This window comes from Sturnira hondurensis, unplaced genomic scaffold (genome assembly GCF_014824575.4).
Source record: "Sturnira hondurensis isolate 20B ecotype Veracruz unplaced genomic scaffold, ASM1482457v3 Scaffold0023930, whole genome shotgun sequence".
Taxonomy (NCBI): Eukaryota; Metazoa; Chordata; class Mammalia; order Chiroptera; family Phyllostomidae; genus Sturnira; species Sturnira hondurensis.
The window spans coordinates 88,519-154,925 of record NW_028096561.1 but is presented as its reverse complement, the minus strand read 5'-3'; the positions used below and the strand labels follow the sequence as shown (position 1 = coordinate 154,925).

General features: G+C 47.6%; 6 gene segments (V, D, J or C); all 6 read left to right on the top strand.

Moving 5' to 3' along the window:
• The first annotated feature begins 7,149 nt into the window (after window positions 1-7,149).
• Window positions 7,150-7,857, top strand: LOC118981316 (immunoglobulin lambda variable 6-57-like). The segment is given in 3 exon segments: window positions 7,150-7,195; window positions 7,318-7,652; window positions 7,834-7,857. Coding segments are annotated over 3 exon segments (405 nt in total).
• A 1,468-nt stretch (window positions 7,858-9,325) lies between these two features.
• Window positions 9,326-19,242, top strand: LOC118981309 (immunoglobulin lambda variable 6-57-like). The segment is given in 3 exon segments: window positions 9,326-9,395; window positions 9,518-9,831; window positions 19,232-19,242. Coding segments are annotated over 3 exon segments (363 nt in total).
• A 9,859-nt stretch (window positions 19,243-29,101) lies between these two features.
• Window positions 29,102-33,275, top strand: LOC118981306 (probable non-functional immunoglobulin lambda variable 5-48). The segment is given in 3 exon segments: window positions 29,102-29,147; window positions 29,265-29,698; window positions 33,235-33,275. Coding segments are annotated over 2 exon segments (399 nt in total).
• Window positions 33,276-36,558: 3,283 nt separating this feature from the next.
• On the top strand, window positions 36,559-44,574 carry LOC118981315 (Ig kappa chain V-III region MOPC 63-like). The segment is given in 4 exon segments: window positions 36,559-36,655; window positions 36,774-37,069; window positions 44,105-44,198; window positions 44,307-44,574. Coding segments are annotated over 4 exon segments (704 nt in total).
• LOC118981305 (probable non-functional immunoglobulin lambda variable 5-48) lies at window positions 40,519-44,785 on the top strand. The segment is given in 3 exon segments: window positions 40,519-40,564; window positions 40,682-41,115; window positions 44,654-44,785. Coding segments are annotated over 2 exon segments (399 nt in total).
• Window positions 44,786-47,993: 3,208 nt separating this feature from the next.
• On the top strand, window positions 47,994-48,565 carry LOC118981314 (immunoglobulin lambda variable 6-57-like). The segment is given in 2 exon segments: window positions 47,994-48,105; window positions 48,228-48,565. Coding segments are annotated over 2 exon segments (384 nt in total).
• Window positions 48,566-66,407: the final 17,842 nt, after the last annotated feature.

Here is a 66,407-nt window from a genome sequence, read left to right as displayed (position 1 = left end):
ACAGTGAATTCCTGAGGGTGAGATAGTTCAGAGCAGGGTGTGTGAGCCTGTGCGTTTGTGGAATGGGGTTGGGTCAGTGCTTGTGGAGGGTCTGCTCTGTGCATGTGGGATACTCAGATGCATCCTTTGTACTCCACACCAAGATGACAGTGACATCCTCTTGTTAAGTTATGACCCACGACACCACCTCCAGATTTCCAAATATGCCCTGAAGGGTCCCAAAGACCCCAGGCTGAGACTCACTGGGTGAAATGAGTGTGTTCTCAGATGTTAGGCAGCCTGTGCCTTTGAGTCCTGCTCATGCCAGTCAGCTGGATGGAGACTAATGTGCTGTCTCTGTGCTTCTGAGTTTCCGTCTGTGAGACAAAAGAGTTACTTACACAGACTCGGGTGAGGTCAGAGCCTGGGAGCCAGTCATGTGGAAACTCCCCTCAGTCAGTGTGAAGGACCCCAGGAGGACAGGCGGTGTGTGGGGGGTTAGGGGGTGGTGGGATTGAGCAAAAGGAAAAGGACTCATGGGCATGGAAAAGAGTGTGGTGAAAGATGGGGAAAGGAGAGTATGAAGAGACAAAGTAGTAATAAAAAAAATACAATGAAGATTGAATAAAACGAACACAGAAAGAAACCAAATTGGAAAACATAAATTTGGCCCATTGTGTGTGCAGTTAATATATTAAAATTTGTACATTGCATGAAAATATTTAATGTCTTTTCATTTTCTTCTTTTAGGGAGTGCATTTCAAGCCTGAGACACAGAGATGAATGGACACAGGACAGGGTCTCATGCCCTTGGGGTCAGGTCCGTTTGGGTTCTGGAGCACAGACAGGAGCAGTGGGTGGGGGAGGGGCAGACACTGAGGACAGAAGAGAAGATGACCCCTGTGAGCATGTGACCTGTACAGGGCAAGGTGGTTGTTGAATGTCTCTTCACATTTCACATAAATAACAGTCTGTCAGGTCATCAGTTGTCAACTGGGACTAACACACAGCTCATAGTCTACCATATGACCAACGAAATGTAATATTCAACTTTTGACCCAAAATTTCACAAAGGACTGTAGTGGAGAAATCATGGAGGAAGCACCAAGGGTTTGAAATGTCTGTGTGAACGAGACAGGATTCTGCCCTGTGATGTGGGTGAAGGAAGCTGATAAATGATGGTCCGAGGCTGTGTGTGCTGGTCTGGACTTCCTTCTGCTCACACTTGTCATCCCTGAACCTCATGGCTCCAAACACAGGAGGCCTGTTCCCCCTTCCTCCTCTCACTGAGCACAGCACTCAGTTAGATGATCATTCTGGAGATCTCTACACACATGCATTTATGTGACAGTAGTTGGAACCTGTTGCTGTCCTATGCAAGCGTTTTGGCACATAAATACATATTTATGCAACAACACGTGCTGATAGGGACATGATGTGTGTGTGTGTTCTCATAGTCAGCGAGGGAGCAGAGTGAGAGGGACAGAGGGTAGAGGATTGAACAAGAAGAGTCGTGTGTATGGGAGTTGAGGTGGTGTAAACGACGCAAGCAGTTCTTTGAACTCTTCTCCATCGTTTGTGTGACTTCAACATTGTCCTGTTGGTTCTCTAATTCTGTCTGTGATGACATCTGTGTGCCCTACTACTGACAGCCACTCAGAATGGCTGATGTGTGCTGTCACCGTGATTGAAGTTTAATCCTATTTCCTTCCGAAGGACGGGGCAGGAGACACCTTGAGCACCATGAAAGGACAGGAGTCAGGGATCTGAAGTCACAGGGAAGTGGGAAAAACTGAGGCCTGAGAGCATGTGGAAGGGGTGCATGGTGGGTGTGGAGGGGATGGGGCCAACCTTGAAGCCTCCTGAGGGGAGCCCAGGATTTGGGGTTCTGTGCAAACAGTAGTGGGGAGTCCCTGAGGGTTTTGAGCAGGGGGTGATCTGTCTGAGCTGCATGAGAAAGACCTGTCGAGTGTCTTAAAGACACAGAGCCCCAGGTGAGCAGGTGATCCTGGTGAGAGTCACTGACTAGGAGTCCCCGTGAGTCTAGACGTGTGGGGACCATGGGACCATGGGCACAGGTACAGCAGAGGTGGATCCGGGCACAGAGTGACGTGCTGGTCTCTGCCTCCAACTGCCCAGACACTCAGCATGTCTGGAAACGCATCTGATCTGGCTGTTTGTTATCTTGCAGCTAAAGTGGGACAATGAGTAAGAAAGTGAAGGAAGGAAGTTTTGTTTAAAATATAAACAAATGTTAGGTCAGATAAGAGAAAACTCTAACAAGAAATATACTACAGAAGTATGAGAACACTAAGAATAAAGAGTAAGAGTAAATTAAAAATAAAACCGAATTCCTAAAATGAATTAGCATACTACACTTTCCACTGTGAAATGTGAACCCTTTAAAAGCCATTCTCTTTACCAATCACTTAATCAAATCAGGTCTATGAAAAGCATACATGCATCACATGACTTAAAATGATTGCTGAGTTGGCCTCCTCTGCCCGTGACTCTGAGTGTGTTCCTGGAAATTTCTCTGAGAAGTCCAAGTGAGCCCCTTCAGACCAGATGAATGGTCCCCTGGTCTGTCATATTGGACATGCAGGTCACTTAGCTTTTACTTTTGAGCATCTTCGCTAGAGGTGAAACAAATTAATTTGTCATATACGTGCATGTTTGTGCCTCTCCAGAGGGGGACCCCTGGGAGTGAGATGGTACAGTAACTAGTACAGTGTCTCAGAGTCACAGTGTGTGGGAACCAGACTCTGAATGTGTGAATAGACTCAGTGACCTGCTGAGGTGCAGAAACCAGCTGGGCTTCTGGACCTGGGGCTATAGAGAAGTGTGGACTGCCACCAGCAGGGGGTGCTGTGGGACAGCCCTTTGGTGACTACTAAGCTGCTCATTAGTGATCATTCAGTAATAGGAGCCTGGGCATGGTGGTTGGAAATTGTGCACACTGATGGGGACTGAGCAGCTGTGTCCTCTGGGGCCTGATAGTATCTCCTAAGAAGGATCCTCCGTGATGTCTCAAGTGGTGTTTCCCCTCAGGGGTATCCCAAGGGGTGAGGTCAGCCTCCATCCCCTCAGTCTGGGGTGTGAGCTGAGCTCCAGCACCAGGGTTCAGGGAGGGGCTGGGCAGCCCCTGGATGGACACACATTTGCATGAACAGCCCCTCCCCTGGCAGAGGGTGGGGAGAAAAGGAGGCCTGGGCAGCCCATCCACACTCTGGGCTCAGGGGCTGTGTGCACCATGGCCTGGACTCCTCTCCTCCTGGTGCTCCTCTCTCACTGCACAGGTAGGGGTGTCCCATGGGGACCAGGGCTCAATTCCCAAGTTTTTTCCCTTCCTGCTCCATCTCCTGGGAAGCTTCCCCTGGTTTTTCTCCATCACTGCTAAGTATCTGTGTCTGCAGGTTCCCTGTCCCAGCCTGTGCTGACACAGCCGCCCTCCCTCTCTGCATCTCCTGGAGCCACAGCCAGACTCACCTGCACCCTCAGCAGTGGCTTCAATGTTGGTGGCTACTACATAGGCTGGTTCCAGCAGAAGCCAGGGAGCCCTCCCCGGTATCTGCTGTGGTATAAATCAGACTCAGACAAGCACCAATGTTCCGGGGTCCCCAGCCGCTTCTCTGGATCCAAAGACGCCTCGGCCAACACAGGGCTCCTGACCATCTCAGGGCTGCAGCCTGAGGATGAGGCCGACTATTACTGTGCTACAGTTCATGGCAGTGGGAGCAGCTACAGTTGCTCACAGTGGCTCAGATGACGAGGAAGTGAGACAGAAACCCCTGGGCCCAGTGGTTATGACTCTGAGCCTCACTGAAGCTTTGTGGAGGCCTCTGTAAGGTGGGCTCTTCTGCATCAGAATGTCTGTGGAAGGGGAAGGAGCAGCATAGTCATGAGTGAGAGCACAGGGCGTCCCCAGGTCACTCAAGCTGAAGGGGTGACAAAGCCCAACTGACTGTCCCCTTAGTGTCTGGCATAAATTTTATCAAAATAAGTATTTTAAAAAATACTTATTAAAATACTTAAGTATTTTAATACTTATTTTAAAAATACTTATTTTTACTTAAGTAAAAATCTGAGGTTTATCTTACTGCTGTGGCTTGTTTCAAACTCACACAGAATCCTAGTGAAACATCGGGTGGCCAACTGTGGGCAACTTTTCTTCACAACAAGCGATTCCCTGTGACACCAGCTGTATGTCCCACCACACAACTCAGCTCTCAGATGACTGCATGGTGACAGGGTCAGGTCTTCAGTGAAGGCCCAGTTCCCACCGAACTGCCCGAGCTTCAGGTGACGGTTACCAGCAGGATGTCTTCGGTGTCACACGAATTCTTCTCTTTAATTTGATGGCTCCCACGTTGCCTAACTAGGTTTCAATTATTTTTTTTTACTCCACCTGAGCGGTTCTCCCTCCTCAAGGAAATGGGGGCACGTCTGTAAATTCTAGCTTTGAATCATGCCTCTGTCTATGAGTATCCTGTCCTCACCCAGGAGCCCAACCAGAGTCACCTCTTTAGAACAAAAGGAACACTGGTCATCCAGGAAATATTAAGGTCAGGAGGCTGAGACCAATATATATTTTCTCTATTATCTCACAATACTGTGTCTGCAAGTACAAAGGATCACCCAGAGAGTCAAGTGAACCCATAAAATTAAGGTCATAAGTGAGAACCTTATGTTAGCTCTTCAACATGCCCACGGCCTCAGGCCCTTCAGCCTGACCCTGGACACTGGACCCTTGGGCACCCTCCATGACTGGTGACCTCATGAGTGTCAGTGGGTTCTCCTGAGCCCACAGGCACCGACTGTCCCCCTGTCCTGTCACACTTCCCTGGGCTCTCCAGCCATCCAGGCTGTGAGCTGGGCTACAGGACATCAGGAGCAGGAAGTCCCCAGTGTGTGCCTGTGTTTCCTCCCCCATGAAGCTGCTGATGAGCCCAGACCCAAGGTCACATTCTCTTCCACAGGAAGCAGCAGACACATTGGGGGTGACCATGGCAATGTTCCCGAGGACTCCCACGTAGAGCCCCCACATTCGTGACCTAGAGGAACAGTGACAGACTGACCAGTGTTTTGAGACTCATTTACTGAATTCTGCTAAATCACCAAAACCACTGTGAACACCTCTGGCTACAGCCATAGAAAATGCTGGTGATCGTTTTTATAGAGCCGAACACGACCCAATAGCACAAAGATGGCCTGTTCCATGGGGGGACATGTGACAAATCTGCCTTCCCTGCCCCTGCTTGGTTCATCAGTCCCCTGTCCCTGCCTCTGACCAACACCAGCCCTGGATCATGATTCCAGTGTCACTTGTGCTCTTAAAACAGAAGGATTTCATTTTCTCAGTTATTTCTTTTTGGTGTCAATGAAAATATCTGCTTTTGAAGGTACGGTTCCCCCAGTGCACACAGAACTGCTTTGTTTCCAGACCAAAAGAGCCCCCAGTGCTGAGTGGGGTCAGGAAAGTCCTGGGTGCAGCACATGAGACCCCAGAATCCCAGGTGGGCATTTGTGCTCCTGTGTTGCTCCACGGGATCAGAGAAAAGCATTTCTCAGACACATGAGAGGGAGACTGTGGGGTGGCGAGATTTATCTGAGTGCACATTCAAGGCTGCCTCTGTGTCACATGTCTGTCTTTCTAGGTATGGAATACATCCAATAGTGTCTTCAGCAAGGCCAGAACAAAGACCAGTATCCAGAGTTGCTGTCTCTTATTAGAGCTGAGCATGTAAGGGCCACACCATGTGGTGTGGGCCCTCTTGGATGCTAGACCCACATTGTTGCTATGGAGATATTGAACAAATGGGGTAATTTCGTGCTTTGGGGCCAGGGAGAGAGAGAGAGAGAGAGAGAGAGAGAGGTCTCTTTGCTCCTTGGGAGTTAGGATGCTCCTCCTACAAGGGGATTGAGGGTGCTAATTCCCTAGGAGGGAAAGTGCTGCCATCTCCTGGGGAGAGGGAAGCTGTAGCTTCCTGGCTAAGCAAACAAAGAACCACTTCCCAGTTGATTTGGCTTAATCCTGTCTGATTCCCTTTGCTTCCTCCCTTCCATTATTCACACCCAGCTAACAGGTGCACAGCAACCTGCATGATCCCTGGTACCAGCCTGGGCTTCACTCGTACTTCTCTGAGGTTTGAAACCATAGAGAATTGTTTTTCATCTGATTTAAAACCTTTGTGCAGTCTTCAAATCCTTAAGTAGTGGGAATGTCACCCTCCCCTCCACTGAGCAGTTCTGAAGAGTCTTATGATTAAGGAACAGTTACAACTGGGAGATCAACGTGAAAAGATGGCGAACCTAAGATGTTACTGGGAAATCACATGTGTAACAAGGAGGGACCACCAGGTTCCCATGAGCACGGCCCACACTTACACACTGACCACAGCAGAGGCTCCTAGGCTGTGGGGAGGCAGGGACTCTCGTTCGTGCAATGGGGACGCACCAGCTGTGGGCAGCTTTGAAGGCACTTTGGCAGTTTCTCACAAAGTTAAACACACTCTACTGTGATACAACACAGAAATCACTCTCCGAGGTCTTTATCTAAATCAGTAACTTGTGCTCAAATGAGCATATGCACATAAAATTACATCTTATTTATTCATGTTGTTAAAACTTAGAAAGCAACTGCTATGTCCTTCAATAGATGAATAAACCAATGAACTATTTGTACAATTGAAGATTATGATTTGCAATATCAATAAATGAGTGTTCAGTCCACAGAAGGACATGATGGAAGCTAACAGACGTATTTCTAAGTGGATAGAGCCAATCTGAAAAGGTTGGGAATTGGATGGGCACAGGGTCAAGGCCACCAGCAGGGCAGGAGCCCTGAGCAGCAGCACCAGCCCAAGGGCCCCATGTCTCCTGTATCCACCAGAGGGCGACCATGCCCCACATTCCTCAGCTGAGAGTGCTGCCCCTGACTCTTGGGTGTTTCCAGTGTCATCATCTTTGGGTTGTAGTCCCCCCACCTGTGTGATCTCTTTTGCTCATCAGGAAGCCTGGCTTATGTTAAAAGAGGGACTTATACAGCCAATAAAAGGGAAGATTTGCATAATGACGACCCACTCTATAAGCCTCTGGGTGATATAAAAGTCTGAACACTCAGGTCTCGCTGTGGAGCTGAGGAAGCAGAGTTGGGAGGGTGTCTCCACCATGGATTGGGCTCCACATCTCATCACTGTCCTGACTCACTGCACAGGTGGGGCCTGAGGGGAGTTCAGGGTGGGCACCATTTTGACACCTGGGTTGATGACATCTCCTCCCTCCCTGGGAACGGGGTCTGTCCTTCCTCACTGATCTCTGTGTGGCTCCTTCTTGCAGGGTCTTGGGCCCAGTTTGTGCTGACTCAGCCAGGCTCTGTGTCAGGGTCTCCAGGACAGACAGCCACCATCTCCTGCAGCCGCAGCAGTGGCAACATTGGGGACTACTATGTGCAGTGGTACCAACAGCGCCCAGGCAGGGGCCCCACCACTGTGATCTACGGAGATGACCAAAGACCCTCTGGGGTCCCGGATCGGTTCTCTGGCTCCATAGACAGCTCCTCCAATGCTGCCTCCCTGACCATCTCGGGGCTGCAGCCTGAGGACGAGGCCGACTACTACTGTCAGTCTAGTGATAGCAGTGGTAATCACATAGTGCTGCAGACTCAGGGGGAAGTGAGACCAAAACCCCCAGAGCTTCCCCTTCTGGGTCTGCACTCAGCCTGTCCCCACCAAGCAGGGTGCCCTCTTCTGTCTCCTGCTGGAAAGTGTGTGTAGAGATTGCAGGTTTCTGAGTCCCTCTATTTTCTTTCCAACTTTCTCCCTGTCAGGGTGGTTGGTTGCCTGTTTCCTGTAGAGTGAATTCCTGAGGGTGAGATAGTTCAGAGCAGGGTGTTTGAGCCTGTGTGTTTGTGGAATGGGGTGGGTCAGTGCTTGTGGAGGGTCTGCATGTGGGACACCCAGATGCATCCTTTGTACTCCACACCAAGATGACAGTGACACCCTCTTGGTAAGTTATGACCCACGACAGCACCTCCAGATTTCCAAATATGCCCTGAAGGGTCCCAAAGTCCCCAGGCTGAGAGTCACTGGGTGATATGAGTGTGTCCTCAGCTGTTAGGCAGCCTGTGTCTTTGAGTCCTGCTGATGCCAGTCAGCTGGATGGAGACTAATGGCTGTCTCTGCTTCTGAATTTCTGTCTGTGAGACAAAACAGTTACTTACACAGACTCGGGTGAGGTCAGAGCCTGGGAGCCAGTCATGTGGAAACTCCTCTCAGTCAGTGTGAAGGACCCCAGGAGGACAGGTGGTGTGTGGGCAGGAGGTTATGGGGGTAGAGGGATTGAGCAAAAGGAAAGGATTCATGGGCATGGAGAAGAATGTGGTGATTGGTGAGATGAGGAGAGAGTAAGGGGAGTGAATGTTAATGGAAACTAACATAATAAAGATTAAATGAAACACACAAAAAACCAAGCAGAAATACATGAGTGAAGTACAATTTTTGGCCAAAATATGTGTACAGTTAATAGATTGAAATTTTACCCATTGTACATAAAATATTTCACATCTATTTCATTTCCTCTCTTATGCAGCTTATTCCAAGCCTGAGACACAGAGATGAATGGACAGAGGACAGTGTCTTGGGCCCTTGGGATCAGGTCCATGTGGTTCCTGGAGCACAGACAGAAGCAGTGGGTGGGGGAGAGACAGACACTGAGGACAGAAGAGAAGAGGACCCCTGTGAACCTGTGACCTGCCCAGGGCCCGGTGGTTGTTTAATGTNATGAGCATATGCACATAAAATTACATCTTATTTATTCATGTTGTTAAAACTTAGAAAGCAACTGCTATGTCCTTCAATAGATGAATAAACCAATGAACTATTTGTACAATTGAAGATTATGATTTGCAATATCAATAAATGAGTGTTCAGTCCACAGAAGAACATGAAGGAAGCTAACAGACGTATTTCTAAGTAGATAGAGCCAATCTGAAATGGTTGGGACTGGGATGGGCACAGGGTCAAGGCCATCAGCAGGGCAGGAGCCCTGAGCAGCAGCACCAGCCCAAGGGCCCCATGTCTCCTGTATCCACCAGAGGGCGACTATGCCCCACATTCCTCAGCTGAGAGTGCTGCCCCTGACTCTTGGGTGTTTCCAGTGTCATCATCTTTGGGTTGTAGCCCTCCCACCTGTGTGATCTCTTTTGCTCATCAGGAAGCCTGGCTTATGTAAAAAGAGGGACTTATACAGCCAATAAAAGGGTAGATTTGCATAATGACTTCCCACTGTAAGCCTCAGGCTGACATAAAAGTCTGAAGACTCAGGTCTGGCTGTGGGGCTGAGGAAACAGAGTTGGGAGGGTGTCTCCACCATGGATTGGGCTCCACTTCTCCTCACTGTCCTGGCTCACTGCACAGGTGGGGCCTGAGGGGAGTTCAGGGTGGGCACCATTTGGACACCTGGGTGGATGACATCTTCTCCCTCCCTGGGAACGGGGTCTGTCCTTCCTCACTGATCTCTGTGTGGCTTCTTCTTGCAGGGTCTTGGGCCCAGTCTGTGCTGACTCAGCCAGGCTCTGTGTCAGGGTCTCCAGGACAGACAGCCACCATCTCCTGCGCCCGCAGCAGTGGCAACATTGGGGACAACTATGTGCAGTGGTACCAACAGCGCCCAGGCAGGGGCCCCACCACTGTGATCTACGGAGATGACCAAAGACCCTCTGGGGTCCCGGATCAGTTCTCTGGCTCTATAGACAGCTCCTCCAATGCTGCCTCCCTGACCATCTCGGGGCTGCAGCCTGAGGACGAGGCCGACTACTACTGTCAGTCTAGTGATAGCAGTGGTAATCATATAGTGCTGCAGACTCAGGGGGAAGTGAGACCAAAACCCCCAGAGCTTCCCCTTCTGGGTCTGCACTCAGCCTGTCCCCACCAATCAGGGTGCCCTCTTCTGTCTCCTGCTGGAAAGTGTGTGTAGAGATTGCAGGTTTCTGAGTCCCTCTATTTTCTTTCCAACTTTCTCTCTGTCAGGTGGTTGGTTGCCTGTTTCCTGTACAGTGAATTCCTGAGGGTGAGATAGTTCAGAGCAGGGTGTATGAGCCTGTGTGTTTGTGGAATAGGGTGGGTCAGTGCTTCTGGAGGGTCTGCATGTGGGACACCCAGATGCATCCTTTGTACTCCACACCAAGATGACAGTGACACCCTCTTGGTAAGTTATGACCCACGACACCACCTCCAGATTTCCAAATATGCCCTGAAGGGTCCCAAAGTCCCCAGGATGAGAATGACTGGGTGAAATGAGTGTGTCCTCAGCTGTTAGGCAGCCTGTGTCTTTGAGTCCTGCTGATGCCAGTCAGCTGGATGGAGACTAATGGCTGTCTCTGCTTCTGAATTTCTGTCTGTGAGACAAATGAGTTACTTACACAGACTCGGGTGAGGTCAGAGCCTGGGAGCCAGTCATGTGGAAACTCCTCTCAGTCAGTGTGAAGGACCCCAGGAGGACAGGTGGTGTGTGGGCAGGAGGTTATGGGGGTAGAGGGATTGAGCAAAAGGAAAGGATTCATGGGCATGGAGAAGAATGTGGTGATTGGTGAGATGAGGAGAGAGTAAGGGGAGTGAATGTTAATGGAAACTAACATAATAAAGATTAAATGAAGCACACAAAAAACCAAGCAGAAATACATGAGTGAAGTACAATTTTTGGCCAAAATATGTGTACAGTTAATAGATTGAAATTTTACCCATTGTACATAAAATATTTCACATCTATTTCATTTCCTCTCTTATGCAGCTTATTCCAAGCCTGAGACACAGAGATGAATGGACAGAGGACAGGGTCTTGGGCCCTTGGGATCAGGTCCATGTGGGTCCTGGAGCACAGACAGAAGCAGTGGGTGGGGGAGAGACAGACACTGAGGACAGAAGAGAAGAGGACCCCTGTGAACCTGTGACCTGCCCAGGGCCCGGTGGTTGTTTAATGTCCTATCACATTTCACTTCAATAACTGACTGTGAGGTCATCAGTTGTCACCTGGGACTAATACACAGCTCAAAATGCACCATCTGGTCAATGAAATGTAATATTGAACCACTCAACCCAAAATCCCACAAAGGACTGTAGTGGGAGACCTCATGAAGGAAGCACCACGAGTTTGAAATGTCTGTGTGAATGAGACAGCATCTGCCTTGCGATGTGGGTGAAGGAAGTGGTTAAATGATGGTCTGAGGCTGTGTGTGCTGGTCTGGACTTCCTTCTGCTCACACGTGTCATCCCTGAACCTCATGACTCCCAACAAAGGAGGCCTGTTCCTCCTTCCCTCTCTCACTGAGTACAGTAGTCAGTTAGCTGACCATTCTGGAGATGACAACACAGGACATTTATAAGATGGTGGTTGGAACCCATTGCAGGAGTTGGGGCCACAAATGCTATTTATGCTACAATACTGCTGATAAGGAACATGGTGTGTGGGTGTGTTTGTATCATTATTGAGGGGGCAGAATGAATGATGCAGAAGATAGAAGATTAAATATGAGCAGATGTATATTGGTGGTTAGGTTGCTACAATGGGTTCAGGTGGTTCTTTACAGTCTTCTGTGTAGTTCGTATGCCTTCCACATTGTCATGTTCATTGCCTAATTCTGTCTGTTATTGCATTTGTGCCCTACTACCGAGAGCCCCTGAGAATGGCTGAAATGTGTGCTGTCACCATGATTCAAGTTAAATCCTATCTCCTCCCATAGGACAGAGGAGGAGACACTTTGAGCACCATGAAGGGACAGGAGTCAAGAATGTGAAGTCACAGGGAAGTGGGGGAATCAGAGGTCTGAGAGCATGTGGAGGGGCTGTGTGGTGGGTGTGGGGGAATGGGGCCAACTGTTAATCAATCCCTCTGAGGAGGAGTTGGGGTTCTGTGCAAACCACAGTGGTTAGATCCTGAGGGTTTTGAGCAGGGGGTGGCCTGTCTGAGGTGAAAGAGGGACTCTTTGAGTGCCTTGAGGACACAGTGCCCCAGGTGTGCAAGGGATTCTGGTCAAAGTCATTGACTAAGAGGCCCTGTGAGTCTAGACCTGTGGGGACCATTGGGCCATGGGCACAGGTACAGCAGAGGTGGATCTGGGTATAGAGGGACGTGCTGGTTTCTGCCTCCAACTGCCCAGACACTCAGCATGTCTGCAAGTGCATCACACCTGACTGTTAACTTATACTAAAGTGGGACAATGAGTAAGAAAATTAAGGTAGAATGTTTTGCTTAAAATATATACAAATATAGGTCACCTAAGACAAAATCCTAACAAGAAACACACTATACAAGTATGCAGAACAGTAGGAACAAAAAATAAAAGTAAACTAACAATAAAAGGTAATTCTTAAAGTGAATGAGCATAATACACTTTCCAGTGTTAAATGTTAGTCCTTTGAAAGTCATTGTTTCTACCTGCCATTCAGTCAAGTCAGATCTATGAAAATCCTTCCTTCATCGCTTGACTTTGCAGAGTTGGCCTCCTCTGCACATGCCTCCGAGTGTGTTCAGGGAAATTTCTCTGAAATCCCATAGGACCCCTTCAGACCAGATGGATGGTCCCCTGGTCTGTGACATTGGACATGCAGGTCACTTTGCTTTTACTTCTGCAGCATTTTCACTGGACGTAAATCAACTTAATTTGTCATTTAAATACATGTCTGTACCTACACAGAAGCAACTCCTGGTAGTGAGATGCTAGTGTAACCAGTACAGTGCATCAGAGCCACAGTGTCTGGGAACCAGACCCTGGATGTGTGAATAGAGTCAGTGACCTGCTGAGCAGTAGAAACAAGCTAGGCTTTCAGGGTTTTGGTCCATGAAGAGGTGTGTCTCTGCCACCTTTAGGGGACACTGTGGGTGCCTACCAAGCTGCTCAGAAGGGAACATTTGTTAATAGGAGCCTGGGCCTGGGGCCTGGGGCCTGGGGCCTGGGGCCTGGGCCCTGAGCTCACTAATGGGGACTCAGCAGCTGTGTCCTCTCAGGTCTGGCAGAGTCCCAAAATCCTTTTCATTGGGCTCACTGGTACTTCCTCCAGGGTTATTTCAAGGAGTGAGCCAATCCTCATTCCCCCCTGTCTGGTGTGTGAGTTGCGCTGAAGAACCAGGGCTCAGGGAGGGGCTGGGCAGTCCCTGGATGCACACACATTTGCATGGACAGCCCCTCCCCTGGCAGAGGGTGGGGAGAAAAGGAGGCCTGGGCAGCCCAGCCCCACTGTGGGCTCAGGGGCTGTGTGCACTGTGGCCTGGACTCCACTCCTCCTCGTGCTCCTCTCTCACTGCACAGGTAGGGACTGGTTGTGGAGATCAGTGTGAGGTTTCAAAGCAGAGTCATCCCCTGTGACTTGGATCCCTGTGACCTTCCCTCTGCTTTCTCCCTCACCACCCACATTGGTCTGTGTTTGCCACTTCACCCTCCCATTTGGTGCTGGCAGCACCAGGAATGACCTTGCCCATAGCGTTCTGGGACATGTAACACTAAGGAGTAAAATTCAGTTGTGACAATGGACTTAGGGGTCAGAAGGAAAGGAAACTGTGGCTGCAGGTGTTGGAAATGACAGATTTTGACCCCCATTAGTTTCCATAGTGAAGGAGAGGTCAGGTGGACGAAGAGGATCTTTGGAAGGAAGTGTTGCAGGTCCAGGGAAGCCTGTAGGTACCGAGGCTGGCACTGCTCCATCCCTGATCAAACATGCCACCTGCTTCCAGCACTTCCTGCCAGTTATTGAATGGAACCTATGGTTCAAATATAGCCCGTGAAAGGGAGAAATACAGTGTACTTTCGTTGTAGATTCAATCACACGTTCAAATCAGTCACCATGGAAAAGGACCGCAAGTGTGTTCAATGAAGTGAGGAGTGGTGTTGAAACCACAGGGCATTGTTCCCACGAAGTTTTTCTTCCCCTGGATTTTTAATGCATGGAAAGGGTGAAGGTAAGATCGTGCATCAATGATCATTTTAAATGGCCTAGATTTCATGTGCACTTCACTTGTGGTGGAAATTGTAGTAGTTGAACTTCCAGTCTTTGTTTTCACAATTTTTCAACTTGGAAGAATTAAACGTTTAAAAGTCGTGTCATCCTTGCCGTTGGGAGTGAACAGGACATGTGTCAAATTAACATTCATTTGCCAAAATGGCACTCCATTGTGGATGTGGCTGCTGCTCGTCCACTCTCCAGAGCGACCTTTGTGTAACAGCTGGTGATGCCTCCTTCGTGGCTCCCTTCACCCAGCTCTCCAGGCACCAATATCTCTCACACGTGCACAGTCCATCTCCTCAACCACAGGAGGCAGCTACAGGACTATGACACTTGCCAGGGGCTCAGGGACAAAGGCAGTACATGGGTGAAAGCCCTGTGGAGAATCTTTCGTGTGTCCTGTGTGCCATGGTGCTTTTGGACACAAGTTGAGAGTGGAATGCTTATGTGCCCTGATTTGTAACAACCTAGGAGTGATGATGATAAAAGGGATACAAAAGAGATCTGGATACACAGACTGAACAGGACCCCAATCATTGTGGCCCCCAGGCCACTCTTCTGTGGTGGCCAGGTGGGATTTCCATTGCTTCTGGGGCCTCAGGGATTGCTGTGCTCTGGTCTCTTCAACCCCAGATTTGTCTGGTGTGGGCTGACCAGATGTGGTAGCTGATCTTTAAGATGCTCTTCAATGTCACCGCCTCTTGTAAGTCCTGCCCCTGTACACAGTGAATACAGATGACTTGTGTAGCCAACAGGATATTGAGGAAATAACTGCGTGTAACTTCCCGTGCCAGGCCATAAGCTTTCATTGTGTCTCAGGTCGCTCATTCAGGGGGAGGGGCGGGGAGCAGTTGCCATGTTGTGAATACTGCCAAGGAGCCCTATGAAGAGGTTCCTGTGTCAAGGAACTGAGGCTTCCTGCCACCTGTCTCGTGACTCAGCCATATTGGAAGTTGATCCACCAGCCCCAGCCAAGCCTGCATGTGATGGTTGGCCCAATGAATATCTTGACTGTACTCATGGGTCAAGAAACAAACGAGTCCAATCTGAGCCCAAAACACACTTCTAGGCAGTTTCCAATTTCCCGAGTTGCAAACACTGTGGAATCATACATGTCCTTTTAAGCTTCTGAGTGTTGGAGGAATGTGATGTGGAGAGATAGAAGAGGAACAAGAAGAGAGGAACGGGACCTGGGGAGAGGGCTGAGGCAGTCTGGGATGAGATCGTGATGTCTGCCCTGAGCAAAATGTGTTGAGACCACAGGCTACTTCTTCTCTCCACATGATTTCAGTGGGCAGCCCGAGGCCAGGAGTTTTTCTTATAGTCTATGGGTTTTTAATGAATTTCCCACAGGAATTATGCATATTCATTATGCCTGGTCAGGCTCCCTTGAGTAAATATTTGATGATAAATTAATCAGAGAACCTGGGCTTCTTCCAAACCTTAAGGATGTTCAAATGGAAATCCTTAAAATGAGGAACCTGACCCTCCCTCTTATCTCTATTGTTCACCCCACCCATCTTGGTCAGAAGTAAAGACTCCTGTGGACAGCCACTGCCTATGTCCCTCTGAATCATAAACAGTAGCAGTGTACACTTCTGCCCCTTAACTAACAAGAGAGAGATGTTGCTTTAACAAGAGGGTCACCTACTAAAAATGAAATGGGGAAAAAACCTACAAAATCTACATATCAGTTCCTAATAAAATAATGCTAGGGAACGAAGTGAATTTTCCATACTACATTTTAAAAGAGAAGATCTCCACTCATTTAGGGGGTGACTTAATGCAGAGAAAAATCAAGCCTTGGGCTTTGATAGAAAATGCCTATAGTAGGAGGAAAATGTAACATTTTAGAGCTCTTCAAACTGGTACTGCAAAGAAAGAGAGAGCCTGAGGTGTGGAAAGTGCTCCCATCAAGACAGTGGTTGGTTGGCACCTTGTGAAGATCCAGGGAATGAGAAATTTGCTAACCAAGAACATTTGTACCCTCAGCTGATAAAGCCTAATATTGCCCCTCAGGATATTTCCACCACTCTGTTCTCTGCCCCCTGCCTCAGCCTCAGTGGCCTTTAATGTTTTCAGCTTCCCTGTCCCTGGGGTCTCTGGCTTGTCCGATTCTCTTCATACACATCTCTGAAATGATGGAAGCATTTCTCTAAGCACGATCGGAAGTAGCCATTATGCTGACCTTTGAGGGTCCTATGCCCAGGATGTGCTGACTCATGGTGGGTGTAAGGATGTCAGGGAGAACACCTTCTGTGGCAGGAGAGGCAGCAACAAAAACAGACGATGGAGCCAGACTACAAATGCCTCCAAGAAAGGTGAGACCCACAAATATGAAAAGTATTGGAAAAATAAGGGATATTGGGAAATGTAACCTCACAGGGTGATTTGATCACAGATTCCTAACCCAGCAGGTCATGGTGGGAGCCACACCCCAGGCGTATAAATTCTTTAGTAAAAGGAGTACCTTTACCTTAAGCAAGTCCCCTCCATTGTCCATTGTGTCTGTGCCTCTAGTTTAACATACTTTTAATTAGCCCTTTCTCAGACCCCTCCTTCTACTACCCCCAAGACAGCACAGAATCTTAACTCACCACTAATCTGATCCCCACATTGCTTTTTACCTTCTTCCTGTAGTCTTCCTTCTGTTCCCTTGAGGGAGGGTTCCATTCACAGCCCCCCATCCCCCCCCCCGCCCCATGCCCAGCTGCCAGGGATGAGAATAAGTCTACTAAGACATGATCTGCTTGGGGAGGAAACATGGCTAATTTCTCAAAGAAGAAGGGCCAAGAACCTTTTCCTCAATGGGCTTTTATTGGGTTCATTTTACACAGGAATACAGGTAAAGCTCATTAATTATTGTCAGGCAGTAAGCATCAAACAATAGATAACATACAAAGAACTATGAGGACCTATTCTGAGTCAGGGTCTGTTAGCTAAGGGGCTACCCAACTCAGAAACAAACTCATTTCCTGCTTAGGTGCTTATCATTTAATTGAGAGTATTCTTAGCAAAGCAGGTGCCACAGGATTTTATGTATTCTTTCTTAGGCCTGGTCACTGCAGGGAACCTGCCCTTTTCCAGCACAGGGCTGCACTGCCCTCTGTCATTGTTTCAGGTTTAAGTCAGGAAGGGGAAACAAGGCAGCCAAGAGATTAGGAGACTTCTTGCAGGCAGAATGAGGACTCAGGCTACGTCAAAGCCGAGGGTCGAGGGTCCATCACCCCCTTTTGCTATAGCCTCCGAGTCCTTCCCTGGGGCCTCTGTAATTATGCCTGTCTTAGGTCGTCCCTCCCTGGAGGAATCTTACCCATTATTGGCTAACCGATCACGCATTGGGGGCCAGGCAGGGTGAAATAAAAAGAGGCAGAGGTGCCACCCCTGATGGGGAGATAAGCTTTGTCTCCTTAGTGGCTTATGGTCCTAAGGTCACTCACTCTGCCTTAACCAAGCTGTAACCAGGTTACAGCTTCTGAAACCAGGCAGGCTCGTTCCCAACATTCCCTCTTTAATCTCAAATGCACAAAGGAAATCGCAAACTGTTCTTCTTGCAAGGATTTGAGATCTTGTCTCCAAGCAATTGTCATCATTTGGCTCAAATAAACTCTGTGACAATTATCTACAGGTTTGGATTTTTCTTACCTTGACAGAAATGTTGCCATTTCCCAACACTTTATACTTGACTTGGCTACATCTGTTCATTCCCTTTCTTTGTGCACCAGCAGGACCACCAGTCTCTATACAAATCCAGGTGCCCAGTCACCTCTTGCCTGTTGAATGAGGTGCTCAAATCTTTGTCCCTACAGTCCTCTGCATACCCAGCTTATCTCAGGCTTGGTCACACTGTAAAGTGGTCATATTTTCCAGACCACTTCCACCTGAAAACCTAGAAATTCCTCAGTGGAAAAGAATGTTTATTAATATTATTACCATGGGACAGTAAAGAGCATGGCCAACAGATGTTTCTGGAATGACATGACCAGATGCTCAGGCCAGCATCATTATTTCCCCTGAGAAACTGAAAAATTTCTAGTGGGCAGCAGGGGGCGCTGTGGGGTTCTGCCAGGGGAGGCACAGTGGGTGCCCCTGTGTGAAATTTGCCAAATGCCCCAGGGCTGGGGTGTTGGTGCCTGCTTGCTGGTGGGGACTCAGCAGCTGTGTCCTCTCCGGGCTGAGCAGAGGCTCCTGCTCACTGGTCTGTGTAAGATCCCAGCAGGCCCTTTCTTCCAAGACCCTCCCAGGGGGCAAATTCTAGACACAACCATCAGCCCCCTCTGTCTAAAGAAGCTAGTTGCAGAGCTCAGCTGGTCCTCTAGGGGGTGCAAAGATCTCCAGTGTGGGCAGCAAATTTGCAGGAACAGCCCCTCCTCCCTGAGGTCACTGAGAAAGATAAAGGTTGCCTGGGGCAGCCCAGTTCCAGCTCAGGGGTCCCAGAAGGGCTGTGTGCACCATGGCATGGACTCCTCTCCTCCTTGTGCTCCTCTCTCACTGCACAGGTGGGGACAGGCCTCAGAGACACAGATCCGCCACACAGTCTGTGGCAGACTCTTTGGTTCAGAATCCCAAATGACTCAACTTTGGTCCCTACCCCAGTACTCACCTATGTCTGTGTTTGCAGGTTCCCTCTCTCAGCCTGTGCTCACTCAGCCACCTTCCCTCTCTGCATCTCTGGAAACATCCGTGAGACTCACCTGCACCCTGAGCAGTGGCTTCAATGTTGGTGACTTCTGGATAAGTTGGATTCAGCAGAATCCAGGGAGCCCTCCCCGGTATCTTCTTACATTCCACTCAGACTCAGACAAGCACCAGGGCTCTGGGGTCCCCAGCCGATTCTCTGGGTCCAACGATGCATCAACCAACACAGGGCTTCTGGACATCTCTGGGCTGCAGCCTGAGGATGAGGCCGACTATTATTGTGCTACATTTCATGGCAACTCAAACACTTACACAGTGCTTCCGACCTATGGGGAAGTGAGACAAAAACCTCCTTACTTCTCTGCTGTGCTCATAAAAAAGCCTGGGAGTTTCCTCCACCTTCCCTTGCACTAGGTGGGCTCTCCCAGCTGTCCATACAGAGCCTCATAAACACTCCTCAGTTCTGGGACAGGGAGCTTGGGCACAGCCACATCCAGGTCAGCAGAGATGCTGGCCCCACAGACCCCATCCACTTCCTGCAAGGATCCACTTCCTGCAGTTCACTTTCCAGCTCCGAGAAGAACTTAATCTTTGAGCTCTACTCTCCTGGGAAAGGAGAGTAGAATGTTGTCTACTTCATAGGATTGTGGAAAGATCATATGAAATTCTAATTAAATTCATATTCAATTGTGATGCTAATTCTTGCTGGTGGGATCCTTGTTACCATGCATTCAGCTTATTCTAGGACAAAATACTTCAGTATCTCTTTTCTAACTTCTGCTCCTCCTCTTCTGTCCATTTCCAAGAATCACCCAAGGGAAGGAGGAAATGGAAAGAGAACTTGTTCTTCATTTGAAAAAGTCTGGATTGAAACCGCAGATGTTTCAAGCCCTGTATATGCTTCAAAGACATGCTTCAGAATTTCTCTGCATGTCAGTAGCCTCATCTGCAGCATGAACAGATAGTTTTTACCACATCAGCCTGGTGGGTAGAGTTCCTGGAATGAAGGAAACAGGTCATTGAGTGCATGCCTAGGCACATCGGAGTGAGAAGAATGGGCAGTGCTGCCCCCTGTTCACCACCCCAAATGGCCACTGGATGCTCCTGTTTAGCCTGGGCCAGCCCTGGCTGCATTATGCAGAGAGCCTGGGGGAGGTAATGTCAACCATACAGACAATTTTGACTCAGAGGGGAGATCTCTTTGAATGCAGAGAGGAGCAGAGTGGACATTTGTGCAGACATTGATGAGGTTTGCATATGACCTTTGGGCTCCTGGGGGAATTCTAACCAGAGCAAGTACAGGTGAGGACCCACAGACCCTTCCCCCTGTGAGAAGAAGGAAAGTCATTGTATCCTCCACAGCCGAGGTCTTCAGGGTCCACCCTATTCTAATCCCTGATCTCTGTGTGTGGGGAGCGGAGGTAGTGACGGAGCAGGATCTGGTAGCTTCATAAGGAGAGTGGTTCTTCCTCTGAGGGACATAGAATACTCTGCCACTACAGAAATGGGGCTTCTGAAGAATTTGCTCATGTTTACCTGTGTGGTATAAAGACTTAATTAGCTTATTATACAGTATACAATATATATTGTTTATTTGTGCGTGTGTAACTTCTTTCTTAATGGTCTTCTGAAAAGGTTACTTAAAAGACTTTCAGTTTCTGATCCAACAGGGAAGGAACTTGTACCTAGTCACTGTATCCTAACAGGTGAGAATCTGACAAGCAGGAAAATCAATAACTCTTCTGATATCCTTCAGAGAGGTGAGGTCACTGACCCCAAAACTGTGGAGACAGGCCGGTGAATACAAAGAATCACAACTTGTGGAAGCAGAAACCTCCATGGCGAGCAGTACTCAGTAGGAAAACCTAAACTGTGTTGATGAACTGCTGGAGGTGAACAAGTCTTGGGACTAAGAAATTCTGGGAGTGGGGGGACAACTCCCAAGGGAAACTACACTTTTGTGAGTTTTACCTGCCAGAGCTCTTTCTGCCATAATGGTCTCACTGTGAATATCAGAGAAAAACCCCTTCTTCCTACATCAGAGGAGGGAAGAAATAACTATTGTGAAGGATGCTAGTGTACTGTATTCTTTGCAACAAGGATGACCCTGAAGAGATATGATCCTCTAACAACAGAGTGTTAAAATATTTGAGGCAAAAAGTGTTAGAATGACAATGAGAAACAGGTGACTCCACGATTGTCCTTGAGACTTTGTACAATATTTGTCTCAGATCAAAATAAGCAGCTGGAAAATCTCCCAAACATTTGGAGATTCAATAATACACTTCTAAGTGACACGTGTATCAAAGAGAATATATCGAGAGAATTTTAAAGATTTAAACTAAATGAAAACAAAACATCAAAATTTGTGAGCTGTGGCAGAATGGGTGCTTAGAGGAAAACATTGCTTGAATGCATATAGTAGATAAAAGAAAGATCTAAAACTGAAGGCCTTCCACCAAGGTGGAGGCATAGGGGAGAACACTGTGCCTTCTCGCACAACCAAGTTTAAAGACAACAAAGTTTTAGTAATGAAAAAGCAGGCAAAACAGAAAATTGAACTATACGGAAGTCCAACAACAACAAATCATTCAGCCAGACTGGTAAGATGGGCGGAGCCAGCACCAGAGCGGGTTGGGCAGGAAAGATCCCCCAACCCAGGCATGCAGGCAGCCATGGGTGGATCCCAGGCGTTGTGTAGCAACAGGCAGTCCCAGTGAGGGCGCAAGGCAGCAGGTTGACTGCGGTCACACATTCACGCGCAGATAAACCAGCAAAGGAGCGAGCAGTCAGACAGACTGAGCAGGCCCCAGCAGGGGGAAGCAGCAGAGGGGACTGCCATTGCCCCTCTTTGACCCTGCCCCCACATACAGAGTCACAACCCAGCGACTGAGTTGTCCTGCCCTGGTGAACACCTAGCATTCTGCTCCTCATAGGTAACAGGCAGGAACAGACCAAAGAAGAAGAACTCAAAGCCCCAGAGCTGATGAATCTAAGCGACCAAGAAATAGCCAACCTATCAGATTCATAGTTCAAAATCCTGGTGATTAGGATGCTCACAGAACTGGTTGTTTTAGTCACAAATTAGAGGAACAAATGAAGGCTACACTAATTGAAATGAAGAGAAATGCAGAAGAAAACAATAGTGATGGAAAGGAAACTGGGACTCAAATCAATGGAGTGGACAAGAAGGAGGAAAAAATGACCAAACAGAAAAATATGAAGAAACAAGAATTCAAAAAAATGAGGAGAGGCTTAGGAACCTCCAGGACATCTTTAAACGTTCCAACATCCGAATTATAGGGGTACCAGAAGGGGAAGAGGAACAGCCAGGAGTGGAACACTTATTTGAACAAATAATAAAGGAGAACTTCCCCAGTCTGGCAGAGCAAATAGACTTCCAGGAAATCCAGGAAGCTCAGAGAGTGCCAAAGAAGTTGGACCCAAGAAGGAACACACCAAGGCACATCATCATTACATTAGCCAAGGTTAAAATGAAGGAGAGAATCCTAGAAGCAGCAAGAGATAAGGGGACAGTCACCTACAAAGGAGTTCCCATCAGACTGTCAGTGGATTTCTCAAAAGAGACCTTCCAGGCAAGAAGGAGCTGGAAAGAAGTATTCCGAGTCATGAAATCCAAAGATCTACAGCCAAGATTGCTCTATCCAGCAAAGCTTTCATTTAGAATGGAAGGACAGATATAGTGCTTCTCAGATAAGGTCAAGTTCAAGGAGTTGGTCATCACCAAGCCCTTATTATATGAAATGCTAAAGGGACTTATATAAGAAAAAGAAGATGAAAAATATCAACAGTGAAAGAACAGCAAACACACAGTTATTAACAACCACATCGAAAACAAGAGCAAACCAAGAGGACAGCTAGATCAGGAGTGGAACCATAGAAATGAAGAACACATGGAGGGTTAGAAACAGGGGGGTGGGAGGAGTAGAAGGGGGAGAAGGCACAGAAGATAGCATAGATGGTAGGTAGAAAATAGATAGGGAGGAGGGTGAGAATAGTGGGGGAAATATAGAATCCAAAGAACTTGAGACACGTGGTTATAAACTAAGGCCGGGGAGAATGGTCGGGGAGGAAGTGTGCTGGTGGAGGGGAATGAAGGGGGAGAATAGAACAACTGTAATGGTATAATCAATAAAATATATTTAAAAAATAAATAAAAATAAATATAAATAAAATAAATAAAATAAAAAAAAGAAAAAGAAGATAAAAAATATGAACAGTGAAAGGACAGCAAACTCACAGTTATTAACAACCACATCGAAAACAAGAGCAAAGTAAGAGGACAGCTAGATCAGGAGTGGAACCATAGAAATGAAGATCACGTGGAGGGTTAGCAACAGGGGAGTGAGAGGAGGAAAAGGGGGAAGATGGTACAGAAAATAAATAGCATAGATGGTAGGGAGAAAATAGATAGGGGGGAGGGCAAGAATAGTAGGGGAAATATAGACTCTACATAACTTGAGACACGTGGTCATAAACTAAAGGGGGGGGAATGGTGAGGGAGGGTGTGTGCAGGGTGGAGGGGAATGAAGAGGGGAAACAGGACAACTGTAATGGCATAATCAATAACATGTATTGTAAAAATAAATAAATAAAATAAAATAGTAAGACAAAAAAAAAGATCTAAAATCGTAGTATTAGCTTCCATTTTGGAGAAGTAGAAAGAGAAGTGCATATTAAATAAAGAATAGCAGAAGAAAAAAACCATAAGAATTAAAACATAAATCAGTGAAACTGGAAACGTTAATCAAAGAAAATCAACAAAATCAAAAGCTGGTTCTTTGAAAAGGTAAGTGATAAACCTCTTGCTGCACTAACTAAGAAGAAAGAGAGAAGATAAAAATTACTAATATAACAAAAGAAGAGTACTGATCCCATGGACATTAAAATGATAACAAAAGAATACAATAAATAAGTCTTTGAAGGACACAATCTACTCAAAGCTTACACAAGAAGGAACATCTGACAAGCATATACCAATTAAAAAAATTGAACCAACGATTAATAATCTAGTAAAATGAAATCAAATGAAGGTCAAGTGGATTCACTGGTGAATTCTATCAAACATTTAAGAAAAAAATTATACCAATTCTCTACAGGCTCTTCCAGAAAATAGGAGCAGATGAGATACTTTCTAACCCATTTTATGAGAACAGCATTAACCTAATACCAAAACTGGTTAAAAACATTACAGAAAAAATTATAATAAATCAATATTACTCATGGGCAGAGATGCAAAAATCCTCAACAAAATACTAGGCATTTAAATATAAAAATGTGTAAAAATAATACACCATGGGCAAGTGGCATTTATCCCAAGCATGCTGAATATTCAAAAATCAATTACTGTGATTCATCACATCAACAGGATGAAGAAGATAAAACACGTAAACATATCAATTGATGGATGCAGAGGAAGCATTTGACAAAATTCAACATCCATTCACAATAAAAACTCACACAAACTCGAGCAGAGGGAAATACATCTAAAAACAGCCTATAGCTAACATCATGCTAATGGTATGCTAATAAGCTTTTTTGCTAAAATACAAAAAGGCAAAGATGTCCCCTCTCACCACTACTTTAAACATTGTATTAAAAGTTTTAGCTAATAAGACAAGAAAAAGAAATAAATGTTGTATAGGTTGAGAAGAAAGGTATACACTTATCTTTTTCTATCAACAACATGGTTGTCTATGAAGAAATCTGAAAGAACCAACAACAATAAAAAACCCCTCCAGGCACTAACAAGATTTATGTCAAAGTAGTAGGATACAACGTTAATGTACCAGTATTGACCACTTTGTTATATACCAGCAACAAACTAGTGAGATTGAAATTAAAAACACAATACCAGTTATATTATCATCCCTCAAATAAAGTAGTACTTAGCTATGAATGTAACAGCATTATGTACAATACCTGTGGAAGGAAAACTAAAAAACTAGCAAAAGAAATCAAAGCAGAACTAAATACGCGGAGAGAGATCCCGTGCTCAGAAACAGGAAGACTCAATATTGTCCAGATGTCAGTTCTTTCCAAGTCCATCTGCAGATTCCATGTGATCCCAAAAGAAACCTCAGAGAGTTATTTTGTAAATCCCAACAACATGGTTCAAAAGTTTATATGCATAAGGAAAAGATCCAGCATAGCCAAAACAATGTCGAGAGAGAAGAAAGAGCTCTGAGGACTGACGCTGCGTAACTTGAAGTCCGACTTGAAGGTACAGTAATGAAGACACAGTGGCATGAGCAGGAGAACAAACAGGTAGACCAAAAAAGTAGAACAGAGAACCAAGAGACACACCTACATGAGTACACTTAACTGACATTTGCCAGTGGTGCAAAGGCAGTGCAATGGAGAAAGGGTAGTGTATCAGCAAATGGTGGTGAAAAACTGGATATCCATATGCAAAACAAAACAAAAATCTAGAGTCAGACCCAACGACCTTTACAAAAATTAACTGAAAATGTATAGGCATGATTGAAAATTGCAAAATGATAAAATGCCTAAAAGAAAACAGGGGGAAATCTAGATGCCCTTTTGTATGGTGATGACATTCTCATTACAACATCAAAGTCACAATGCATGAAAAAATTGTTCAGCTGGCCCATATTAACTTAAAATCTTTTGTTCTGACTCAGGCACTTTCAAGAGAATGAGAAAATAGGCACAATTCAACTTCTTTCTCTCACAGAAGAAGAGGAAACATTTGCAAAAGACAAATCTAATAACAGACTGTTATCCAAATTATACAAGACTCTCTCAAAAACCAGAAATAAGAAAAAACCTACTAAAAATGTCAAAGGGATTTGAGAAGCCATTTCACCAAAGAAGCTATATGTTGGCAAAAGAGCACAGGAAAAGATGTTCAACAAGATGTGTCATTAAAGATGGCCAATGAAAACAACAATGAGATGCCCCTCAACACCTATTAGAATGGGGAAAGTTCAAAAGACTGACAACACCAAATGCTGACAAGCATGTGAAGCAAAAGAAACTCTCATTAATTGCTGGTGGGAATGAAAAATAGCACATCCACTGTGTGAAGAAGTTTGGTGGCTTCCTATGAAGTAAAAAATAATCTTGCCATGCAACCCAGCACTCAAATGAGTTCAAAACTGATGTCCATCAAAAACCTACACAGAGATGGCATAGCACCTGTTTCATGAATGCCAAAGCTTGAAAACAGCTGCGATGCTCTACATTAGAGGATAGATAGACAATTGTGTATACAGTGAGTGGAATATTATTCAGCCCCGAGAAGAAAGAAAATACATGAAAGGATGTAGAGGAATCTTAAACGGACATTACTAAGTGAAAGGAGCCAATCTGAAAAGGCTACATACTGCATGATTCCAATTCTATGACTTTCTGGAAAAAGGAAAACTGATGAGACTGAAAAAAGACGAGAGGTTTCCAGGTGTTAGGGGAGAAAGACAGGGAGGGACAGAGCTGGGGAGCACAGGGGGTGTTTAGGGCAGCAAAACTGTTGTGTACCACACTGTAATGGTGGACACATGACTTTTATATTTGTCAAAACCCATAGAATGTAGAACACCTAGGGTGAACCTTAATGTAAAATGTGGGCTTTCGCTGATAACAGAGTGTCAGTGAAGGTTTGTGGTTTGTAACAAATGTCCCACTCGGGTGGGGAGTGTTGATGGTGGGGGAGGCTGTGTCAATGTGGGGGCAGGGGCATATGGGGCCTTTGTACATTTTGCTCAGTTTTGATGTGAACCTGAGTGGTTTGCAGTCATTTTTGCCTGTTTCGCTCCTTCTGCATCCCCCCTTCCCTGAGTGTTCTGATGGCCCCTCTGATTCATACCCTTTGCCTCTCTGCTGGTTGAGACTTTCTCCACCATGCAACCTCAGGGCTGCAGTTGTCAGCTCCACCAAGGAGGGCGCTGAAGTCCCCTGAGGAATCCCAGGAGGAGGGCTCATTAGAGTAGGTGACCTGGCCTTGTCAGGAAGGGCCCCTCTTCCTGAATTTCTTCCAGGAGTGCTGTGTCCATGAAACACCCTTTTCAAGAACAGTTAGTGAAGATGAATGCATAGTCCAGGGACTGAGGTCCATCCTGGCAGTTGGGGTAATAGCCCAGGCTCTCAAAAGCTCCATGATCCTAAAGCCCACATTCTCAGCTCATGTTGATTGTCTGCTCACATCTCACTTCAATAACAGTCTGTAAGGTCATCAGTTGTCACCTGGAACCAACACACAGCTCAAAGTCCACCATGTGATCAATTAAATCTAATATTCAACTTTTCAGCCCAAAGTCTCACAAAGAACCCTAGAGGAGAAACCCATGAAGGAAGCACCATGGGTTTGAAATCTCTGTGTGAACGAGACAGGATTCTTCCCTGAGATGTGGGTGAAGGAAGCTGTTAAATGATGGTCCCAGGACGTGTGTGCTGGTCTGGACTTCCTTCTACTCACACGTGTCACCCTGAACCTCATGACTCCCAACACAGGAGTCCTGTTCCTTCTTCCCTCTGTCACTAAGTACAGTAGTCAGTTAGCTGACCATTCCGGAGATGACAACACAGGACATTTATGTGATGGTGGTTGGAACACACTGCTGTCCTGTGCAGGAGTTGGGGACATAAATGCTATTTATGGGACAACACATCCGGATGAGAGGCCTGGTGTGGGTGAGTTTTCATGGTCAGTGAGGGAGCAGAGTGAGAGGTACGGGGGGTAGAGTATTACACAGGAGGAGTCCTCTGGGTGGGGTTGACTTAGCACAATGGGTCCAGGTGGTTCTTTGAACTCTTCTCTCTAGTTTGTGTGACTTCAACGCTGTCATATCAATTCTCTAACTCTGTCTGTGAAGATGTGTGCGTGCCATACTACTGAGAGCCACTCAAATGGCCACAATGGAAGTTGTCACCTTGATTCAAGTTTAACCCTATTTCCTTCAAGGGTAGCAGAGGACACATGGCAACACCATGAAGGAACAGGGGTCAGGGATCTGAAGTAACAGGGCAGTGGGAGAATCAGTCTGAGAGCACGTGAAGGGGCTGTGTTGTGGGTGTGGAGGGGATGGGGCCAACATTGAAGCCCCCTGAGGGGAGCCAAGGAGTTGGGGTTCTGTGTAAACAGTAGTGAGGAGTCACTGAAAGTTTTGAGCAGGGGGTGAAATGTGTGAGCTCAGTGAGAAAGACCCCTTGAGTGCCTGGAGGACACTGCCCAAGGTGAGAAAGTGATTCTGGTCAGAGTCATTGACTAGGAGTCCCCGTGAGTGGGGGACTAGACGTGTGGGGACCATGGGACCATGGGCACTGGGACAGCAGAGCTGGATCCGGGCACAGAGGGATGTGCTGGTCTCTGCCTCCAAATGCCCAGATGGTCAGCACAGGTGCGACCGTATCACACCCCACTGGTACCTTGCTATTAAGATAACATTGTGAGTAAGAAAATACAGGGAGGGGAAATTTTGTTTCAAATCTAAACAAATGTGAGGTTACCTAAGACAAGACCCGAACAGGTAACAGAGGACACAGGTATGCAGAACACTAAGAATAAAAAAAGAGAAAACTAAGAATAAAAGTTGATACCTGAAATGAATTAGCATGCTACACTTTTCACTGTTAAATGTGAGCCCTTCAAAAGCCATCCTCTTTACCAATCATTGAATCAAATCAGATCTGTGAAAGCTGTACATGCATCACACACACCTTAAAACATTTGCTGAGTTGGCTTCCTCTGCACATGAATCTGAGTCTGTTCCTGGAAATTTCTCTTGAGACCACATGAGCCCCTCAAACAAGATGAATGGTCCCTTCATCTATGACATTGAGCATGAATCTTTGTTTGCATTTCCTTTTGCAAAACTTCCGCTGAATGTGAAACAAATCAGTTTGTCACTTATGTACATGTTTGCACCTTGCAGAGAAGGGGATCCCTGGGAGTCAGATGCAGCAGTAACCAGTGTATGAGAGTCACCATTTCTGGGAACCAGACCCTGGGTGTGTGAATAGAATGAGGAACCTTCTGAGCTGCAGAAAGCAGCTGGACTCTGAAGGCCTTGGGCCATGAGGAGGTGTGTACACTGCTACCAGCAGGGGGCACTGTGGGACTGCTCTAGGGTGCCTACCAAGCTGCTCATTAGGGAGCATTCAGTAACAGGTAATTCAGTCATTCAGAGCCTTGGCCTGTTGGCTGGGCCCTATGCACACTGATGGGGACTCAGCAAGTGTATCCACTGTGGTCTGATAAAGTGCCCTGAGCAGGGCCCTCTGTTTTGTGTCAAGAGTGCTACCTCCTAGGGTTCTTTCAAGGGCTGAAGCTAGCCTCCATTCTCTGTGTGGTGTGTGAGCTGACCTCCAACACCAGGGCTCAGGGAGGGGCTAGGCAGTCCCTGGATGTACACACATTTGCATGGACAGCCCCTCCCCTGGAAGAGGGTGGGGAGAAAAGGAGGCCTGGGCAGCTCAGCCCCACTGTGGGCTCAGGGGCTGTGTGCACCATGGCCTGGACTCCTCTCCTCCTTGTGCTCCTCTCTCACTGCACAGGTAGGGGTGGACCATGGGGACCAGGGGCCAATTCCCAAGTTTCTTCCCTTTCTGCTCCATCTCCTGGGAAGCTTCCCCTGGTTTTTCTCCATCACTGCTAAGTGTCTGTGTTTGCAGGTTCCCTGGCCCAGCTTGTGCTGACTCAGCCGCCCTCCCTCTCTGCCTCTCCTGGAGCCACAGCCAGACTCACCTGCACCCTCAGCAGTGGCTTCAGTGTTGGCAGCTATACCATATACTGGTACCAGCAAAAGCCAGGGAGCCCTCCCCGGTATCTGCTGTGGTATAAATCAGACTCAGACAAGCACCAGGGCTCCGGGGTCCCCAGCCGCTTCTCTGGATCCAAAGATGCCTCAGCCAATGCAGGGCTCCTGACCATCTCTGGGCTGCAGCCTGAGGATGAGGCCGACTATTACTGTGCTATATACCATGGCAGCCAGAGCAGCTACAGTTACTCACAGTGGCTCAGATGACGAGGAAGTGAGACAGAAACCCCTGGGCCCAGCGGTTATGGCTCTGAGCCTCACTGAAGATTCTGTGGAGGCCTCTGTAAGGTGTGCGGGCTCTTCTTATAGAGGAAGGGGAAGGAGCAGCAGAGCCATGAGTGAGGTCACAGGGAGTCTGCGGGTCACTCTCCCTGAGGGGTGACAAAGTGCAACTGATTGTCCCCACAGTGTTGGAGTAAATCTTAATAAAAGTAATATTTTTAAGAAAAAAAATCACAGTTTTTCCCCACTGTTGTGTCTTCTTTTGTATTCACACAAAACCCTTCATTCACTCCTGACATTTCTGGTCATGAAATGTGGGTGGGATTTTTCTTTGCAACAAGCAATTCTCTGTAACATCAGCTGGATGTCCAACCACACAACTCAGGTCTCACAGGACTGCCTGGAGACGCTGTCAGGTCCACAGTGAAGGGCTGCGTCCCATGGGACTGCCTGCACTTCAGGTGACGGTCACATGCAGGATGTGCCCAGGTCTCACACAACTTTTTGTCTTTAACTTGAAGGCTCCCAGGATCCCTCCCGTGGTTTCAATTAGTTTGCTGCCTCCACCTGAGCCCTTCTCTCGCCTCAAGGAAATGGAGGGCATGTCTGAAAATTCCAGGCTTTGAACCATGCCTCTGTCTATGAGTGAGCAGTCCTCACCCACGAGCCCAGGTGCAGGTGGAGGAGGGGCAGACACTGAGGACAGACGACAAGACGACCCCCATGAGCACGTGACCTGCCCAGGGCATGGTGGTTGTTTGAATGTCCACTCACATTTCACTTAAATGACAGTCTGTAAGGTTGTCAGTTGTCACCTGGGACTAACACAGAGCTCATAATCCAGCCTATGATCAATAAAATGTAATATTCAATTTTTCAACCCAAACTCCCACAAAGGACTCTAGTCGGGAAACTCATAAAGCAAGAACGTGGGTTTGGAATGCCTGTTTGAATGAGACAGGATTCTGCGCCGTGATGTGGGTGCAGGAAGCCAATAAACGATGGTCCGAGGCTGTGTGTGCTGGTCTGGACTTCCTTCTGCTCACACGTGTCACCCTGAACCCCATGACTCTGAACACAGGAGGCCTGTTCCTCCTTCCCTCTCTCACTCAGTACAGTAGTCAGTTAGCTGACCATTCCCAAGGTTACAACACACATCTATTAATGTGACAATAATTGACATCAGTTGCTGTTGTGTGAGCGTTTGGGGACCTTGAATGCATGTTTATGCTACAAAACACACTGATGAAGGGACACGGTGTGTGGGGTGTTGTTATAGTTAGTGGGGGAGCAGAGTGAGAGACACCGAAGGCAGAAGATTAGATAATAGGAGCTCTATGGATGGTGGCTGAGGTGGTCAAATCAATGCTGGTGACTGATCTTTCTCTATATTTGTGTTACAATTCATTGCTTATTTCAGTCTGTGGTGACATGTGCCTGCCCTGTGAGTCAGAGTGACTCCGAGTTGCCAACACCTGTGTTGTCACCACAATTCCAAGTTTAATCCTGCTTCTTTGCAAAGAACCTAGGGGACATCGTGTTGGACACCAGGGAGGGAAAGGAGTGAGAATTTTAAAGCCATAGGAAAGGTGGGAGGCTGCAGGTCTGAGAACCCAGGGAGGGGCTGTGTGGTGGTGGGTGGAGAGGGCGGGGCCACCATGAAGTCCCCAGAGGGGAGCCCAGGATATGAGTTCTGTGCAAACAGCAGTGGGGAGCCCCTGAGGGTTTGGAGCAGAGGGTGATGTGTCTGAGGTGGAGGAGAAAGTCCCCGTGAGTGCCTTGAGGACACAGTGCCCGAGGTGAGCAAGTGATCCTGGTCTTTGTCATTGACTAGGATTCCCGTGAGTCTAGACGTGTGAGGATCAAGGGACCGTGGGCACAGGTAGAGCAGAGGTGGATTTGGGCACAGAGGGACAGGCTGGTCTCTGCCTCCAAGTGTCGAGACACTCAGCAGGTCTGCAAACGCATCACACCTGACTGTTATCTTGTCACTAATGTAGGACAATGAGAAGGAAAATACAGAGAGGAAAATACTCTTTACATTATAAAGAAATTTGAGGACTCCCCCCCAAATCCTGACAAGAAACAATGACATATGTGCAAAATATGAAAAGCTAAGATAAAATGTGAGTTCCTGAAATGTATTAGCATGCTAGAGCTTACACCGGTAAATGTGTAGCCTTCAAACACCATTCTTTTCATCCATCACTTAATCTAATCAGATCTGTGAAAGCTGTGCATGCATCGCATGACCTCAATTTTTTTTGATAGTCCTCTCCACATCCCCCTGAGTGAGTTCCTAGGGATTTCCCTGAGCAGATCCTATGAGCCCTTTAAACCAGACAGACAGCGCTGCCGTCTGTGGCACTGAACATGAAATTCACTGTGCATTTACTTTGAAAGCGAATCCACATTAATTTGTTATAGATGTATTTGTTTGCACCTCCCACAGTTGTGGATTCCTGAGAGTGAGATGCACCAGTAAGCAGTACAGTGTGTCAGAGTCACCGTATCTGGGAACCAGACACTAGATGTGAGAAGAGACAGTGACCTGGTGAGCTGCAGAAACCAGCTGGGCCCTCAGGGCTTTGGGCCATGGCAGGTGTGTGCACTGTCACCAGCAGGAGATGCTGTAGGACTAACCTGTGTTCCCTACACAGCTGCTCATTAAAGGCCCATTGTCTCCTAGAAGCCTGAGCATGGGGGCAAGGCTTGTGCTCACTCTTGGGGACATAGCAGCTGTGTCCTCTATGGCCTGGCAAAGTCACATGGACTTCTGTGTTGTATCAGCAGGTGCTTCCCCCGGGGCTCTCCCAAGGGGTGAAGCCAACCTCCATCCTCCCCTGTCTGGGGTGTGAGCTGAGCTCAGCACCAGGGCTCAGGGAGGGGCTGGGCAGCCCCTGGATGGACACACATTTGCATGGACAGCCCCTCCCCTGGCAGAGGATGGGGAAGAAAAGGAGGCCTGGGCAGCCCAGCCACACTGTGGTCTCAGGGGCTGTGTGCACCATGGCCTTGATCCCTCTGCTCCTCATGCTCCTCTCTCACTGCACAGGTAGTGGTGGGCCTCGGGGACCAGGGCTCAGTTCCCAAGTTTCTTCCCTTCCTGCTCCATCTTTTGAGAAGCTTCCCCTGGTTCTGCCCCATCAGTGACATGTGTCTGTGTCTGCAGGTTCTCTCTCCCAGCCTGTGCTGACGCAGCTGCCCTCACTCTCTGCATCTCCTGGAGCCACAGCCAGACTCACCTACACCCTCAGCAGTGACATTGGTGTTGCTGACTACTACATTCACTGGTTTCAGCAGAAGCCAGCGAGCCCTCCCAGGTTTCTCCTGTGGTATAAGTCAGATTCAGAGAAGCACCAGGGCTCCGGGTTCCCCAGCCGCTTCTCTGGATCTAAAGACACCTCGGCCAACACAGGGGCTGCTCATTTCGGGGCTGCAGCCTGAGGACGAGGCCCACTATTACTGTGCTATAGGTTAGCACAAGGGTAGCAGCTACAGTTGCTCACAGTGGTTCAGATGACGAGGTAGTGAGACAGAAACCCCTGGGCCCAGTGGTTATGACTCTGAGCCTCATTGAAGCTTCTGTGGAGGCCTCTAAGGTGGGCTCCTCTGCATCAGAATGTCCGTGGAAGTGGAAGGAGCAGCACCGTCATGAGTGAGGGCCCAGGGTGTCCCTGGGGACACACTCCCTGAAGGGGTGACAAAGTCTGACTTACTGTCCCCACAGAGTCTGGAGTAAATTTTAACAAAATAAATATTTTTCAGTAAAAATCTCATTTCCTTTTATTGTTCTATTATGCTTACATAAAACACTTCATTTTTGACACTTCTGGTCACCAAATGTGGGGGCATTTTTTTTCACCATAAGGAATTCCCTGTGACACCAGCTGGATGTCCCACCTCACAACTCAGCTCTCACACGACTGCCTGGAGATGCGTCAGGTTCGCAGTGGAAGGGCTCTGTCTCAGATGCTAGTCACAAGCAAGATGTCCCCAGGTTTCATTAATGCATTGGCTATAAATGGAAGTTTCCCCTGTTCTCACCCTTCTTTTGAGTTAATTTGCTGATAGCACCTGAAGTCTTCTCCCTCCTCAGGGAAATGGGAGGCAGGTGTGCAAATTCCAAGCTTTGAATCGTGCCTCTGTGTATGATTGAGCTGTTCTCACCCAGGAGCCCAACCAGAGTCCCCTCTTCAGAAAAAGAGGAACACCTGTCACCCAGGAAATTTCATGGTGAGCAACCAGGGACTGTGACCAATATAAATTCTGTAATATCTCACAATACTGTGTCTGAGACTACAAATGATGAGCTAGACAGTCATTGTCCCCCAAATAAATGTTAGAATTCAGCATCTTGTGTTGTTCTAGAACATCCCGACAGTCCCATGCACTTCAGGGGACCCCAGACACTGGTCCCTTGGACATTTTCCATGACTGGTGACCTCCTGACTGTCAGTGGGTTCTCCTGAGCCCACGGGCATGGACTGTCCCCTGTCTTTTCACACTTCCCTGGGCTCTCCAGCCATCCAGGCTGTGAGCTGGGCTGTGGCACATCAGGAGCAGGAAGTCCCCAGTGTGTGCCTGTGTTACTTCTCTCATGAAGCTGTGGATGAGCCCAGACCCCAGGTGAGCTTCTCCTGCAGAGGAAGCAGCAGACACATTGGGGGTGACCATAGCAACCACCCAAAGCCTCCTAGATAGAGCGGCCACTTTTGTTACCTAGAAGAGTAATGAGGGACTGTCCAGGGTTTGAACCTCATTCTCTAAGTTGAATGGTGTGAAAGAACCTTGTGGACCTCCTCTGGGGTCCAGCCCTAGAGACACTGATGATCACCATCCCAAAGATGAGCACAGCCCAATGCCACGACCATGGCGTGTTCCACGGGGAAAGGTGACATATTGCTGGTCGAGGAAGGGGCGTGGAGGGCAGATTGGTGCTATGAAACAAAGACATTTCATTCTCTCAATTCTTTCTTTATGACGCCAAGGAAAACATCCCTGCCTGAAGATATGGTTCTTCAAATGTTCGCAGAACTGCTTTGATCTGAGCGCAAAAAAGCCCCAGAGTTTTGAGAGGGGGCAGGCAAGGCCTATGAGCAGCATGTGTGACCCCAGAACCCGGTGGCCCTTTGTGCTGCCAGTGGAAATGGTGTCCTCTGGCGGGATCGTGAGAAGAAACTCACGCATGGGAGACTGTGGTGTGGGAAGATGTATGCAGGTGGAAACAGAAAACTGCCCCTGTGCCACATCTGTGTCTGTCCCGCCGTGAAACAGTCAAACGTATCTTCAACAAGGCCAGAACAAATGCCAGTGTCCAGAGTTTCTGTTTCCTATTTAAGCTCAGTCCTTCGGGTCCTGCCAGGTCTGCTGTGGGTTCTGATCAGCTGCTACACACACCGTCCACATGGAGAGAATACGTGAATACGTGGGGTGACCATGTGATCCTGGGGACAGAGAGAGAGAGAGAGAGAGAGAGGGAGAAATGCTTTGTTCCCTGGCATTGTGTTACCTGGAGCTTAGGAAGGCCTAATAGTTGTTCAAAATAACCAATCAACTTCCCAAGGTTCCACAGCTTTGCACTGGGCCAATCTTCTAGCTAGTCACGGCTCCGCATGCACGGGCCTCAAAGAAGCACCTTCTCCTGGGACATTTGGACTTCTCCTGCACAGGTGCGTACCCTCCCCTGGTCTCCAGGACATCCTGGCCCTGGAGGCTGGGCTGCTCCCTTCATCGGGAGAGAAAGGTGTTTATCCCCTGGGAGGGTTGAGCCTGCCTTCCCCTGGGGAGAGGGAAGCTGTAGCTTCCCGGCTAAGCAAACAGGCTTGTGTTCGTGGTTGAGGTTGCTTAATCATGTCTGATTCCCTTTGCTTCCTTCCTTCCTTTATTCACACCCAGCTAACACATGCTCAGCAACCTGTGTGTTCCCTGGTAGCAGCCTGGGCTTCACTCGTACTTCTCTGAGATTTGAAGCGTAGAGAATTTGTTTTCACCAGACTTAGGACCTTTGCCGAGCCCTTGAATTCCCACGTGTGGGGGCATGGTACCTCACCGCCCCTCACACCAATCAGCAGTTCTGAACAGTCTGATGACTAAGGAACAGGTACAACTGGGAGATCAACGTGAAAAGATGGCGAACCTAAGATGTTACTGGGAAATCACATGTAACAACGAGGGACCTATCAGCATGGCCCACACTTACACACTGACCACAGCAGAGCCTCCCAGGCTATGGGGAGGCAGGGCTACTCATTTGTGCAGTGGGGATGCACCAGCCATGGGCACATTTGAAGGCACTTTGGCAGTTTCTCACAAAGTTAAACACATTCTACTGTGATACAACACAGAAATCACTCTCCTAGGTCTTTATCTAAATCAATCACATGTGCTCAAGTGAGCATATGCACATAATATTATTCATGTTGTTAAAACTTAGAAAGCAAGTTCTATGTCCTTCAATAGGTGAATAAATCAATAAACTATTTGTACAATTGAACAATATGATTTGCAATATCAATAAATGAGTGTTCAGTCCATAGAAGAAGATGAAGCAAGGTAACAGACGTATTTCTAATTGAATGGAGCCAATCTGAAAAGGCTGGGACTGGAGAGGTGCAGGGTCAGGGTCAGGGTCAGTAGCAGGGAAGGAGCCCTGAGCAGCAGCACCAGCCCAAGGGCGGCATGTCTCCTGTATCCACCAGAGGGCAACCATGCCCCACATTCCTCAGCTGAGAGTGCTGCCCCTGACACTTTGGTGTTTCCAGTGTCATCATCTTTGGGTTGTAGCCCTCCCACCTGTGTGATCTCTTTTGCTCATCAGAAACCCTGGCTTATGTTAAAAGAGGGACTTATGCAGCCAATGAAAGGGAAGATTTGCATAATGACGACCCACTCTAAGCCTCAGGCTGACATAAAAGTCTGAAGACTCAGGTCTGGCTGTGGGGCTCAGGAAGCAGAGTTGGGAGGGTGTCTCCACCATGGATTGGGCTCCACTTCTCCTCACTGTCCTGGCTCACTGCACAGGTGGGGCCTGAGGGGAGTTCAGGGCACCATTTTGACACCTGGGTCCATGACATCTCCTCCCTCCCTGGGAACAGGCTCTGTCCTTCCTCACTGATCTCTGTGTGGCTCCTTCTTGCAGGGTCTTGGGCCCAGTTTGTGCTGACTCAACCAGGCTCTGTGTCAGGGTCTCCAGGACAGACGCCACCATCTCCTGCACCTGCAGCAGCGGCAACATTGGGGACAACTATGTGCACTGGTACCAACAGCGCCCAGGCAGGGGCCCCACCACTGTGATCTACTTAGATGACCAAAGACCCTCTGGGGTCCCGGATCGGTTCTCTGGTTCCATAGACAGCTCCTCCAACGCTGCCTCCCTGACCATCTCGGGGCTGCAGTCTGAGGACGAGGCCGACTACTACTGTCAATCTTACGATAGTGGTGATAATCACACAGTGCTGCAGACTCAGGGGAAGTGAGACCAAAACCCCCAGAGCTTCCTCTTCTGGGTCTGCACTCAGCCTGTCCCCACCAAGCAGGGTGCCCTCTTCTGTCTCCTGCTGGAAAGTTGTGTAGAGATTGCAGGTTTCTGAGTCCGTCAATTTCCTTCCAACTTTCTCCCTGTCAGGGTGGTTGGTTGCCTGTTTCCTATACAGTGAATTCCTGAGGGTGAGTTAGTTCAGAGCAGGGTGTGTGAGCCTGTGTGTTTGTGGAATGGGGTGGGTCAGTGCTTTTGGAGAGTCTCCATGTAGGACACTCAGATATATCCTTTGTACTCTACACAAAGATGACAGTGACACATGCTTGTTAAGTTATGACTCAGGGCGCCACCTCCAGATTTCCAAATATCCTGTGAGGGGGCTCAGGGATGCCAGGCGGAGACCTAGTTGGTGAAATGAGTGTGTTCACAGCTGTTTGGCAGCCTTTGCCTTTGAGTCCTGTTCATGCCAGTCAGCTGGATGGAGACTAATGTGCCGTCTCTGTGCTTCTGAATTCCCGTCTATGAGACAAAGGAGTTCCACAGACTCGGGTGAGGTCAGAGCCTGGGAGCCAGTCATGTGGAAACTCCCCTCAGTCAGTGTGAAGGACCCCAGGACAGGTAGTGGAGGGAGAGTGGGGGTAGGGAGTCCTTTTTGCCTGGTTGTGCAGAAAGGACAAGGACTCATGGACATGGAGAAGAGTATGGTGTTTGCTGGAGGTAGGACCGTATATATAAGGGGACTAAATGTTAATGGAAAAATATAATAAAGATTACACTAAACGAACAAACTCCCAATGTGTGAAGTAAAATACTTGGCTAAAGTCCGAATGCAGTTAATATTTTGAAATTTTACACATCGCACATAAGATATTTCACATCTATATCGTTTACTCTCTTAGGGAATGTTATCAACCCTGAGACACAGAGATGAATGGACACATGACAGGGTCTCAGGCCCCTGGGGTTAGGTCCGTGTGGCTTCTGGAGCACAGACAGGAGCAGCGGGTGGGGGAGGGGCAGACACTGAAGACAGAAGACAAGACGACCCCCATGAGCATGTGACCTGCCCAGGGCAGGGTGGTTGTTTGAGGTTCTGCTTACCTTTCACTTAAGTAAGAGTCTGTAAGGTCATGAGTTGTCAACTGGGACTAACACACAGCTCAAAGTCCACCATCTGGTCAATTAAATGTAGCATTCAACTTTTCAATCCGAAGTCCCACAAAGGACTCTAGTGGGGAAACTCAAAAAGGAAGCACCATGGTTTGAAATCTCTGTGTGAATGAAGACAGGATTGTTCCCGGTGACATGAGTGAAGGAAGGCAATAAATGGTGGTCTGAGGCCGCGTGTGCTGGTCTGGACTTCCTTCTACTCACACGTGTCACCCTGAACCTCATGACTCCCAACACAGGAGTCCTGTTCCTTCTTCCCTCTGTCACTAAGTACAGTAGTCAGTTAGCTGACCATTCCGGAGATGACAACACAGGACATTTATGTGATGGTGGTTGGAACACACTGCTGTCCTGGACAGGAGTTGGGGACATAAATGCTATTTATGGGACAACACATCCGGATGAGAGGCCTGGTGTGGGTGAGTTTTCATGGTCAGTGAGGGAGCAGAGTGAGAGGTACGGGGGGTAGAGTATTACACAGGAGGAGTCCTCTGGGTGGGGTTGACTTAGCACAATGGGTCCAGGTGGTTCTTTGAACTCTTCTCTCTAGTTTGTGTGACTTCAACGCTGTCATATCAATTCTCTAACTCTGTCTGTGAAGATGTGTGCGTGCCATACTACTGAGAGCCACTCAAATGGCCACAATGGAAGTTGTCACCTTGATTCAAGTTTAACCCTATTTCCTTCAAGGGTAGCAGAGGACACATGGCAACACCATGAAGGAACAGGGGTCAGGGATCTGAAGTAACAGGGCAGTGGGAGAATCAGTCTGAGAGCACGTGAAGGGGCTGTGTTGTGGGTGTGGAGGGGATGGGGCCAACATTAAAGCCCCCTGAGGGGAGCCAAGGAGTTGGGGTTCTGTGCAAACAGTAGTGAGGAGTCACTGAAAGTTTTGAGCAGGGGGTGAAATGTCTGAGCTCAGTGAGAAAGACCCCTTGAGTGCCTGGAGGACACTGCCCAAGGTGAGAAAGTGATTCTGGTCAGAGTCATTGACTAGGAGTCCCCGTGAGTGGGGGACTAGACGTGTGGGGACCATGGGACCATGGGCACTGGGACAGCAGAGCTGGATCCGGGCACAGAGGGATGTGCTGGTCTCTGCCTCCAAATGCCCAGATGGTCAGCACAGGTGCGACCGTATCACACCCCACTGGTACCTTGCTATTAAGATAACATTGTGAGTAAGAAAATACAGGGAGGGGAAATTTTGTTTCAAATCTAAACAAATGTGAGGTTACCTAAGACAAGACCCAAACAGGTAACAGAGGACACAGGTATGCAGAACACTAAGAATAAAAAAAGAGAAAACTAAGAATAAAAGTTGATACCTGAAATGAATTAGCATGCTACACTTTTCACTGTTAAATGTGAGCCCTTCAAAAGCCATCCTCTTTACCAATCATTGAATCAAATCAGATCTGTGAAAGCTATACATGCATCACACACACCTTAAAACATTTGCTGAGTTGGCTTCCTCTGCACATGAATCTGAGTCTGTTCCTGGAAATTTCTCTTGAGACCACATGAGCCCCTCAAACAAGATGAATGGTCCCTTCATCTATGACATTGAGCATGAATCTTTGTTTGCATTTCCTTTTGCAAAACTTCCGCTGAATGTGAAACAAATCAGTTTGTCACTTATGTACATGTTTGCACCTTGCAGAGAAGGGGATCCCTGGGAGTCAGATGCAGCAGTAACCAGTGTATGAGAGTCACCATTTCTGGGAACCAGACCCTGGGTGTGTGAATAGAATGAGGAACCTTCTGAGCTGCAGAAAGCAGCTGGACTCTGAAGGCCTTGGGCCATGAGGAGGTGTGTACACTGCTACCAGCAGGGGGCACTGTGGGACTGCTCTAGGGTGCCTACCAAGCTGCTCATTAGGGAGCATTCAGTAACAGGCAATTCAGTCATTCAGAGCCTTGGCCTGTTGGCTGGGCCCTATGCACACTGATGGGGACTCAGCAAGTGTATCCACTGTGGTCTGATAAAGTGCCCTGAGCAGGGCCCTCTGTTTTGTGTCAAGAGTGCTACCTCCTAGGGTTCTTTCAAGGGCTGAAGCTAGCCTCCATTCTCTGTGTGGTGTGTGAGCTGACCTCCAACACCAGGGCTCAGGGAGGGGCTAGGCAGTCCCTGGATGTACACACATTTGCATGGACAGCCCCTCCCCTGGAAGAGGGTGGGGAGAAAAGGAGGCCTGGGCAGCTCAGCCCCACTGTGGGCTCAGGGGCTGTGTGCACCATGGCCTGGACTCCTCTCCTCCTTGTGCTCCTCTCTCACTGCACAGGTAGGGGTGGACCATGGGGACCAGGGGCCAATTCCCAAGTTTCTTCCCTTTCTGCTCCATCTCCTGGGAAGCTTCCCCTGGTTTTTCTCCATCACTGCTAAGTGTCTGTGTTTGCAGGTTCCCTGGCCCAGCTTGTGCTGACTCAGCCGCCCTCCCTCTCTGCCTCTCCTGGAGCCACAGCCAGACTCACCTGCACCCTCAGCAGTGGCTTCAGTGTTGGCAGCTATACCATATACTGGTACCAGCAAAAGCCAGGGAGCCCTCCCCGGTATCTGCTGTGGTATAAATCAGACTCAGACAAGCACCAGGGCTCCGGGGTCCCCAGCCGCTTCTCTGGATCCAAAGATGCCTCAGCCAATGCAGGGCTCCTGACCATCTCTGGGCTGCAGCCTGAGGATGAGGCCGACTATTACTGTGCTATATACCATGGCAGCGGGAGCAGCTACAGTTACTCACAGTGGCTCAGATGACGAGGAAGTGAGACAGAAACCCCTGGGCCCAGCGGTTATGGCTCTGAGCCTCACTGAAGATTCTGTGGAGGCCTCTGTAAGGTGTGCGGGCTCCTCTTATAGAGGAAGGGGAAGGAGCAGCACAGTCATGAGTGAGGTCACGGGGCGTCTGCGGGTCACTCTCCCTGAGGGGTGACAAAGTCCAACTGATTGTCCCCACAGTGTTGGAGTAAATCTTAATAAAAGTAATATTTTTAAGAAAAAAATCACAGTTTTTCCCCACTGTTGTGTCTTCTTTTGTATTCACACAAAACCCTTCATTCACTCCTGACATTTCTGGTCATGAAATGTGGGTGGGATTTTTCTTTGCAACAAGCAATTCTCTGTAACATCAGCTGGATGTCCAACCACACAACTCAGGTCTCACAGGACTGCCTGGAGACGCTGTCAGGTCCACAGTGAAGGGCTGCGTCCCATGGGACTGCCTGCACTTCAGGTGACGGTCACATGCAGGATGTGCCCAGGTCTCACACAACTTTTTGTCTTTAACTTGAAGGCTCCCAGGATCCCTCCCGTGGTTTCAATTAGTTTGCTCCCTCCACCTGAGCCCTTCTCTCGCCTCAAGGAAATGGAGGGCATGTCTGAAAATTCCAGGCTTTGAACCATGCCTCTGTCTATGAGTGAGCAGTCCTCACCCACGAGCCCAGGTGCAGGTGCAGGAGGGGCAGACACTGAGGACAGAAGACAAGACGACCCCCATGAGCACGTGACCTACCCAGGGCACGGTGGTTGTTTGAATGTCCACTCACATTTCACTTAAATGACAGTCTGTAAGGTTGTCAGTTGTCACCTGGGACTAACACACAGCTCATAATCCAGCCTATGATCAATAAAATGTAATATTCAATTTTTCAACCCAAACTCCCACAAAGGACTCTAGTCGGGAAACTCATAAAGCAAGAATGTGGGTTTGGAATGCCTGTGTGAACGAGACAGGATTCTGCCCCGTGAGGTGGGTGCAGGAAGCCAATAAATGATGGTCCGAGGCTGTGTGTGCTGGTCTGGACTTCCTTCTGCTCACACGTGTAACCCCTGAACCTCATGACTCCAAACACAGGAGCCCTGTTCCTCCTTCCCTCTCTCACTCAGTACAGTAGTCATTTAGCTGACCATTCCCAAGGTTACAACACACATCTATTAATGTGACAATAATTGACATCAGCTGCTGTTGTGTGAGCGTTTGGGGACCTTGAATGCATGTTTATGCTACAACACACACTGATGAAGGGACACGGTGTGTGGGGTGTTGTTATAGTTAGTGGGGGAGCAGAGTGAGAGACACCGAAGGCAGAAGATTAGATAATAGGAGCTCTATGGATGGTGGCCGAAGTGCTCAAATGAATGCTGGTGACTGATCTTTCTCTATATTTGTGTTACAATTCATTGCTTATTTCAGTCTGTGGTGACGTGTGTGTGCCCTGTGAGTCAGAGTGACTCCAAGTTGCCAAGGCCTGTGTTGTCACCACGATTCCAAGTTTAATCCTGCTTCTTTTCAAAGAACCTAGGGGACACCGTGTCGGACACCAGGGAGGGAGAGGAGTCAGAATTTTAAAGCCATAGGAAAGGTGGGAGGCTGCAGGTCTGAGAGCCCAGGGAGGGGCTGTGTGGTGGTGGGTGGAGAGGGCGGGGCCACCATGAAGCCCCTGAGGGGAGCCCAGGATATGAGTTCTGTGCAAACAGCAGTGGGGAGTCCCTGAGGGTTTGGAGCAGAGGGTGATGTGTCTGAGGTGGAGGAGAAAGTCCCCGTGAGTGCCTTGAGGACACAGTGCCCGAGGTGAGCAAGTGATCCTGGTCTTTGTCATTGACTAGGATTCCTGTGAGTCTAGACGTGTGAGGATCCTGGGACCATGGGCTCAGGTAGAGCAGAGGTGGATTTGGGCATAGAGGGACAGGCTGGTCTCTGCCTCCAAGTGTCGAGACACTCAGCACGTCTGCAAACGCATCACACCCGACTGTTATCTTGTCACTAATGTAGGACAATGAGAAGGAAAATACAGGGAGGGAAAATACTCTTTATATTATAAAGAAATTTGAGGACTGCCCCCCAAATCCTGACAAGAAACAATGACATATGTGCAAAATATGAAAAGCTAAGATAAAATGTGAGTTCCTGAAATGTATTAGCATGCTAGAGCTTACACCGGTAAATGTGTAGCCTTCAAACACCATTCTTATTATCCATCACTTAATCTAATCAGATCTGTGAAAGCTGGGCATACATCGCATGACCTCAATTTTTTTTGATAGTCCTCTCCACACCCCCCTGAGTGAGTTCCTAGAGATTTCCCTGAACAGATCCTATGAGCCCTTTAGACCAGACAGACAGCGCTGCCGTCTGTGGCACTGAACATGAAATTCACTGTGCATTTACTTTGAAAGCTAATCCACATTAATTTGTCATTGATGTATTTGTTTGCACCTCCCACAGTTGTGGATTCCTGAGAGTGAGATGCACCAGTAAGCAGTACAGTGTGTCAGAGTCACAGTATCTGGGAACCAGACACAGGATGTGAGAAGAGACAGTGACCTGGTGAGCTGCAGAAACCAGCTTGGCCCTCAGGGCTTTGGGCCATGGCAGGTGTGTGCACTGTCAGCAGTGGGAGATGCTGGGGGACTACCCTGTGTTCCCTACACAGGTGCTCATTAAAGGCTCATTGTCTCCTAGAAGCCTGAGCCTGGGGGCAAGTCTTGTGCTCACTCTTGGGGACATAGCAGCTGTGTCCTCTGTGGCCTGGCAAAGTCACATGGACTTCTGTGTTGTATCAGCAGGTGCTTCCCCCTGGGCTGTCCCAAGGGGTGAAGCCAACCTCCATCCTCCCCTGTCTGGGGTGTGAGCTGAGTTCAGCACCAGGGCTCAGGGAGGGGCTGGTCAGCCCCTGGATGGACACACATTTGCATGGACAGCCCCTCCCCTGACAGAGGGTGGGGAAGAAAAGGAGGCCTGGGCAGCCCAGCCACACTGTGAGCTCAGGGGCTGTGTGCACCATGGCCTTGATCCCTCTGCTCCTCATGCTCCTCTCTCACTGCACAGGTAGTGGTGGGCCTCAGGGACCAGGGCTCAATTCTCAAGTTTCTTCCCTTCCTGCTCCATCTTTTGAGAAGCTTCCCCTGGTTCTGCCCCATCAGTGACAAGTGTCTGTGTCTGCAGGTTCCCTCTCCCAGCCTGTGCTGATGCAGCCGCCCTCCCTCTCTGCATCTCCTGGAGCCACAGCCAGACTCACCTGCACCCTCAGCAGTGACATTGGTGTTGCTGACTACTACATTCACAGGTTTCAGCAGAAGCCAGCAAGCCCTCCCCGGTGTCTCCTGAGATATAAATCAGACTCAGACAAGCACCAGGGCTCCAGGGTCCCCAGCCGCTTCTATGGATCTAAAGACACCTCAGCCAACACAGGGCTCCTGCTCATTTCGGGGCTGCAGCCTGAGGACGAGGCAGACTATTACTGTGCTGTATATCAGCGCAAGGGGAGCAGCTACAGTTGCTCACAGTGGTTCAGATGACGAGGAAGTGGGACAGAAACCCCTGGGCCCAGCGGTTATGACTCTGAGCCTCATTGAAGCTTCTGTGGAGGCCTCTAAGGTGGGCTCCTCTGCATCAGAATGTCCGTGGAAGTGGAAGGAGCAGCACAGTCATGAGTGAGGGCCCAGGGTGTCCCCAGGGACACACTCCCTTAAGGGGTGACAAAGTCTGACTTACTGTCCCCACAGAGTCTGGAGTAAATTTTAACAAAATAAATATTTTTCAGTAAAAATCTCATTTCCTTTTATTGTTGTATTATGCTCAAATAAAACACTTCATTTTTGACATGTCTGGTCACCAAATGTGGGGGCATTTTTTTTTTTTACCATAAGGAATTCCCTGTGACACCAGCTGGATGTCCCAGGACACAACTCAGCTCTCACACGACTGCCTGGAGATGCGTCAGGTTCGCAGTGGAAGGGCTCTGACTCAGATGCTAGTCACAAGCAAGATGTCCCCAGGTTTCATTAATGCATTGGCTATAAATGGAAGTTTCCCCTGTTCTCACCCTTCTTTTGAGTTAATTTGCTGATAGCACCTGAAGTCTTCTCCCTCCTCAAGGAAATGGGAGGCAGGTGTGCAAATTCCAAGCTTTGAATCGTGCCTCTGTGTATGAGTGAGCCGTCCTCACCCAGGAGCCCAACCACAGTCCTCTCTTCAGAAAAAGAGGAACACCTGTCACCCAGCAAATTTCATGGTGAGGGGTTCTGTGAGAGCAACCAGGGACTGTGACCAATATAAATTCTGTAATATCTCACAATACTGTGTCTGAGATTACAAATGATGAGCTAGACAGTCACTGTCACCCAAATCAGTGTTAGAATTCAGCATCTTGTGTTGTTCTAGAACATCCCCACAGTCCCAGGCACTTCACGGGACCCCGGACACTGGGCCCTTGGACATTTTCCATGACTGGTGACCTCCTGACCGTCAGTGGGTTCTCCTGAGCCCACGGGAACTGACTGCCCCCTGTCTTTTCACACTTCCCTGGGCTCTCCAGCCATCCAGGCTGTGAGCTGGGCTGTGGCACATCAGGAGCAGGAAGTCCCCAGTGTGTGCCTGTGTTACTTCTCCCATGAAGCTGTTTTTGAGCCCAGACCCCAGGTGAGCTTCTCCTGCAGAGGAAATAGCAGACACATTGGGGGTGACCATAGCAACCACCCAAAGCCTCCTAGATAGAGCGGCCACTTTTGTGACCTCGAAGAGTAATGAGGGACTGTCCAGGGTTTGAACCTCATTCTCTGAGTTGAATGGTGTGAAAGAACCTTGTGGACCTCCTCTGGGGTCCAGCCCTAGAGACACTGATGATCACCATCCGAAAGATGAGCACAGCCCAATGCCACGACCATGGCGTGTTCCACGGGGAAAGGTGACATATTGCTGGTCCAGGAAGGGGCGTGGAGGGCAGATTTGTGCTATTGAACAAAGACATTTCATTCTCTCAATTCTTTCTTCATGTCGCCATGGAAAACATTCCTGTTTGAAGATATGGTTTTTCAAACGTAGGCAGAACTGCTTTGATTTGAGAGCCAAAAAGCCCCAGAGTTTTGAGAGGGGGCAGGCAAGGCCTATGAGCAGCATGTGTGACCCCAGAACCCGGTGGCCCTTTGTGCTGCCAGTGGAAATGGTGTCCTCTGGCGGGTTTGTGAGAAGAACCTCACGCATGTGAGACTGTGCTGTGGCAGGATGTATGCAGGTGGAAACAGAAAACTGCCCCTGTGCCACATCTGTGTCTGTCCTGCCGTGAAACATTCAAACGTATCTTCAGCAAGGCCAGAACAAATGCCAGTGTCCAGAGTTTCTGTTTCCTACTTAAGCTGAGTCCTTCGGGTCCCGCCAGGTCTGCTGTGGGTTCTGGTCGGCTGCTATACACACCGTCCACATGGAGAGAACACGTGAAGACGTGGGGTGACCATGTGTTCCTGGGGACAGATAGAGAGAGAGAGAGAGGGAGAAATGCTTTGTTCCCTGGCATTGTGTTACCTGGAGCTTAGGAAGGCCTAATCGTTGTTCAAAATAACCAATCAGCTTCCCAAGATTCCACAGCTTTGCACTGGGCCAAACTTCTAGCTAGTCACGGCTCCGCATGCACAGGCCTCAAAACAGCACCTTCTCCTGGGACATTGGATTTCTCGAGCACAGGTGCGTACCCTCCCCTGGTCTCCAGGACATCCTGGCCCTGGAGGCTGGGCTGCTCCCTACGTGGGGAGAGAAAGGTGTTTATCCCCTGGGAGGGTTCGAGCCTGCCTTCCCCTGCGGAGAGGGAAGCTGTAGCTTCCAGGCTAAGCAAACAGGCATGTGTTTGTGGTTGGTGATGCTTAATCATGTCTGATCACCTTTACTTCCTTCCTCCCTTTATTTACACCCAGCTAACACATGCACAGCAACCTGTGTGTTCCCTGGTACCAGCCTGGGAGTCACTCGTACTTCTCTGAGGTTTGAAGCCCTAGAGAATTTGTTTTCACCCGATTTAGGACCTTTGCAGAGCCCTTGAATTCCCACGTGTGGGGGCATGGTACCTCACCGCCCCTCACACCAATCAGCAGTTCTGAACAGTCTTATGACTAAGGAACAGGTACAACAGGGAGATCAACGTGAAAAGATGGCGAACCCAAGATGCTACTGGGAAGTTGCATGTGTGACAACGAGGGACCACCAGGTTCCCATGAGCATGGCCCACACTTACACACTGACCACAGCAGAGGCTCCGAGGCTGTGGGGAGGCAGGGACGCTCATTTGTACAGTGGGGAAACACCAGCCATGGGTACCTTTGAAGGCACTTTGGCAGTTTCTCACAAAGTTAAACACATTCTACTGTGATAGAACACAGAAATCACTCTCCTAGGTCTGTATCTAAATCAATCACGTGTGCTCAAGTGAGCATATGCACATAAAATTATTCATGTTGTTAAAACTTAGAAAGGAAGTTCTATATCCTTCAATAGGTGAATAAACCAATAAACTATTTGTACAATTGAAGATTATGATTTGCAATATCAATAAATGAGTGTTCAGTCCATAGAAGAACATGAAGCAAGGTAGCAGACGTATTTCTAAGTGAATGGAGCCAATCTGAAAAGGCTGGGACTGGAGAGGTGCAGGGTCAGGGTCAGGGTCAGGGTCAGTAGCAGGGCAGGAGCCATGAGCAGGAGCACCAGCCCGAGGGTGCCATGTCTCCTGTATCCACCAGAGGGCGACCATGCCCTACATTCCTCAGGTGAGAGTGCTGCCCCTGACACCTAGGTGTTTCCAGTGTCATCATCTTTGGGTTGTAGCCCTCCCACCTGTGTGATCTCTTTTGCTCATCAAGAACCCTGACTTACGTTAAAAGAGGGACTTATGCAGCCAATAAAAGGGAAGATTTGCATAATGACATCCCACTCTAAGCCTCAGGCTGACATAAAAGTCTGAAGACTCAGGTCTGGCTGTGGGGCTCAGGAAGCAGAGTTGGGGGGTGTCTCCACCATGGATTGGGCTCCACTTCTCCTCACTGTCCTGGCTCACTGCACAGGTGGGGCCTGAGGGGAGTTCAGCATGGGCACCATTTTGACACCTGGGTCCATGACATCTCCTCCCTCCCTGGGAACAGGGTCTGTCCTTCCTCACTGATCTCTGTGTGGCTCCTTCTTGCAGGGTCTTGGGCCCAGTTTGTGCTGACTCAGCCAGGCTCTGTGTCAGGGTCTCCAGGACAGACGGCCACCATCTCCTGCACGCAGAGCAGCGGCAACATTGCCAACAGCTATGTGTACTGGTACCAACAGCGCCCAGGCAGGGGCCCCACCACTGTGATCTACGAAGATGACGAAAGACCCTCTGGGGTCCCGGATCGGTTCTCTGGCTCCATAGACAGCTCCTCCAACGCTGCCTCCCTGACCATCTCGGGGCTGCAGCCTGAGGACAAGGCCGACTACTACTGTCAGTCTTATGATAGCAGTGGTAATCACACAGTGCTGCAGACTCAGGCGAAGTGAGACCAAAACCCCCAGAGCTTCCCCTTCTGGGTCTGCACTCAGCCTGTCCCCACCAATCAGGGTGCCCTCTTCTGTCTTCTGCTGGAATGTGTGTGTAGAGATTGCAGGTTTCTGAGTCCCTCTATTTTCTTTCCAACACTCTCCCTGTCAGGGTGGTTGGTTGCCTGTTTCCTGTACAGTGAATTCCTGAGGGTGAGTTAGTTCAGAGCAGGGTGTGTGAGCCTGTGTGTTTGTGGAATGGGGTGGGTCAGTGCTTGTGGAGAGTCTCCATGTAGGACACTCAGATGCATGCTTTGTACACTACACAGAGATGACAGTGATACCTTCTTGTTAAGTTATGACTCAGGACGCCACCTCCAGATTTCCAAATATCCTGTGAGGGGGCTCAGGGATGCCAGGAGGAGACCCACTGGGTGAAATGAGTGTGTTCACAGCTGTTTGGCAGCCTTTGCCTTTGAGTCCTGTTCATGCCAGTCAGCTGGATGGAGACTAATGTGCCGTCTCTGTGCTTCTGAATTCCCGTCTATGAGACAAAGGAGTTCCACAGACTCGGGTGAGGTCAGAGCCTGGGAGCCAGTCATGTGGAAACTCCCCTCAGTCAGTGTGAAGGACCCCAGGACAGGTAGTGGAGGGAGAGTGGGGGTAGGGAGTCCTTTTTACCTGGTTGTGCAGAAAGGACAAGGACTCATGGACATGGAGTAGAGTATGGTGTTTGCTGGAGGTAGGAGGGTATATATAAGGGGACTAAATGTTAATGGAAAAATATAATAAAGATTACATTAAACGAACAAACTCCCAATGTGTGAAGTAAAATACTTGGCTAAAGTCCGAATGCAGTTAATATTTTGAAATTTTACACATCGCACATAAGATATTTCACATCTATATCGTTTACTCTCTTAGGGAATGTTATCAACCCTGAGACACAGAGATGAATGGACACATGACAGGGTCTCAGGCCCCTGGGGTTAGGTCCGTGTGGCTTCTGGAGCACAGACAGGAGCAGCGGGTGGGGGAGGGGCAGACACTGAAGACAGAAGACAAGACGACCCCCATGAGCATGTGACCTGCCCAGGGCAGGGTGGTTGTTTGAGGTTCTGCTTACCTTTCACTTAAGTAAGAGTCTGTAAGGTCATGAGTTGTCAACTGGGACTAACACACAGCTCAAAGTGCACCATCTGGTCAATTAAATGTAGCATTGAACTTTTCAATCCGAAGTCCCACAATGGACTCTAGTGTGGAAACTCAAAAAGGAAGCACCATGGTTTGAAATCTCTGTGTGAATGAAGACAGGATTCTTCCCTGTGACATGAGTGAAGGAAGGCAATAAATGGTGGTCTGAGGCCGCGTGTGCTGGTCTGGACTTCCTTCTACTCACACGTGTCACCCCTGAACCTCATGACTCCAAACACAGGAGGCCCTGTTCACCCTTCACTCTCTCAGCACAGCAGTCAGTTTGCTGTTCAATCCAGAGGTGACAATACAGGACATTTTTGTGACAGTAGTTGGAATCCGCTGCTGTCCTGTGCAGGAGATTGTGGACATAAATGCTATTTATGCTGCAATACTGCTGATAAGAAACATGGTGTGTGGGTGTGTTTTTATTATTACTGAGGGGGTAGGATGAATGACACGGAAGATAGAAGCTTAAACAAGTGGAGTCCTCTGGATGGGGGTTGGGTTGGTATAATGGGTTCAGGTGGTTCTTTAAAGTCTTCTGTGTAGTTCGTGTGCCTTCCACACTGTCATGTCCACTTTCTAATTCTGTCTGCTATTGTGTTTGTGCCCTACCACTGAGAGCCACTCAGAATGGCTGAAAGGTGTACTGTCACCATGATTCAAGTTAAATCCTATTTCCTCCCAAAGGAGAGAGGAGGAGACCCCTTTAGCACCATGAAGGGACAGGAATTAGGGTTTTGAAGTAACAGCCAAGTTGGGGAAGCTGAAGGTCTGAGAGGACTTGGAGGGGCTGTGTTGTGGGTGTGGAGGGATGGGGCCAACCATTAATCAATCCCTCTGAGGCGGAGTTGGGGTTCTGTGCAAACAGCAGTGGGGAGTTCCTGGGGGTTTTGAGCTGGGGGTGACCTGTCTGAGCTGCATGAGAAAGACCCCTTGAGTGTCTCGAGGACACAGTGTCCAAAGTGATCAGGTGATTCTGGTCAGAGTCACTGACTAGGAGTCCCTGTGAGTCTAGATGTGTGGGACCGTGGTACCATGGGCACAGGTACAGCAGAGGTGGATCCAGGCACAGAGGGACGTGCTGGTCTTTGCCTCCAACTGCCCAGACACTGAGTACGTCTGCAAATGCATCTCACCCGACTGTTATCTTGCTATTAAAGTGAGACGATGAGTAAGACAATACAGTTAGGGAAAGTACTGTTTATAATATAAAAGATTTGAGAACTCCCGAGAAAAATCCTAACATTAAACAATGGCAGGGATGTGTGAAACATCACAAACTAAGATAAAAAGTCAGATCAGTGGTAAATGTGTAGCTTTCAAAAACCACTATCTTTATCCATCATTTAATCTAATCAGATCTATGAAAACTATGCATGCACCATATGACTTCTAATTTTTTTCACTAGTACTCTGCACATGCCCACAAATGTATTCCTGGAGATTTCTCTGAGCAGAACCCGTGAGCCCTTCAAACCATATAGACAATCCTGTTGTCTAGGCTTTGGACATGAACTTCACTGTGAGTTTACTTTGCAACATCTTCACTGAAAGTGAATCCAAATTGATTTGTCATTAGTGTACTTGTTTTCCCCTCCCATTGTTGTGATTTCCTGGGAGTGAAACGCACTAGTAAGCAGTACAGTGTATCAGAATCACAGTATCTGGGAACCTGCGTTGCGACTGTTCAATCCTGGGCAGGTGATCGGTATCAGAGCAGATGGAAAAATACTCACGGAGCCGTTGGGATGCCTGGCATGCCTTTCTCCACAGGTTGGTGGGCCTCCTGCGTTGCAAGCTCGGTGTCTATCTGCACGTCTCTGCATGGCACATATCACGGCCCTTGCTCCCCAGCGTGGCACCTATCATGGCAACTGTTTCACTGTGTGTGCCTCTGCCTGTCTCTCTAATGAGCAGCCCCTACATGTTTAAAACTAGAGGGGAACAAAGCCAGAAAAATGCCAGCACGTTACATGACACAATAGAATTCTGCACATGTCAGACCACTTCACGTTACGGGAAGAGTTTATGGAACCCAGGCTCAAGGCTATGAGAACACTGGTTATCAGACCCTCCAAGGCTCTGAGAACACTGCTTCCTTACCTACTCAGACCCCTGGGTGAGGAAGCCAGACTGCCTTCATTTACTCTACAGAAGAGACCCAGGTTGTGTGAAGGCAGTGACCTGGTGAACTGAAGAAACCAGCAGGGCTCTCAGGGCTCTGGGCCATGGGAGGTGTGTGCACTGCCACCAGCAGGGGGCACTATGGGATGACCCTGTGATCCCTACACAGCTGTTAAAGAAGGACCATTCACTCCTAGAAGCCTGGGCCTGGGGACAGGGTTTGTGCTCACTAATGGGGACTCTGAAGCTGTGTCCTCTCAGGCCTGGCAGAGTCCCATGGACTTCTGTGTTGTCTCAGCAGGTGCTCGCCCTGGGGCTGTCCCAAGGGGTGAAGCCAACTTTCATCCCCCTCAGTCTGGGGTGTGAGCTGAGCTCCAGCACCAGGGCTCAGGGAGGGGCTGGGCAGCCCCTGAATGGACACACATTTGCATGGACAGCCCCTCCCCTGGCAGAGGGTGGGGAAGAAAAGGAGGCCTGGGCAGCCCATCCCCACTGTGTGCTCAGGGGCTGTGTGCACCATGGCCTGGACCCCTCTGCTCCTTGTGCTCCTCTCTCACTGCACAGGTAGGGGTGGGCCTCGGGGACCAGGGCTCAGTTCTGAAGTTTCTTCACTTCATGCTCCAACTCCCAAGTAAGTTTTCCTGATTCTGCCCCATCACTGATAAGAGTCTATATTTCTGCAGCTTCCCTGTCCCAGCCTGTGCTGACTCAGCCGTCCTCCCTCTCTGCATCTCCTGAAGCAACAGCCAGACTCACCTGCACCCTCAGCAGTGGCTTTAGTGTTGGCAGCTATACCATATACTGGTACCAGCAGAAGCCAGGGAGCCCTCCCCAGTATCTGCTGTACTATTACTCAGACTCAATCAAGCACCAGGGCTCCGGGGTCCCCAGCCGCTTCTCTGGATCCAAAGACACCTCGGCCAATGCAGGGCTCCTGACCATCTCTGGGCTGCAGCCTGAGGACGAGGCCAACTATTACTGTGCTATATACCATGGCAGCGGGAGCAGCTACAGTTACCCACAGTGGCTCAGATGAGGAGGAAGTGAGACAGAAACCCCTGGGCCCAGCGGTTATGGCTCTGAGTCTCACTGAAGTTTCTGTGGAGGCCTCTGTAAGGTGGGCTCCTGTGCATCAGAATGTCCATGGAAGGGGAAGGAGCAGCACAGTCATGAGTGAGAGCACAGGGCATCCCCAGGTCACTCATGCTTAAGGGGTGACAAATCCCGACTTACAGTCCTCACAGAGTCTGAAGTAAATTTTAATAAGAATAACATTTTCATGTAAAATTTGGATTCTTTCATCCTGCTGTGTCTTGTTTTGTACTCTCAGACCCTTTACTTCTGTCACGTCTGGTCACCAAATGTGGGGGATTTTGTTATGACCAGCAATTTCTTGTGACAGCAGCTGGATGTCCCACCGCACAACTCAGCTCTCACACGACTGCCTGGAGATGCTGTCAGGTCCACAGTGAAGGGTCCCATCTCATGGGACTGCCCACACTTCAGATGCTAATCACACGTAGGACGTCCCCAGGTCTCATACAACTTCTCGGCTATAACTCCAAGGCTCCCGGGTCCCTCCTATGGTTTCAATTAGTTTGCTGACTTCACCCGAGCCCTTCTCTCCCCCTTCTCAAGAAAATGAGGGGCATATCTGAAAATTACAATCTTTGAATCGTGCCTCTGTCTGTGAGTGTCCAGGCTTCACCCAGAGCCCACCCAGAGTCATCTCTTTAGAACAAAAGGAACACCTGTCACCCAGGAAATTTGAAGGTCAGGAGGCTGAGACCAATATATATTTTCTATTATCTTACAATACTGTGTCTGTAAGTACAAGTGATGAGCAAGACAGTCACGTGAATCCACAAATTAACGTCCTAAGTGAGAACCTCGTGTTACCTTTCAACATCCCCCAGGCCCAATGCCCTTCAGGTTGACTCTGGACACTGGGCCTTTGGGTACCCTTCATGACTGGTGACCTCATGACTGTCAGTGGGTTCTCCTGAGCCCACGGGCACTGACTGTCCCCCTGTCCTCTCACACTTCCCTGGGCTCTCCAGCCATCCAGGGTGTGAGCTGGGCTGCAGGACATCAGGAGCAGGAAGTCCCCAGTGTGTGCCTGTGTTTCCTCCCCCATGAGGCTGTTGATGAACCCAGGTCCCAGGTGAGCTTCTCCTGCACAGGAAGCAGCAGACACATTGGTGTAATGTTCCCAAGGGCTCCCAGGTAGCGTCCCACATTTGTGACCTGGGAGAGCAGTGAGGTACCTGATTTTTCAGAAACAATGTTGTCACCAGAACCCCTTTGACAGCTCTGGGCTCCAGCCCCTGGGAGAGGCCGACCATCATGGTCATAGAGCTGAACGCAGTGCCAATGCCATGAAGATCTCCTGCTCCATAGAGAATGTGACCAATCTGTCTCCTGCCTGCTTCACCGCTTCCCTGTCTCTGCTTGTGACCACCACCAGGGCAAGATTTTGCTCCTGCTGTCACTTGTGCTCTGAAAACAAAAGGATTCATTCTCCCTTCTCTATCTATTGTTTTCATGGCAATGAAAATACCATGTGTTTGAAGATTCGGTTCTTCCAATGCAAACAGAGTTTCTTTCGTTCGACAACAAAACAGGCCCACAGGGGTGAATGAGGTTAGGAAAAGCCAAAGTGCAGCATGTGTGACCCCAAAAGACCAGGCGGCCCTCTGCAGAGCACCCCGTTTGTACCCAGGTACCAGCCTGGGCTTCAGTAACAGTTCTCTGAAGTCAGACACCATAGAGAATCTGAGCTTTTTCCCCCCTCCTGATTTCAGAATTTCGTGGAGCCCCTGAATTCCCGCATGTTGGAGGACCACAGCTTCCTGAGCTGGTCTGAACAGTCTCATCATGAAGGAATAGGTACGATAAGATGGTACATGTGTCAATGGTGCTCCACAAAGTGTGTCCCTGGGGAATTCATTTTAAGGCCCTAAGCAGCCTTTTTAAAAGAAGGTAGAAAACAGCTTCCTGTCTGAGAATGATACTGAAAGAGAAACTTTCAGTCAATGTTTTTTTTTTTTACTTTTTTGGTGAGAAATATTCCCCTTACCAAGTCCAGTAAGAGTTCTTTGTAGTTAAGTAAGATGTTTTATTTATTTATTTTGAATACATTTTATTGATTATGCTGTTACAGTTGTCTCAGTTATTCCCCCTTTCACACCCTCTGCCCAGTACCCCCATTGCCTTTAGCAATCCTCCCACCCGTTAGTTTATGTCCATGGGTTGTGCCTATACGTTTTTGTCTTCCCCCCTTCCTATACTACTCTTACCATTCACCTGTCTATTTTGTAGTTCCCAGTTATGCTTCTTTTTCTCTGTACTTTTCCTCCATCCTCCCCCTTCTCCCTCCCAGCTGATAACCATGCAAATGATCTCCGTACCTATGATTCTGTTTCTGTTCTTGTTTGCTTAGTTTTTTAAATACATTCTGTTATTGATAGTTGTGAATTTGTTGCCCCTTTAATTTTCATAGTTTTGCTCTTCTTATTTTCTTAAATAATTCCCTTTAATCTTTCATGTAATAATGGCTTGGTGTTGATGGACTTCTTCAGCTTTACCTTGGCCAAGAAACACTTTTTCTGCCCTTCCATTCTAAATAACTTTGCTGGATAAAGTAATCTAGGTTGTAGGTCTCTGCTTTTCAGCACTTTGAATACTTCTTGTCAGTCCTTTCTTGCCTGCAAAGTTTCTTTTGAGAAATCAGCTGACAGTCTTATGGAAACTCCTTTGTAGGTAACTCTGCTTTTCTCTTGCCACTTTTAAGATTTTTATTATCTTTGGCATTTGGCATTTCAATTGTGATGTGCTGTGGAGTGGGCCTCTTTGCATTCATCTTGTTTGGGACCCTCTGTGCTTCTTGAACTTGTGTGTCTATTTCCACTCCAAATTAAGGAAGTTTTCTTTCACCATTTTTTCAAATAATATTTTACTTCTTGCTTTTTCTCTTGTCCTTCTGGCATCCCTATGATTTGGATGTCAGCAGTTTTTGAGATGCTCCAGACTCTTCTTATACTATCTTTGGTTTCTTGAATCCTTTTTACTTTTTTAAAAAATATATTTTATTGATTATACCATTACAGTTGTTCCATTCCCCCCCTTCATTCCCCTCCACCCTGCACACGCCCCCACCATTCCCCCCTTTAGTTTATGACCACCTGTCTCAAGTTCTATAGATTCTATATTTCCCCTACTATTCTTGCCCTCCCCCTATCTGTTTTCTACCTACTGTCTATGCTATTTTCTATACCTTCTTCCCCCTCCGCCTCCTCCCACTCCCCTGTTGCTAACCTTCCATGTGTTCTTCATTTCTATGGTTCCACTCCTGATCTAGCTGTCCTCTTGGTTTGCTTTTGTTTTAGGTGTGGTTGTTAATAACTGTGAGTTTGCTGTCCTTTCACTGTTCATATTTTTCATCTTCTTTTTCTTATATAAGTCCCTTTAACATTTCATATAATAAGGGCTTGGTGATGATGAACTCCTTGAACTTGACCTTATCTGAGAAGCACTTTATCTGTCTTTTCATTCTAAATGAAAGCTTTGCTGGATAAAGCAATCTTGGCTGTAGGTCTTTGAATTTCATGACCTGGAATACTTCTTTCCAGCCCCTTCTTGCCTGTAAGGTCTCTTTTGAGAAATCCACTGACAGTCTGATGGGAACTCCTTTGTAGGTGACTGTCCCCTTATCTCTTGCTGCTTCTAGGATTCTCTCCGTCGTTTTAATCTTGGCTAATGTAATGATGATGTGCCTTGGTATGTTCCTTCTTGGGTTCAACTTCTTTGGGACCCTCTGAGCTTCCTGGATTTCCTGGAAGTCTATTTCCTTTGCCAGACTGAGGAAGTTCTCTTTTATTATTTGTTCAAATAAGTTTTCCACTCCTGGCTATTTCTTTTCCCCTTCTGGTACCCCTATAATTTGGATGTTGGAATGTTTAAAGATGTCCTGGAGGTTCCTAAGCCTCTGCTCATTTTTTTTGAATTCTTGTTTCTTCATTCTTTTCTGGTTGGATGTTTTGTTCTTCCTTCTGGTCCATTCCATTGATTTGAGTCCCAGTTTCCTTTCCACCACTATTGGTTTCCTGTGCATCTCCCTTCATTTCAATTAGTTTAGCCTTCATATGTTCCTCTAATTTGTGACTATAATCAACCAGTTCTGTGAGCATCCTGATCACCAGTGTTTTGAACTGTGCATCTGAGAGGCTGGCTATTTCTTGGTCACTTAGAGTTTGGCTCTGGGGCTTTGAGTTCTTCTTGAGCCATATTTTGGACTGTTCGTGCCTGTTACGTATCAGGAGTGGAGCCCTAGGTGTTCACCAGAGCAGGGCAACTCAGTCGCTGGGTTGTGACGCTGTACGTGGGGGCGGGGTCAAAGAAGAGCAATGGTGGTCTCCTCTGCCGCCTCCCGCCACCGCCCCCGCACCTGCCACCGTCGCCAGGGCCCATGTGTTCCATCCCACTATGTGCAAATGTGCGACTGCGATCAGCCTTCCACCACTGGGTTCGCCTGCTGGGGCCTGTGCGGCCCATCTCACTGTACGCAAATGTGCGACCGTGGTCAGTCTGCCCCGCACCCCGACTGGGTCTGTGCTACCTGTGTGCCTGGGTCAGGGGATCTTTCCTGTCCGACCAAGCTCCACTGCTGGCTCCGCCCCTCTTACCGGTCCCCGTTGAACGGTTAGATGTAGTCGGACTTCCGTATAATTCAATTTTCTGTTCTTTGGCTGTGTCTTTGTTTCTCCAAACCTTTGTTGTATTCAAACTTGGTTGTGGGAGAAGGCACAGTGTTTCCACCTATGCCTCCATCTTGGTGGAAGTCCCTATTCTTTTCTTTAAAAAGAAAGTACTTGTCTGGTACAACACTTAGGTTAGGTGAAGATGTCCAAGGAGGCTCCATGTAAAACTCAAGAATGAAGGAAACTTTCTCTCTAAGGAGGGAGGTGGTGGCTGAGAACAGAAAGCCACACTCATCCACCAGTGCTCAGCAAGCAAGGCGTGGCGTGCTGGAGCAGGTGAAATCTTCTCCCCAGGCCGTCCTGGGCCATCTGACAAGTATAGGGAAGTGGTCAAGAGTATAGGGACAGTAGTGAAACTGCTGTTTCCTACCTTTGTTGTTCCTTAGGGTCTGGTGGCCCAGCTGACACCTTGATGGCAGCCTCGTTAAGACCCTCAGCGAAAGGCCTTTGAGACGAGTGTGGACTCTTGACCAACAGTAAGTTTATAAATGTGTGCTGTTCTAGGTTGTTTGTGGTGATTTGTTATGTCAATAGAAACCCAGTACATCTAGGGCAATATACTTATTCCCTCTGTTATCATTTGCCTAAATGTAAAAAGAGTGCAAAAATAGTATTAACCACAGGGTTATTGTGCAGATTAATGAGTAATATGTGTAAAGTGCTTAAAATTGTGCTTCATAAAACATGGTAACTGCCTAGAAAGTTGTAATATTATAGCATATAGCTAATACAAAAGAGTACATGATTATAATCCCCTGTAATTTAGAAACTGACATTTTTAGTGAAGCTGAAGTAGCAAAGACAGAGTGAATGATGGTCAAGGAACTATGCTGTGTCTTGTGTGTATGAGCTTCTAGGACATCCCATTTGTCCTTCGAATTGACTTCAGTGAGCAGGTAAATGTTGCCAGAGTCAATGTGGCTTCTGGGGTCAGGTTCATTCATTCAACAGAATCTGTCCAAGTGTTTCCTGGTTACAACGCAAAGTGGGAAAACACCCATATATCGCATCTTCACTTTACAGGCAGATGGTTGACCTGCTGAAGAAATTATCTGTCCCTGGTGTGGAAGAAATCCCTGATAGAAATAGAATTGAAATCCAGCAACTGGACTTGAGCTCAGATTCAAGCTCAGGAACACATTGATGTTTTGTTCTACCTCCCTCTCTCTCTAAAGTGAGTGAATCATCTTCTAGTGAGGATTAATCAAAAACAATTTTTTAAAAAATTTTTCCAAAAGGATAGTGATGCATCCTCTTTCTGTTGCATTGTATTTTATTACATTTCCATCTCAAACTCTACAAATGTTCTTCTGCTCTGTAAAGTTCCAACCTGGAGAGCTACTTGCTGGGGTCTGATGTTTGAAAAGCTGAATACCTGAACGAGGTTGCTCAAACGCTCTTGCTGAGATAGGGAAGGGAGACAGCAAAGAAGTGGTGTCTCTACATATGCTTCAAATCAGGGTCTGAGGAGACCAGAGGTACCGTCAGAACGACTTCTTAGTAGGTGCCAGGATGTGGCCACATAGCTGCAAATCTTTCTGCTTAGGACAAGCTGGTCTCAGATGCATAGGCATAAAGAAGAGCTTGTGATCTTCACAGAAAGATAAGGACAGTCTGTGAGTTGAGTTTGATAAAGCTCACGAGTTGCTTTTCTTTAAGTGAGGGTGAATTAGCCAGTAACTGAAGTTTGAAATATCTACAAATGAATCATGCTTGTCTTTCTGCCACAGGGATGATACAGCATGGTTAAAGTGACATTTCAGGTAGTGAAGGTCCACCATACATTTCTAATGTTATCTAGATGGCTCCAACGTCAAGACTAGTTCTTAGGGAGGGAGGTTGAATGTTCAACATTCAGATGTTGTTATCTGTCTCAAACGCGGTCCAAAAATGCTGTCTTAGGATATCCCAACCTTTATCCTACCTGGAGTCAGACTGATTATTTCCCCTTTATGGCCTTAACTCCTTTGCATTCCTAGTCTGATGTCTTAGAGTTCAGGACCTGAGGGCCCCAGATGGCAGCCACCTCTGGGTGCAGTGATTACAGTGCAGACCCCCTTGGTGGGAAGAGCCCGTTCTCAAGGCTGCTGGTGTAGCCTCTCAGTTGAATCAGGGATCCTGCATGCACCTGCTGGAAGAGCTGATTCACAGTTGGGCTCTGTTTATGGTTAAGTAATTCAAATTTGAACAACAACACAAAGGTTTTTTTTTTTGTATTTTGTTCTGAAACCCAGTTTTCTAAAGCTTCCTCCCATGGGCCCTAGTTCCTTCCTATTGACTTTACCTTATTTATTTACTGTTTTATATAATTTCCTCGAGTCCCAGAAAAACTAAGGTACCTTCTTTCTCTGAGGTCTTGGCTCCCTTTGGTCTAGGCATGAAAGTGTGAAGGTACATGAAGAAGACATAATTTGGGGGTGTAGGGTAAACCTTTGTGTCTGAGCAAGAGGCCTGGGATAGAGGACGTGACATAAACTTTCTTTGTAAGGAAACTAGAAGGGGGTGGGGCCAGTGCAGTATTCTTCAGTTACTTCTGGAATATTATTACTGTTACTATTGTTTAAGTAGTTTGCTTTTACAACCATGTAAGAAATGAAGGGGGGGGGGCTTCTGCTCCACGTGCAGGTGGCTCTCGTGAGGTGAGAGGCAGCACTTACAGAGTCCACAATCAGAGGACTGCTGGAGGGAGATTAGGGAGTACACCAGATCCCGAGGTGTTCAGAAACTGTCAGAAGAGGAAATCCCCTGCTGTACACCGAATGTTTATGTGTCCCCAAAGCATGTGTGTTGAAGCCTAATCCCCAGTGTCATGTTATCTGGACAGGGGCCTTGGGGAAGTGACTAGGTCATGATGGTAGAATCCTCATGGATGGGATTAGGGCTGTGAAAAAATAAAGAGAGCCCTTACCCCCTTGTGCCACATGAGGACACAGCAAAGTTTGGCTGTCCAAGGACCAGGAAGCGAGTCCAAATCTGCCAGCACCTTGGTCTTGGACTTCCAGCCTCCACATCTGCAGAAATACATTTGTTATTTAAAAGCCACTTTGTCTATGTCTATTCTGTTATAGCAGGGCCCAAAGGGGCTAAGGCAACCTGGAAAAGATTACAAGTTGAAGAGTGAGGGGGTTTTAACTGTTGCGATTTGCGTGTTATAGGGAAACATGTCCTCCTGGGCCCTGAAGTCTGGGATGTTTGAGTTATGTACCACGATCTGTTTGATAGTAACCAGTACAAATATAAAATTGCAGAGCATTGGGTAATAAATTTGATAATAAATAAATACATAAACAAACATTTTCCATTCCCACGAAACTCTCTCACATCACAAATTTTGCAACATAATGCTATGATGGTCACATTCAAGTCTTGGTTTGAAGGCATTGACAGCGTTAGGACTTGTGGAGATAACATTTGACGACTCTGGAGGAGACTGGGTTTCATGTGTCCTGCTTTCTCGCTGCACATTATACCTGAGTGAGCTCACCCCTCTCCCCAGACTTATCCACCATCACAGGCATGTTATTCATGGGGGATATAATTTGATGTATGATCTTATATGTCCTGTATTTATTAGTTATGGGGAGGTGGAGTCATGCACGATATACACAGTTGCTAAATGAGTGTTTCTTGGTGTGACTCTTCAGCCCTGACCTCCCTGTGGAAAACTGTAGCCCCTGCCCTCAGGATCTCAGAGTGAAGTTTATTTCTCCTTAGTACCCCCAGGTGCCCAGCATGATACCTGGAAAATGACTAATGATTTTTAGCTAAATACTTACATCAAAGTTACTATTTTCACTAACCAGCCAGCTGACCTTGATGAACTCACTTTGACTCTCTGGTTTCTTACCCAAAGGGACGGACGTGAGAATGTTAGTACCAAGGTAATTTCTGCCTCTAAAATTTCATACTCTTTTCAGTGTCTAAAGCGTTCCTTCAAGCAATGGCCTTACCTACTTGTTTTTATTTGATAAAGTAGAAAGGGTACCCAATCGTCTTTCAGGGAAGTATTGGAGTTTCAATTGACAGGTAATGAAGCTGAGTAGGATGGCTTGTGATACTTACACCAACACCTTTATCTCTACACCTACGTCTTTATATCTACACTTGGCTCCTTTTGTTCCAGTTAGTTCCTGCTACGTCTATACAACATAAGGTGCATTGGAAATTAATTCCACTCATCCACTTTGTCAGGCAGAATCAAGGATGAAGTTTCTGGGCTCTGCATCTGACAAAGGTTTGGGCAAAATGAGGAAAGGGGCAAGGTCTTATCTTTTGTTATTGCCTTCAACTTTGCTCTCTCCTTAAGCTTCTGTGTCAGTTTCATGTATCTGATTCTAGGGGGTCTGTTCCTTTGGCCTAAACTCCCTTAGCCCTCCAACTGTACCTCTTATTCTCCAAAGGCAATGCTGAGCTTGTTACTAAAAGAATTCTTCACTGTATTTTTCTCCAGAGAAAATAGCAGCTGCCTTTCCTCTAGGACACATGTAGCTTTCTTACGAGCTTTGGCATGTGGGTGATGACAGAAATATACCAGGCTTATGAATGCCAAAATCTAAGGCCACAAGTGGGGTGCAAAATGCACCTACCAGAGCATTCAACACTTGAGTCAGAAAAAGGCCACAGCTGAGAATAGCCCAGTGGGAAACGCTATCTCACCTAGTTCCAGCTGATTCTCCCATGGGTGGAGGAAAGGGGAATTCTTGCAGCTCATTTGGTGGCTGGATGGAAAAATGATAGCATACAAATGATGGAGGAATAACTTTTCATTGTGGGGTAAAGGCCTTTGGTTCCTTGTCCTTAAAGGTTTGGCTAAGACTGGGAGACCAATTGCCCCTAGCTGCAGGTAGGAGGGCAGAGCAATTTGCCAAGAATGGGTTGGGTTGGCAGAAAGTCTGTTTAGTTTTTTCTATAAAATAAAAAATGCATTTTTTATTTTCACCAACTTTATTGATTTCGATATTTTGAATATGTTGGCTATCTCCCGCTATTGGCTTCTACTGGGCAGAGGCCAAGGGTGTTGCTAAGCAACTTCCAATGCATAAGACAGTCCCACAGCAAAGAATTATTTGGACAGATTGTCAATAGTGCCAAGAAATTTCACAAACCACTTTTGACTCATTGAATCAGTCACAGCACCTCCACACACTGCAGAAATCTTTCTCTGCATTTCAGTTGTTTTCACCCTTCTTGAAATAATAAAGTATAATATACCAAAAGTGTTGCTTATTTCTTCCATCTTCAATATTAAAATGGCTGCACAAAAATTTACCAATTTCCACAAATTTTTAAAAATGCTCTCTCACATCACAGTTGTCACAGTACTACCTAACAAAATTGTTTCAAATGAAGTTAAGAACAACTCAGCACTACTGGAGCCATTGTATGGAAAAAAAGTTAATGAACTTTTTGGCCTGCTCAGTTGCTACTCAGAGGTGGTGGGTGATATGCAGAGAAAACACGTTCTTAGAGGGTCACTGAGAAGAAAGTTCTCTGCTCAGGAAGTCTCTGTAGTCGACCCTAGAGACCAGCCTCGGAGGGACCCCGAGAGGACCTGAAATTCTAGATGAGACTCCATGATCCCAAAGACTCAGGCAGCCTGGAGTAAGTAGTAGTTTAACATTCAAAACACAGAATCCAGAACCCCAAAATAGAGGTTAGAAAAAAATTAAAATATTTCAATTATGCTATTTTGGGAATAATAATAATAGGGGGAATTAAAGAGTATTACTTACTACAATATCCATTCTTCTATCCAATTATCTAGTTTCTCCAACCTTTCCCAAGAATTTCATATCCCATTCTAGAATATTCTATGTCCTTGGCAACCATCATCTTCGTCTAGGCACAAAGGAGAGAGCTGCTGTTTTACTAGAAGGCACATTTCATGCCATATTTACTCTAAGATTTCTGATGAGAAATGTTAAGTGGTTGCCTTGGCCATGTACCTCAGTTGGTTAGAGTGTTGTCCTGATATGCCAAGGTTGTGGGTTTGATCCCCAGTCAGGGCACATACAAGAATCTACCAATAAATGCATGGATGGGTGGGACAACAAATCAATGTTTCTCTCTCACCTACACCCCCTGATTCCCCTCTCTTTCTTAAATCAATAAATAAAAAAAGCAAGTAAGTGGTAACTCGTAAACTTGGCCTTGACTTTGGCCTTAACTTAATCATTTCTTCAGTTTCAGGATGCTGTTGCACCATTCTTCCTCTGATTTTTATTGTGGGAATATATATTAACAATTTTGGAGTTTGTTCACTTCATGCAAATTAATGTATTAGGCCAATGGTTTGCAAATTTGTTCAGGAGATAGAGTGCTCAGATTTTTCTGGGTAAAACAAAAAAAAAGTACCATTTTTCATGCTATTTTTTAGAATACCACAAAAATTGACATAGTTAATTTTATGATATGAACTAAGAACATACTTTAAGTTTATATAAAATTACAATCTTGAGTACTTATCCCTGGCTGGTGTAGCTCAGTGGATTGAGCACAGGCCTGTGAACCAGAGGATCACGGTTCAATTCCCAGTCAGGGCACATGCCTAGGTTGCAGGCCAGCTCCCTCCAGGCCAATTCCCAGCAGGGGACACACGAAAGGCGACCATACATTGATGTTTCTCTCCCTCTCTCCTTCCCTTCTAAAGATAAATAAATAAATAAATAAAATTAAAAAATTACAATTTTGAGCATAACTATTCATGAAATAGAAAGTCACCAAATCAACACTTAGCTTCTTCCTAGGTTTCCATCTTTAATATGTACCACTGTTTCTTTCTTTCTTTTTTAGCCTCTAACACTCAACAGCAGAAGTGCAGGATGGACTGGCACCAAAAGTTGTACTCAAATATGTGAGTGACAAAGATGCCACTGAGGACACATTGTTCTGTAAGTGACTTCCCTCCTAAAAACTGGGGAAAACAATCAATATTTTGTTTAAACGGTATGATATCTTTCATCCAACTTGAAAAGTATCTGAATTGCATGGGAAAATACTTGGATAATCTTTGTACTGAGTTCTGTGGAGGGATGTAAAGGAAGCCTCTGTCCAAAAGATGGGCAAAGTCAAGTCTTTTCTTATTTCACTAGGTTTTTTGTTTCTTTTTTCTAGGTTACTTCTTCTCTGCAACTTCGGCCTTTTAAAACTTCATTATTGTCTAATCTGTCTTAATAAACGGGCACCTTTCAGTCTGTCATTTATGTGTGTACTTGGTAGCTTTTCTCATTTTTGGTAACACCCTTCTTGAAACTCTCTGCTGTAGTCTGAATGTCCACTTCATAATGTCAGGATGGGTGGGGTAGGACAAAATGGTGGCTGGATTACAATCCAAAATGGCGGATGAACTACAACCCAGAAAAAGATGATGTCAAACCAGAGAGCTGAAAGGGTGGGCTTTGCCAAAACAGATATCCGCATAGCAACCACCAATGATATATTGCCACTTTGTTTAAAGGGGACCAATCCCCAGCTGCCAAAAAGAGAGCCAACCAAAATAAAACCCCGCCATATTCCCTGCTTTGGCGTGACTTCCCCGGCCCCCATCTGCTGACCGGAGAACCTCACCCGGGTGCTCAAACCCCGATAAAGCTCTATACTGCCTAACTTTGTGGTTGATTGGCATTTCTTCCTTGGCAGAAACTAAGAAAACCTTTCAGATAATTTGTGCATTAATGTCCTAGCTCCCAAAGTGATAGTATTGGGAGATGGGGCCTTTGGAAGGCGACTAGGCAATGAGGGCGGAGTGCTCAGAAACAGGATCGGTGCCCTTATAAAATAAGCCCTGGAGAGCTCTCTCCCCACTCCTGCCATGTGCAGATGATATAAAGATGGCCACATGCAAACCACGAAGTGGGACCTCAACAGACAATCTGCCAATCCTTTGATCTTGGACTTCTAGCTTCTAGAACTATGAAAAAATACATGAGCCACTTAGTTTATGGTATCTTCATTATAGCAGCCTGAACGGACTAAGACACACTCTTTTGGTTTCTGGGACGTTACTCTTCACAGTATTCGTCCCACATCTTTGATTATGTCCTGGTGGCGCCTTGCCTTTTAATCCCCCTTTCTGGTTAGGTGAGGTCGAAGGAGCTTTTACTCTCATAAGATCTGTCTCAGGTTATCTGTTATTGTGGAACAAACCACCCTGAAGTAGTGGCTCAAAATCGTTACCGTCACCCCGGTAACGATCACTTCTCACCTCCGATGGTGCTGAGAGCTGGCTGCGCCCAGCTAGGTGGTTCTTGCTCAGGGTCTCTGATGGGCTCACAGTCTTTCAGTGGCAGGGTGCTGTGCTGTCTGGGCTGAGGGCTGCCATGACTGGGGCTTCCCTGGCATCTTTCTCTGGGTCTGTGCGACTGTTTCCAGTGCTCTCACCAGCCTGTTGCCTCCAGGGTAGCAGAACTTCTTACATGGCGACTCAAGGCTCCAAACACACATGAATTAAAAGAGACGGTCAGGTGGCTCCCTTCTTGGTTGCTCTCTCTTGCTCTGCAGCCACATGCTTCTAGGAAGGCCAGCTGCCGTGCTGTGAGCAGTCTTATGGGGATGTCCATGTGCTGAGTAACTGAGGACGATGGGCACAGCCCCAGGGGTGACCCTGGAAGCAGGTCCTCCAGCCAGTTAATGCTTCGAATGATTGCAGCTCCATCTGATATCGAACTGCAACCTCATAAGGTGTGCTGAGCCAGATCCACCCAACTACACCTCCCTCAGGCTCCTGACCCTCAGAAATTCTGAGATGGTAAATTTTTGTTCCTTTGAGCTATTGCATTTGG